Below are 72,089 nucleotides of genomic sequence, written 5' to 3'. Positions count from 1 at the left end.
AGTTTTAACACCTCTTATTGGAAATTCCTCATCAGAATATAATTTGTCCGAATTATTCAAAGTATAAGCAACTTTAAACAACCCATCATCCAAATTAGATTTTGACAATAAAAACTTTCTATCATAAACCAATTTGCCCTGTTTTTCTGTTTGAATCTGTGTGCATGACCCAGACTTTGACTCTTCCACATCATCACTTTCTAACACATGATCCACGACTTTCTTCATTAATTGAGACTGTTGATCAGTGTCAGATGATGTAAACACAACATCAATACTTTCTGGAAGATTGACTGACGACTCTGACTCCCACTGTAAATTTGTAGCCTTTTTGACTCTTTCATCGTTAGGATGTCTAGGCAAATATCCGTTTTCCAGTGGAGGTGGACATCTGTTATAACTGACACCTTGCTTCTTACCAGATGAAGCCTTTTCAGTGTCCTTTTTCTGATCATTCTTCTTCTTGTCAGCAATCTTTTCTTCAACACTAATTTCAGCTGCTTTTTCTTCAGTTATCTCATCTTCTTCCCAGACCTTCATGCTTTCAACTGTAGGATAAATCCTGTCAATTACATAGGAAGTACATGAGTAACTTTTTAATAAACGATTAACTCTCTCCGTTTCCATTCGTTGCAGCTCAAGCTTCTGTTCTAAAGCAGCACTTTTTTCAATATAATTGTTTAAAACTTTTTGTTTAGTCATAAACGCTCCCTGAAGAGTCTTCATAGCAACTGCTTGTTCTTCACTTGTTTGATTGTACTGATTCATTGTCTTGTTCAGCACATCATATGACTCCTTCAGACTGTTTAAGTTGTAAATCAACGTGCTGTTCTGCTTTTTTACAATCTCACAGTTTTCACATTTTACAGATACTTCTTTTGCATCAATTTGTTCTTCAATTTTAAACTTAGGCACTTCTGTCACCTTTTGCCTTCTCACCACCAGCACTTCTTCATCATCACTACTCACTGGTGTTTTAATCTTCTTCTTTTTCTTCTCCTTCTTGACTTTTTCATCTTCGCTATCACTCTCAGCAAGCAACTTCATATCTTCTCTGTATTTTCTAGCCCAATACTCTGTATCATCATCACTATCATCTACAATCTTTGCTGTAAAAGCAGTGTACGCTGTGGTTTGATCAGGAATGTAATCATCCCAAGTAAAATTTGCCCAGCTAAAACCTTCTGGTAACCTCTCATCATCTTGATCAATTATCAAAGCACTACCATCTCTTCTTTTTCCACAATCATAACTGCTCACACAAGCTCTCTTTCCTGTATCTTCAACCACATCTCTTCCATGTGCAGTCTGAGCTTGATGTTTTTGTTGTTGAGATGATTGACCAACTTGGTGATAGATGGCTTTGCGATAGTAATCGTTGTTGTTGTTGAACGGATTTTGAGCTCCACTTGATTCTCGGTTTGTGCACTACCTCTTGAAGTGTCCTTTTTCCCTACACCGAAAACAAGTGACTTTAGATTTGTCAAAACCTAAAGTAGAAACATTCGCATCACGAAGATCATCTCTCCCCGTGATTTGTTTGAATTTCTCAGCTCTCCGTAAAACACTAGCCAGACACCACTTTATGTCCATCAGTTCCATCTCTTCAGCATCTATCTGGTCGTAATCTTCTTTGGTTAACATTGGATTGCCGATACGACCTGCAACAAAACACGTGTAAGATTCCAAAACCATTCCTAATAAAGACATTTGGTTTTTGGCAATTTCCTCAGAATAATCTTGATCATTCTCAAGATTCAATACAATGTTACACTGTAATTTTCTCCCATTCTTAGTTGCTGAGATGTTTGGATCAAATGATGGAAATGAAGTAAAACTGGTTTTGCTGCTTGATCCAGATGATGGACTTTCAGATACACTTTTGGCACTCATACCAGTAACAATCTTTGGAGATAGATTTGATGATTTCTCATTTACCCCAGCTTTATAATATAACCCGATGTCTTGTTCACCATCGAAGTCTTTCATTCTAATCACTTTTCTCTGTTCCATTTCTTGAGCTTCAATCTTTTCGATGAACTTACTGAGCGTCAGATTGCTAAAACCTTTTTTGTTTCTGAGCATCATCAAGTATGTGCCCCAACTCTCATATGGCAACGCATCAGCAAGTTTGTCGATCAATTCTTCATTACTCTTTTCAATACTCAATCTTTTCATATTTGCAAGCAAGTTACAGTATCGTTCAATAATCTCTCGTGTACTCTCATTCTTTAACCCACGAAAAAGATCAAATTCTTTCTTTAGAAGCGACTTCTTGCTTTTAACCATCTCTTCACTTCCCCTAAACTTCGACCGTAAAGCTTTCCAGATCGAGTACGAAGTTCCATTATGCTGTAAAAGAACCATGATATCTTCTTTGACTGCCTGTTGAAGAAGACTAAGCATCATTTTTTCATCTTTGTACTTTTTCCGAGCATCAGCAGTAAGATCTTTGATTGGAACAGGTTCTTCATCATCGTTCAATGGTCGAACATACTTTGTTTCTACGCATTCCCAAGCATCAAGATAATTCGCTTGCACCCAATTTTCAAACCGACCTTCCCAACCCTTATATTCTTCGATGTTCATTAACTTGGGAGGCTTTTGCATCGTTCCTGTTTCGTTTGCTAGCATTGTAGTTTGAATAGCGGTGATTGGAGTACTTGGAGTAGCGAATGCGTTATAGAAATCTTCATCCATTTTTCAAATTTTCACTAAATATTACACACAGCCTTAAAAGCGAACTGGAATATCAAGTGTACACAAAAGCAGATATACTATTCAATCGGTCACAAAAGCGATCCAATAAGAACAAATAAGCGAATCGGATGGGTCCAAATAAGCGGGCTGGACTTGTTCAAATAAGCGGTCCAATGATGTTCAGAAAAGCGGTTCACAATTGTCTGGATGAGCGGTTTAAAACCGTCCGAATGAGCGGTTCAAGAAATGTGAAATTTCGAGCGGTTCCTGATGGTCCAAATAAGCGGTCCACAATAAGTCCGTTCGAACGAGCGGTTCAACTATGTCCGAACGAGCGGTTCACACAAAGTCCGAATAAGCGGTTCAACCAATCGGACCTGTTTTTCCTTCGAATTTTGGCTCCAAACTTTCAAGGGTTTGTCTCTATACTATCGTGCACAATCCCTGAGATTTTCAGCAAATTTCGACCGTTGAAAGTGTCAGAATCTGAAAAAGAAGGTGTAGAAGACAGAATTTTTGACGATTTCCAGCTATTCTCTGTAGAACTCCTCCTCCTGAAGCTCTGATACCAATTGAAGGATCGTATCCCGACCCGAATGAGTCGATCAGAGGCGTTTTCGTCAATTACAGGTGCGGAAAACAAGTAATTAACGTAGGAATAGCTTGCGATTCACTTTAAACTCTTTCTGTATTGATTTGACAACGAATACAATCAGTTCTCGTTCCGGCAGCACTTCGGTACGAGATTCAACAACTGTTCCAACTGAGATCGCTCATATGATATATATAGAGTTCTCGAACCGCTTATTGGACAGGCCCAATAAGCGGCCCATACATGCCACTCGAGCGATCCAGCATATTGCCGTTCGAGCGATCCACACATGACATTCGAGCGACCCGACTATCCTAATGGACCTATGAGCGAACCAATCAACTCAAACCTATACATTTTCACATTTTCTCTAATTTCATGCCCAAATCTAACATTCTAAGATAATGACTCGATACAAGACGTAATCAGCAGATGTAGTGCACCAACAGTTTACACATAAACTAACAGATTTCGAGCACGTATGGATCATGACAAACACGTAAACAATCAAGTATATCAGTTACACACGTAAAGCCCAACTTGTGCGATTAGAATGTATTGGGCTGAATTGCAAGTCCACTAACATCTTGTGCGAGTGGATCGTTGAAGCCCAAACACTGCCCGACCCAATATAACAAAGTAGTCCAACATGCATACAGCCCAATAAACAAAAAGGATGTCTTGTGCGGTCCGGACGGAATTGTGCGACCCGATTAGTCTTGTGCGATTGGGTTTTGGGCTTTGAGGCCCAACAGCGAAATAGTTCAAGTGGTTTGTGTGTGGTCCAACATCTTGTGCGATCGGCACCAGCTTGTGCGATCCACAATATGTTGTGCGATCATGCATAACCTGGTTGTACACAGTGCTTTATGTGCTTGTACTTAACTTGTGCGACTGCACTTGTGCGTTCAGTCTTGTGCGATCAGGTCAGATTCTATAGAATCTGATCTTGTGCGATCGGTTATGCGATTGATTAACTAATTCCCGTAATTCATGAAATCAGTTACATCCAAATCAATTAGTTTCCAAATTTACAATTTATCAATCAATGCTAACAACTTCCAAACCAAGCAGTAATCGATCAAACAGGTTTTTTTTTTTAATATCAATTTCTTATGAACCCTAAAACATAACATCAACGATTATCATAACACTTAGCATATCAATCATGGATAACAGCTTATCTCAACTCTCAATCGCGTTAACAGATCGATGATTTCCAATACTAACATACTCATTAACATAGCAACGTATCTAATCATTCAAATACAATTTATAACAGCCGATTAATTCATCATATATACATATGACCGAAATCAAGTGCATAGTTTCAAATCATGATTACTAGCATGCATTCTAACAAGACTATCACAACCGATCATATTACAGCCGATACTCATTCATTTGGTTCTTTAACATCAAACAGTTATCAATTCTACAATGATCCAAATATACTACACATGTGAATCGATTTTTCATGAACATCATACCACATCAATTTTCCATCACAATCAAACACATACCATCCCTAAACCACTATGTAATACATATGAATCATGACATCATTCAATCATGGAATCAACAATAAAAACACTAACCGATTAGAGAGTAACACAAGGGTGATCCGGTTAAGAAAGCTTCACGAGGTGCTTCGGCTATGGGAATTGTCGTCGGCTTCAAGAGAGGGGAAAAAGAGTGTAGGGTTTTGTGTGTGTTGTGTTTTGTAACTAATGAGGAACACAATCCTATCCTAGGTGATTGTACACGCATAAAAGGAGTGGGTCGAACCCATACATGGGCTGCCCTTTTGGGTTCGAGTACAATAAGTGCAAACCGAATGGGCTTGTGCGACTACAAAGCATATACACCCACAATACATGCAATCACATAACATATCAACATAGCATGTAACATTTATTCATAAAACAACACATCGATTAGTCACATAGAGTTCATACACGTTACATTAAACACAAAGACAGGTTCTGAAATACGAGTTGTCACAAATAAAAAGTATTACACTAGACACTTGTCTTCACCAAGTGATGTAAGAGACTTAGGAAAACATGGCCTTTGATTATCAAGAACTCTTACGATCAATCTTGGATCCCGAGACGACTCGCACACTCTATGATGGATGATGGTGGTGGATGATGGTGTTGTGATGGTGGTGGTGGGTGGGTGAAGTGTGAGAGAGATGGTGTGCCAAGGGATGGTTTGCAAATGAGCCAAGCACCCCTATTTATAGCCTGAACAGTAGCTCGGGCACGGCCCCGTGTCCATCCTCCTTCTCTTTCTTCATTAATTGCAGTTTGTCTGCATTAGTTGACCACGCCCATGTGTCTGCTGAGCACGGCCCCGTGTGCAGAAAGGTATCTGTACTATCAAGATTTCCTCAGATTTTGCGAATCTTAGAGTTGACCTCGGCCCCGTGTCCGCTGGGCACGCCCCCGTGGTGGGTGATAGAAGCTTCTACCACTTTGTCTTTTCTGCTGACACTTGGGCACGCACCCGTGCTCACTGAGCACGGGGCGTGTTCAGCCTTATGTTCTCTTGTTTTGCTTGGGAATATGATGTCGGGAGGTCGGGCATGCCACGTTTGTTCCTTTTCTTGTATTTATGTTAGATTTAGCTGTCTTTTTGCTTCTTTTGTTCATTTGAGCTCATTTAATTCTGAAAATACAAAAGGAAGACAAAAACACACTTTTTTCAACATTAGTACTAAAAAAGGGGTTAGTTTTATGCCATAGTTAATGTAATTTATATGTTGCATTTTGTGCACATCAATAGCCTTAAACATTCAAAAAAATATGATGATTTCACACCACTACATTAGTGAAATGTCATTCAATTTTTTTCCTAAAGGGTTATTGGATTTTAATAATCTTAAATTTCACATCCCAACTTTAAATATTCTCTTCAACGAACCCAATTTGTAAGAATTTTGCCCTATTGATTATAGTCTAACATATGTGCACTTAAATCAATTAAGAAGTCTGCAGGTGCACTTGAATCTATTGAGCAGGCCAAATTCCTATATGTTAGAAAAGAAAAGGACCAATGGGGCCAATCTTTTACAAGTTGAGATCGTTTGTGGGAATTTTTAAAGTTGCGATTATTATCGGTTAACAGACGAAACTTAGAATTATTAAAAATACAATAACCCTTACCTAAAACTATGGTAACATTAAAATTAGACTTGGTTTCTTAAAGGTATATATAACGGTTTGTTTTGTTTCCATGATGGAGAGATTAAATTAAGAATTATATATATTATAGACAGCATGAAACCTAATCGCTCAGAGAATGCATCTTGACCGTCAGATCTAATTCTCCTATTTATTAAAAAACCATTGTTTTGAACAGTAGAAAAAATAATAATGTATAATTTTAATTTTTATTATCTTCTTTACTTTTTAAGTTAGATAAGTTTGTGTCAGCCAGTACTGGTATCGAAAATATCAGTACGATTATCGGTACATGAAAGTAAAAACCGACACCAGCCTAGTACAGAAAACACCAAAAGTCGGTATCGAATTGATTTTGAAAATCTTTTAGTTCGAGTAATTCGGTAGTGCTACCCGGTACCATTGCTCATCCCTGATCACGGGTGTCGTACGAACAACAACGGTATCGTGCAACTTTTTTTGTTGATTTTCTGGAACTTTTAATGATTTCTTTTTTTAGTTTCAGGGGTAGGGATGAGCTCGGTGCCAAGCAATACCGAATCGGTACTGGTACCGAAAATACCAGTTACGGTACCGGTATATGAAGGTAAAAAACGGTAGCGAACCGGAAATGGGACGCCAAAAGTCGTACCGAATTGGTACTTAAAATCTTTCGGTTCGGGAAATTCGGTACCAGTACCCAATATCATTTACTCTTTTCTGACCACAAGTTTCATACGAACAATATTATTACTATACAACTTTTTTGGTTGATTTTCTTTTGTTTATCTTTTAGTGTTTTTTTCTATATTTCCTTTTTATTCAGCGATTTCCGTACGCAACGCGCTTGTAGTGATTTCAAAACACATGTAAACACAGACTAAACAACAAAAGACGTTTGCCACAACGCGGCGATAGTAAAAAACTAGTTAAAATTAAATCCTTTCCGTTTAAACTCCAAAAAATAACCGTAAAAGTAGCGGTTATTGACGGTTCAGACTCTCACTCCTAAATTACTAAAAATCCCGACGGTTACCCTACAAATACGGAGACATGGGTTTTGAGCGACAATGCAAATCCTAAAAGAAATTGGGGGAGTAGTTACCGGCAGTTTATTTACCATGCTATATAAAGAGGGCTAGGGTCAATACAACACCAAATATGGATCAAGTAGAAGAACCTCATGTGGATCACGCCAACGCCTACCTTCCGTCTCTGTGTATCCCTTAGGCTACACGGTATGGGGGACGTCCCCACACCGTCGAGGACCGGCGACGGTCTCTACACCATGCCCCCCCCCCCCCCCCCCGCGTCCCGGCCTCTCCGTCCGTTCTTCGCCGTTGGAGACGGTCCAAAAAAGTGGGGCCCTCATTTAATGATTCGACCGTTAAAATAAAAAAATAAAAAAAATTCCATATTTTGAATAATTACAAACGGTCAGAATCTATCTATATAATAAAAGAAACCTGATTTGGGACACGTGTCATTCAATGAGGGCGTCAATAATTTATTGATAAATTATAAATTTTAAATTAAAAAGATTTAATATTATATTAGAATTTTATTTTGATTGTAAACCTAAAGTCTAAAATATGTTTTAAATCTAATCTATAATTTATGGATTTAATTTTGATTTGAAATTATTAAACCAAAACCCATACAATTAGTAACCATTTAATCAATTTCGTAAGTTTTACTTTCCCTTCTAGAATCAAATTAGATTTTTGTGATAATTAAAGTTTTGTCAAGAATATAAAAAATCATTATTTAATATTCAATATATTACATTAAATATTTAGAATTAAACTCCACTTCATTCTAAATACTAGGTATGTTTTTTTACTCTTCATATGCTATGCATATTATCTATATCACATAGAGAACATCATGTTTTTTTTAGATAAGTTTACCATGTCAAATAAGTAATATGCATATTATCTATGTCAGATAGAAAATATCATGTATTTTTAGATAAGTTAGATATATGTGTTTTAAAACAAGGTAAACTCTTAACATACATATTTTTTCCTATTGTAACTAAGATGTAGAGGTCTGTGAAAGGTATCTTCACATTCGTAATGTCTAACTTTTTTAAAAAAAATTAGATTTACTTAGTTGTCGTATGGCTCATGTCTTTATTTTTATTTTTTCAATTATATATATGTTTCATTGGTTCAATTGTACATGTAAAGCATTACATTATACATAGTATTTTCTCAACTATAGTTAATTGGTTTTATTGATTCAATTTTTGTCTGTTCATTTACATTACTTTTATCTTTCTAGAAGTCCCTTTTCAGACCTTTCAAATGGTATGGGACATATTACAGTATCAATAGTTTTTATTGGTTTCCTTACTAATTGTGATAAAAGTAATTATTTCGTACAATTCATATTGGTTTATAGCTTTGAATACGAGCATTCCTTATATTAATGTTGTTGGTGCACTTACGTCTGTCGACTACGTCTTTCATCGAGTCTTAGAGTGTATAGGTTAGATATGGCACGAAATCCTAGAAATATGTGATTGTATAGATTTCGCTTATAGGACATTTGCTAGGTTCGCTTATGTGTCAGTCTAGGTTAGGTTCGCTTGAATGGTCATGAAGGTTTCGCTTGAACGGCATTGATATAGGTCCGCTTATACGGACATGACCGTATAAGCGGAACCACCTCATCTATATATAGGATGTCACTTCAAGCGAACCTAGAACACATAGTTTACGGTGTTTTTTCTTCCGACAAGCCACAAAGTGCTGTCGAAGTGCTGTCAGAGTCTGTAATTGCTTTCAAGATCAATACAACAGCATTTAAAAGTGAATCCAGCTCAAATAGCACCAAATCATTAGTTTCCGCCTCTTGATTTGGATACGAATTCTTCTGATCGACTCAAACAGGGCCGAACGCGATCCTACAAGTGGTATCAGAGCTCAGGAGGAGAAGTTCTTGCCATTTTAGCTGCGTTTCATCTATTTTTCTTCACTTTCTTTAAAATTTCAAAAATTTTCACGGTAAAATCAGCTCAAAATCACACAGTGCACTCGGAATCATGTATTAGTAAACCCTTGAAATTTTCAGATCTAAAATCGACCTAGAAAGTAGATTTTTAGAAGGTTTTCTTATACGTGCATGTGTAAAGGATGACATCAGCAAGCAGGTTCGCTTGATGGTACAGGGTTAGTTTCGCTTTTGTGGACATCTTTTGAATAGGTTCGCTTGAAATTACAAGATAGGTCCGCTTCAAATGCACTAAACTTGTAGTTTCGCTTGAGAGATCCGCTTCAAGGGAAAATAGTTTCGCTTCAAAGACACTTTTGCTCAAGAGTTCCGCTTGTCTGGTCCGCTTCAGTGATCATAACAGTTCCGCTTGAACAAGACATTGTAGTTCGCTTATTTGGACAATAGTGGTTCCGCTCATAAGACACTTGGAAGGTCTGCTTGTGTGGTTTGCTTATCTGAACATCTTGGAAGTTTCGCTTGGTTGAACAACTTAGTAGTCTCGCTTATTGTGACAGTTTCGCTTTTGTGACCAATTTGCCTAAATCTTGGAAATTTGTGAACTTTGAATCTTGACCAATGGACAATGAATTTTATAATGCTTTTGCTAGCCCGATCTCAATTACTCAGAATGCTTTGATTGACAATGAAACCGGAACGTCTCAGAAACCGCCTAAACTCATGGATATTGATGATTATAATGTGTAGTCTGAACGTTTTGGAAATTGGGTTGAGGCTTATCACCTAGATTCGTGGGAACACACTGAAGAGCCATATGTTAGACCCACGACAAATGGTGTGCAGCAAATAATTCGAGAAATGAGTACGGAAGATAAAAAGAAAAATCGAGACGAGAAATTGATGGTGAGTCTGCTTTAGCAAGCAATCAAGGAGGATATTCTGATATTGCTTCAACATAACGGAACTGCATATTCAATTTGGACAGAATTGGAAGCAAAATTTATTGGAAGTGATGATATGCTCAAGAATAAGATGTCTCTTATGAAGAAAGAATTTGATTTACTCCGGGGTTTGAAAACTGAAAACACCAAGCAGATAATTGATAGATATTGTAACTTGGTGAGAAACATGTCAAAACTTGGAATTAAGAAAGATACTGATGAATTAGTTGAAAAACTTGCAGATGCGCTACCACATGAAACATGGGGAACATTTCTGATGATGCTGAGATCCAACAGAAAAGATTACAAAAACATGACACTGGGAGATTTCATAAAGCACCTGGAAGCTCAAGAGATGGAGCAAAGGAAGATCGCAAGAATGAAGAACTATGATGGAGAACAGGATATCAGCTTGTATTACAAAGGTGGTGTTCCTGGAACGGCAAATCATTCTCTGAAAATTGAAACTGCTTTCAGTGTGAAAGATTCTTCAGAAAAGAATTCATCCCAGGGATCAAGCAGCACCAGATTTTCATCATTCGATCCAAACATTTCTGTAACAAAGAATGGAAGAAAACTTCAGTGCAATATTGTTCGTAGTATTGAAAATGATGAAGATTACACTGAAGAGATTGCTAAAAATCAAATGTCTTTGTTGGGAATGATATTGGAATCTTATAGTAGTTTTGTAGCCGGAAAGATCGGTAATCCAATGCTCACGAAAGAGGATTATGATCAAATCGATGCTGAAGAAATGGAATTAATGGACATTAAATGGTGCATGGCTAGTGTGATGAGACGTGCTGAGAAGTTTAAACAAATTACAGGCCGAGATGATTTTCGTGATGCAAATGTTTCAACTTTAGGCTTTGATAAATCTAAAGTTACATGTTTTCGTTGCAGGGAAAAGGGGCATTTTAAGAGGGAGTGCAAAAATCATGAAGCTACTGGAGCCCAAAATCCTTTTGGAAACAACGATTATCACAAAAAGGCGATTTATCATCAAGTCACGTCACCAGCACAGCATTAGGCACAAACTGCTCACGGGAGAGATGTGATTGATAATTCAAAAAGAGCATGTCTAAGCAAATATGAAAATTTTTCATGGGATAAATACATTTCAACAAACAGCAAAGTATGTGTGGCAGAGCAAGATGATGAAAAATTGGCTGAAGGTTTCAATTGAGATAATTTTTGCCCGGATCAAGAATTTATGGCCAAAGAAATGTCCAACAACCTTTTCAATACTCATGCTTTCATTGCTAATGCTTATGATTTGAAATGTGCAGAGAGAACCAGAAGAGTCATAGAAGCTGCTGAAGCAAGACGGAGAAAGCTTGAAGAAGAGGAAGAGAGATTAAAAGCTGAAGCTAAAGCTGAAAAGAAGAGAAGAGCTGAGTTTTTACAATCAAGCAGGACAGTCAAAGAGGTTCCTGAATTTGAAGTAAAAATTGATGCAGAACCAGTCAAAGTTCCAGAAAAGTGCATGAACTGTGATTCTCTTATCAAGCAGAACAATGAGTTGTTGCACAACATAAACAGATTGAAAGAATCCTATGATACAATGAAGAGAGAAATTAACAAATATACGGATTCTGATGGTGAACAAGCTGTGGCAATGAATACATTGAAGATAGCGTATCTGAGACAGCTTGATGATGCTAATTTTCATATAAAGAAATGTGCTGATCTGCAGTTGGAGTTAGCAACACAAAAGATAGAAACTGAGAAAGTTAAAAAATTATTAGAAAGTTATTCATGTTCTACTTTTGTTATTAACAGGATTTATCCAGTTGTGGAAAATTTGAAGACATTTGAAGAAGTGAAGACATCTGTAGAAGAAAAATCTGTGACAAAAGATGAAGATAAAATGAAGAGTTCTGGTAAGAAATCAGGTGTGGTCTACAATAGATGTCCGCCCCCGGTCGAAAATGGATATTCACCTCGAAATCCAAATTCCGAAAGAGTCAATAAGGCAATCAATTTACAATGGGAGTCTGGGCCGTCGGATAACTTGCCAGAAAATATTGATGTCACGTACACGTCATCCGACACTGATCATGAGTCAAAGTTGATAAAAAGTGTGGTCGATCAGGTGTTAGATAAAGATGACAGTGAGGAGTCCAAACCTGAGTCAAAGTCTGGGTCCAATACTTCAAAGTCGGCATTCAAAAAGGACAAACGGGTTTATGACAAACAGTTTTTGCTTTCAAAATCTAATTTGAATGATGAATCATTAAAAGTGGCTTATACTTTGAAAGATTCTGACAAATTATATTCTGATAATACTTTTCCAATAAGAAGTGTCAGACTTGAAATGATTCAAAAGGTTTTCAAAATAACATAAATTGATATTTCTGAAATAAAAGATTTAAATCTTTCCGGAAAGTCTAAACAATACACTTCAAGAGATCAACAAAAAATTAACAAGAAAATGGGTTACAATTGTGGTTATAGTTTCCAAAAGAAACCAAACCATAATCGTAATTTCAAAGAGAAAGGATTAGGATTTAATCAACCGAAAAATTATAAAAATGAGAAAATTTATAAACCAAAAACTATGTTTGTTTCAGGGAAAACAACAGAAGCTGAGAAAGAACAATCATTCAGAAAGCAGACGAATCAAGAATTCCTTGCAAAGAAGCAAGAAGAGTTGAAGAAAAATGATGTTCCAAGGAAGATAGAAACCAGAACCTGTTTTCAATGCAAGATTGCTGGTCATGTTGCTAAGGATTGTCCGAAGACATTCAGACCAAAACAGGAAGTTTCTGGTAAATTGAAAGAGAAAGTTGTTTAGAAAACTGAACTTTCAACCCGAAAGTCTACTGGATTTGAAAATTCAACTTTTGAAAAAGGAGAATGTTCAAAGAGTATTTTGAAAAGAAAAGAAAATATAATAAATCAAAAATGGGTTGTAAAAGGTTCAGGCAACAAGTCCGGTGATGAATCTGATTCCATAAAATCAAAGGAGCCATGTGTTGAGAAAAAGGTTGAAAGAAAAGTTCCAACTATGAACGATGAAAATTGTGTGCTGAAAATTTTATGAAGAAAGTTGGAAAAGTCGAAATTTCAAATCAATTTTATTCTGACAAGAAGAAATTTGATGTTGAAAAGACTTTCAACGGAAATGTGAAAAACATTTTTGGCAAAATGGTTAATGGTAAGGCCAAAGATGTTAAAGCGTTTTATGCTGCTAAAAGAGGAGTTCGCAAGTCTGTTGAAAGTAAAGATGAACAAGAAAAGGTTTCACCCAAGGCTGATCAGGTTTGGGTGGACATATTTTTCGTTGAATAGACACCTGACTTGCCGGAGATCCCAAGTTGGTAATCGTGGATCATGAATCGGCATCTTTCTAAATCTGTGTTTGAGTAGTTGCAGGACTTGCCGGAACTCCCACCAGGTTTGTAAGCAAGGAGTAGGAATCGGCACCTTGAGAATTCAATCAACGAACGGTAATTGGTTGAAACACAGGTTTGAAATGCTTAATGTTTAAATTTACAATTGGTTTGTGATTGTTTCTAGTGGTTCAGAATGTGAACTAGATTGATCCTACAAGTGGTTAATCAAGGTCATTAAATTGAACTTGAGTTAACTATCATTCATAAAATTGGTAAACAAAGTGATGATCTTGCCCCCAATTTTACAAGTGGTAAAAACAACTAAACTTATTTTCCGGAAAAACCATTCTGATTAAAACAAACTTGAGAGTTTTGAAATCATTATGGGAAAATAGTTTGTTGTGAGGGGGAATTCTGATTGTTTAAGCTGAACGGATGGAGATTTGAAGCAATTCGATATCAGTTGTCATGTTATGTACAGTTTGTTGTCAATTTTCATTAGATGTATTTGAATTTTAGGGGGAGTAAGAATTTTTAGAAAATCCAAAAACATCAGAAAATTAAAAAAAAAAACCAAAAACATGATAAAACTGATAAATGAGCTTTGTTGCATAAAAGAGGAAATGATAGTACATCAGTGAACTATCACAACATGCCAAAGAAATGTAATGTTTAAAAGTGATAAACAATCTTTCTGCGGATGTGTCAGTAGGTTTTCACACACTTAGTAAATTGAAACGAGATATAAACTTAAAAAACAAACTTACTTGATTTGTGGGTAACTATTCTTGGATATATAGGTAATCCCTGAAATCTCGTTTGAAAGGTTTCTTTTTCTGATATACTAGGTTCTTATACTCTGTGATATCTGGGGTATTATCCCGGGACTTCTGCTGAATGGAAGTTCTGACCTAGTCCTAGGATAATACTTGCTGCAAAATGCTTGAAACATAGCATTAAGCGCTCAGCTGATTAGACAATAAAATTGATAATCATGCTGTTGTAGCTAAAAGATCTCCTAAAGGGGACACACCGAAAAGTCGAAGCTGATATCTCTCTGCGCATACGGAAGTATCGACCTGAGATCCCTCGGCCCTCGCATACCCCTTAAGTTATATACAGATATCATTTGTAGTATATTTACCTGTAAATCTGAACATTGAGATCTGGATACGGGAGTATATTCAAGTGGAGTGATACACAATTAAGTTCAAGTCTCTAAAACATTAATAGTGTATCTCGAATCAATTGAAATTTGTGAGAAAATTTAAAATGGATCATTATACTGACAATCTAGGTAAATTGTTTAGAACTGAGAATGTTTAAAGCTTAACGGTGTTAGTGATATGTTTCATAACTGATATGATCCTCTTGCATGAACTCACAAAATATTGTTTGTAAATATTTCATTTCTATATTTTCTTAATTCTTCAAGTAGTTTCAGAAAATTCAAACGGATTTTCGATGACTGATATTGGAAAGTGGATATTCAAAATTCTAAGTGCTAAACTTGAAGAACAGGTTTGGGAGAGTGTATGTGAAAGATGATAAGAGCCAGAAAAAGATCTTGAATGCAAAATCATTATTGTGATTTACCAACATAGTTTCTGATTTGTTGAAAAGATATAATTTTTAAAGAAACTTATGTTTGGGTAAAGATTGTGCAGGTAAAGTTTGCCAGGTGATGATTCAGAGATAGAATAGAGTCAAGTTACAATCTTGAACCTGATGGAAGCCTGTGCACGATTTAAGAATGAAGTTGTGAATTCCAGACTTCGATCCCAGCAGTTTGAGAAGGGGAGTCTGAAGACACCGTGTCAACATTTGAGAAAGAGGAGTTTGTTGATGATGAAGATAGAGATTGAGGATTCTTAAAATGACAGATTCTTCAGTGGAAGATTGAAGACTGATAAAGACTGTAGATTGGCAAGTGAAGACTCGAAGACTCCGTCAACATCCGAGGGGGAGTTTGTTGGTGCACTTACGTCTGTCGACTACGTCTTTCATCGAGTCTTAGAGTGTATAGGTTAGATATGGCACGAAATCCTAGAAATATGTGATTGTATAGATTTCGCTTATAGGACATTTGCTAGGTTCGCTTATGTGTCAGTCTAGGTTAGGTTCGCTTGAATGGTCATGAAGGTTTCGCTTGAATGACATTGATATAGGTTCGCTTATACAGACATGACCGTATAAGCGGAACCACCTCATCTATATAAAGGATGTCACTTCAAGCGAACCTAGAACACATAGTTTACGGTGTTTTTTCTTCCGACAAGCCACGAAGTGCTGTCGAAGTGCTCTCAGAGTCTGTAATTGTTTTCAAGATCAATACAACAGCATTTAAAAGTGAATCCAGCTCAAATAGCACCAAATCATTAGTTTCCGCCTCTTGATTTGGATACGAATTCTTCTGATCGACTCAAACAGGGCCGAACGCGATCCTACAAATGTTAATGACAGCGAAAGTGAGGAAACTATATTTGGATGGTAGAAAATATAATATTATGCCAACATTAACCCGTCAGAATAATCTATTATCAGATAAAATCAGACATGTTACCTTTGAACAAGAAAATGTCACAATAAATATTAGTAGTGGTACAAAATTTTAAGTTCCTATGACAAATCCTAAAACAAATAACAGATCATATTATTATGAATGGCTATACAAACTTCAATAATTATTTCGTATTTGGTCTGCATATTACTCTATATTATATATATTTAGATCATATTATGAACATATTTTTTTTTAATTTCACATTATAATTATGATTCACCCCGTGTATTACACGGGGCAATAACCTAGTTTTTAAATATATATATTTACCTTCCATTTTCACTTTCAATCACCAAATTAACCCCAAAATTTCATCTCTTTCTCACATAATTTTTATAAACCTTCTTCCACTATTTTATAAACCTTCTTCCACTATAAACCTTTTTACACTTTTTCATGGATCCGTTCAACAACCCGGACAACCCGAACACTCCGAACAACCCGAATACTCCCAACAATCCGACCCAACCTAATGTTTTCTCGGTTCCGGGATATTATCCGACGCTAGAACCGAACCAATTCTCGCAATATTCATCGAACGCGTTTGCTTCATTCCAACACTCGCCAAACCAATTCGCTCAAATCTCCCAAAACCAAGCCCTTCAACAAATGATGATGTGGGGTGCTTGGAACTTCCCACCCGTTCAACCTCAACCGATCCCCACACCACCCGTTCAACCTCAACCGATCCCGACCCAATCCGAACCCGAAGACGATGTGGAGATTGTTCCCGAAACCCAACCGCCTAAAGGGAAAGGAAAACGAAACAAAGGCAAGCAAGTGGTGGGTAATTGATGTGCTGAAAATGGGTCAAATAAAACTAACTAAATTACCCTATTTCTAGACTCTCTAAGATTTAAATTTATAAAACTAAGACTCGACCTAAACCCTAAAAACACGCAACCGGCAAGTGAACCGATCGACGTAGTAAAGCTAAAGTAAGTCCGAGTGTCGAACCCACGAGACTCTACTGACTACGCTACGACTCTATCTAGACTCAAACTGACACAACATACTAAATTGTTTATTAATTTGGGGGGGGGGGTTTCTAAAAATCCTAAATAAAATAATAAAATAATACTAGAAAGCTAGACACGAACTCAAACGAAGGGTCTGATCAGTGAGAATGAAGACTACCTAGGCTAGACGCAGGCTAAACTCAGAATGGATTCCTAAATGATAATGATGTGGTGTGGAACCGGGATCTTCTAATGCTAAACCTATTAAGATACCACTAAGCCCCTCAAACACTCTCGAGGCGATTCTTGTGGCACTACCTAGGATGTTACGCTCACCAGTTTTCTAGATTTCTTGTCCGTCCTCTAGTTTCTTGAAAGTGCTTATGTAAGACGCTCTACTTTGCCGCGCGAACGTCTAAAGCAACTACGGGTTTAATCTTGGCTTAATAGACAATGGGTGGTTAATTCCTTATAACTACTCCGAGACCTATCAATATCCTCGAGCCTTTCCGCGACGAGTCTAGCAGCACACTTGATTTTAATTAATTACCGAATATTGTTCCTAAGGTTACTAGTGCACTTTTTCACCCTAAAGAATTAATGACCTATTATGTGATATAGACACTCACCTAAGTCAAGAACCCTAATTCGACTCTATTCCGTGATAAAGACCGTCACCAAGAATCGAATGGAACAAATAAACAATAAATAAATAATCACAAGCACACATATGCACCAAGACAAACTATCATAGCGTTTACAATACAAGAAAAGTCCACAACCACATCAATAATCAAATAAAAATCCAAACTTTGTCATGCCATAGTCATCGCCTAGGTAGTTTATGGTTTTAGCCGGAAAACATCATCAAAAACAAAGTCAAAAGCATTGTATCAACTGAATTCATTGGTAACAAAGTCTAAACAAACAAAGAACGAAAGAAAAAGGTATGTAGAACCCGAATCTTCACTCCCGAATGCTCAAAAACGCTATCCCAATGATTCCAAGCTTCCAAGATGCTTCAAGCACGTCCACAGCCTTCAATCAGCAGCCAGTTCTTGCCCAAAGTTGCCCTAGTTCGTCAATATCCGGCTGTGCACGCGTATATGTTATTATATAACCAAAAACCCTAACTTGCCATGCAATCCGCAACCTTCTGCCGACACAGACTCTTCAGGCGGCCCGCGTAAAGAAATGGGTCGAGCTAACGCGGGTCGCCTAAGGGTTTAAATCCTGAACATCTTTTCCAAAGCTCTCGCGGCCCGCCTAAGGATCATGCCTAAGTTGACGCGGGGCGCGAGAGGTTGTTATTCTTTTAATTCTTCCTTTAAGTCAATGCGGGGCGCGAGAAGATGCCTGTTAAGTCCACGCGGCCCGCCTGGGAGCTCCAGAACTGTAATTTTTCTTTGTTTCAGCTCCCGACTTCCTCGGTTTCCGTGCCAGTCTTCCGCCTTTCCAGATTTCTGCTCGTTTTTACTCCTTTTGGCTGTAAAGACCTGGAAACACAAATAAATCAAAAGTATGTACATTCTAACCTAAACCGACACTAAAACTAACTGACTAACGACTAAAACCGACGCGAATACCGATGTATTTTGCAATACATCAAATATCCCCACACTTATCTTTTTTTCGTCCTCGAAAAAGAATAATGCAAACGGAATCATAGTCAAGATAGTCGATCGGGACAAAAGCTTAGATTATTTTATTAAATCGATACTTGTGTTAGCCGCGATTGCAAGTATAATGATCCTCTTAAACCCAACCCGGTTTCAAGCCCTTATCATGCAATTTAGGTTCAAGTTCGGTCAATCCACCTAGGGTCTCACGCTACGAATTGCAAGTCCACCTACTCCCCCCTCAAGCTTATAGGACAAAAGGAACCACCACTGGGTTATTTCCTAACCGCCTTATACCAAGATCAAGAGAGTTTAAAATCAAATCTATTCTTCCATTTTTTTTTTCATTTTTCATTTTTTTTTTCACATTTACGAGCGTAGACGTTGCTTTCCCTAATCCTAGAGGTATTCCGGCTGTAGAGTCGCTATCCCCAACCACAGATTACATAGGCCTTGGTACTTTTTATTTATTTTGCAAGGTCGATTTCACACATTCTAGCGGTATTCCGGCTGTAGAGTCGCTATCCCCAACCACAGATTACATAGAATGGCTACTTTCATTTAGTTTCTAGCTCGCTTATTTATTTATTTATTTATTTTTTCAACGAGATAATGACCAAAAACTCTAACGATCTTAGCTTATAACGGCATCCCTTATACTATTATTGGCGGTTTCAATTTCCCCACTTTCCCTAGATGAGAACCCACTAGTAGACCGACAATTAGGTATAATTAATATCAAAGGAACCCGAAACCGAATCAAGCCTACCCGCGCATCCCAAACTAGACACAAGCACGATTTTTTTATCTCATATTATTATTATTTGAACCCGATCAAAAACCCGACTTTTCTATCATTTTCCGTTTTTATTTTGCAAACTTCTTATTTCAAAAGACATTTTCTATTTTTTTTTTAATTTTTTTTTTTCGACTCAAGACTCACTAACTAAAAGTTCCCATCCCCACACTTGAATGTTGCATTGTCCCTAATGCAAGGATGTAAACCTGACTCCTAAAACCTAAAAACAAAAATAAATAAATAAATATACAAGTATACAAGTGGAACGACTTAGCTGAATCATATGTGAGACTGTCAGTATGCCAGTTGATACCACACATGCCCTCCAATCCAAAACGCGCTCAGCAAACTGTACTAACTCGGACACGCGAACGGAAGCGGCAAAACAACCTAACAATCATAATCAATCCACACCAAAATAATATAACATAATAAGATCAGTGTCACATCCATCAACCAAACCCAACCCTACCAACCAGTATATCATATCAAATACAGACCAAAATATTAGGATAAAAACAGCAATAAATAAAAACCAAAAGATATAATCTCCAAAGACCCTGCTGTGTATCCTCAATCTCCTCCAGCTGCACCCTCCTGATCACCTGCAGGATCCTCCTGCTGTGGCTGCCAAGCTGCTGGCGCCTGCAAATGGAAGTGATCATATATAACCTGCAAACCCTCTCGTATCTCCTGTCTCACCTGCTCAACCTCCTGTCTAACCTCCTGTCTAACCTCCTCCACTCTATCATACAAACCCTCCAAAGTCAGCGGCACTGGCCGCGGCTGCCTGAAAGGATACTCCCGTGCTGGGAGCTGATGTCTCTGAAGTGGCACCTGGTACCGCTCCGGAATCGTGGTGGTCGCTGCCTCCTCGGCAGTCGGATCCGGAGACGGTGGTGCTGGCAGAATCTCTGTCCATGCTAGCGGCTCGATAAACGTGACGATCCTAGCTAGCTGTAAACTCCTCAACTCCACGAGAGATGGAGCAGGTCCCTCAGTCATCCTCTCCGCCGGAAACTCAGCAAACACACCAAAATTGGCTGCCAACATAGTGATATACGGCCCACCATACAATCTGGCCGTACCACCCCCCTTCTTCGGCCTCGCTAAGGACCATGCCAAAATACTAGCTAGGTTGGCCGGCCGCCTCTCAACCATGCACATCAAACAAAACAAACTGTGCTGGTTTACCTTGTCTCCCTCGTGCTTTCCTATCAAAGTAGAACATAAAATCTTGTGCACGAACCTGTAAACCGGATCTCTAATGTCTGACGCCACCAAATTGCTAGAATATGGTGAAATAGCAATGGTGTGCCAGAAACGTGCCAAATCCTCCTTCATGACACACGCCTCTGCCGGGTCTCTCAAAACCTGCCTCAATAAACCTCTAAACTCATCTGACCCAACCTCCTCAGCCGAATACAACCCTGTCGCCTCTGCAAACTGCATCAGACTCATATTGTAAACCTGTTTGCCCAACGCAAACGAAACCACATCCGGCTGATCGAACCCCCCTAGGTGCCTATAAATGAATGTGGAGTGAAACTCCATAGTCAGCTCCAGATACTGAGGCATCTCACACTCCATCGCCCACCTAAACTTATCCCCTAGAAGCTCCTGAACTCTCTCGACCTGTCCCAACTTCCTAACCAAATCCCAGTCAATCCTTTTACTCTCTAACAACTTCACCTTCTTAATTGCCTCGAATTTCATAAACTCATATGACCCCACCGTAAAACGCAACAACGGGCTCTCAACCAGCCTCTCACTCTGCCCGTGTGGGGTCCCAGCATCCCTGTATGTGATCTCTCGAAGTACCGGAGCATCCGGCTGCTCCTGTGCAGCCGCCTGAGCACGAGTATTGCGCCTCTTGCGCTTCACACCCGAAGATGATCCTTCACCTGACATCCTGTAGCGTAACCGAACCGAATGAACAGACAAATCTGATGGGTGTCAACAGTGGTGTCCACGGTGGTCTGGTGGTTGGCGATGAGGTGGCGATTGACGGTGGTTACAGTGGACGGGATGATTAACAGTGGGTGTGGTGGTGGTTCAAGGGTGGAGATCGGTGGTGATGGGGTTTCAGTGGTGGTAGACGGTGCACGAAAATGGTGGTAGTGGGGTGGTGAATGGTGGGTTATCGTGGTGGTGATGGGTGGTGAAGGGAGGTGGTGATGGGTGTGAAATCGCCGGAGAGAAGTGTTAAAGGGTTAGGGTTTGAAATGAAGCACAGATTGGGGGTTTTGTTGGTGACCCCGACTGAACTGTTCACGCGACCCGCGTGAACTTTATTATTTTTTTTAAAACCATTTAACAACCAGGCGGCCCGCGTAGAGTGTAAGGGAAAGTGAAGGCGGGCCGCGAGTGTTCGTTTAATCTGCATTTCCTTTTAAGTCCAGGCGGGCCGCGTTAAATAGGAAAAACCCTACGCGGGCCGCATGGACAGTGCAGAACTGCTGTTTGGTTAACAGCAACAGCAAGTTTCAGCAAAAATTCATTTTCATTAATCCCTATTTTACCCCCTGCATTTATTTACGCGTTTTCAGCGTTAAACGTACCTGTGCAGCTGTTCGGTGATCGATCTCGGCTCCGTAAAGGTGATGAAACCTGCAAAAATACTCACGACACACACAAGACGCAAAAACACACAAAACGACACAAATGACGCAAAAACTCACAAAAACTAAACTAAGGACACGACACGGACAACGACGCAATATACAAACTCTACACTTGAGTTTTCACTCAAGAACCTACGGGGCGGTGCTGGGCGGGTCCGAAAGAGGAACGGTTTCCTCTTCGGCGGTATCGATGGGACCTCCTATGTAGTGTTTCAACCTATGCCCGTTTACCTTCCACACATGCGAACTCTCCTCGTCAAACAACTCAACGGTACCGTACGGGAAAACCTCCTTCACGACGTACGGCCCGGACCATCTCGACTTCAATTTCCCGGCGATCAATTTCAACCTCGAATTGAATAATAGCACCCGATCGCCCACTTTAAACTCCTTCAACTTTCGCAACTTCCTATCATGCAACGCTTTCGACTTCTCCTTGATACTCCAAGAACGATCATACGCGGCGTCACGAAGCGCCTCTAACTCATGGATTTGGAAAAATCGTCTCCTAGCGGCCTCGGTCAAATCTAAATTCACCGTTTTGAGCGCCCAAAGAGCCCGATGCTCTAACTCGACCGGTAAGTGACACGCTTTCCCGTAGACGATCATAAACGGTGTCGTACCTAATGGCGTCTTGTAGGCGGTTCGAAAAGCCCACAACGCATCGTCCAACTTGTCGGACCAATCTTGCCTACTCTTCCCTACCGTCTTCTCCAAAATCCGCTTCACTCCTCGATTCGCGTTCTCCACTTGACCGCTCGTTTGTGGATGATACGCGGTGGACAAGCGGTGCGTAACTCCATATCTCTCCAACGCCTTCTCCATAACCGCATTGCAAAAATGCGTGCCGCGATCACTAATAATGGCTCTAGGCGTACCAAATCGCGTAAACAACTTCTTCAAGAACCTCACCACCACTCGTGCATCATTTGTAGGCGAAGCTTGAGCTTCCACCCACTTCGAAACGTAGTCAATCGCAACGAGGATGTACCGATTTCCACTCGAAGATGGGAATGGTCCCATGAAATCGATGCCCCAAACGTCAAAGACTTCCAACACTTGAATGGGATTCTGGGGCATCTCATCCTTGGATGAGATGTTGCCGGTCCGCTGGCACTGGTCACACTTCCTAACAAACTCGGCCGCATCATCTACCACCGTCGGCCAATAGAAACCACAATCAAACACCTTCTGTGCGGTCACATGCGCACCATGGTGTCCTCCAGTCAAACCCTCATGCACGTGTCTCAGGATCCCCGCACCTTCTTCCCTACTAACACACCTCCTCAGGACTCGATCACCGCCTATCCTGAAGAGATAGGGATCGTCCCAAATGTACTTCCTAGCGTCCCTCGTCAACTTGCGCTTCTCCTGCAAACTCAAACTCTCCATCACAAACCCATCGGCCAAATAATTGGCTATATCGCTGAACCACGGGAGGTCCACGGCTCCAGCCGTGACAGCATCAATAGACTCGTGAGGGAATCTGTCTCCTATCGCCTCCTCACGAATCTCCTCACGCTTCGGATCCTCTAGGCGAGACAAGTGGTCCGCCGCCACATTTACTGCCCCTTCTTATCCTTAATTTCAATGTCGAACTCGGAAAGAAGCAGAATCCATCGTATAAGACGCGGCTTCGCGTCCTTCTTCTGAAACAAGTGACGCAGAGCAGAATGATCAGTGAACACGACGGTTTTCGAAAGAACGAGATATGATCGGAATTTATCGAACGCGAACACCACCGCCAACAACTCCTTCTCCGTAGTGGTGTAATTTTCCTGGGCATCATTCAGCGTTTTACTCGCGTAGTAAATCGGGTGAAAATGCTTCTCCCGTCTCTGCCCTAACACCGCACCAACTGCGTAGTCACTCGCATCGCACATCAGCTCGAATGGTAAGCTCCAATCAGGCGATACGAGGATCGGTGCACTCACTAACCTCTCCTTCAGAAACTCAAATGCTCGAAGGCACTCCTCGTCAAAGACGAAAGGAACGTCCTTCTCCAGCAATCGCGTCATGGGGCGAGTGATTTTGGAAAAATCCCTAATGAAGCGCCTATAAAATCCCGCATGACCGAGAAAACTACGAACCGACTTGACACTAGTCGGCGGAGGAAGCTGGCTAATCGTATCTATCTTCGCTCTATCAACCTCAATACCTGCTCGCGAAATCTTGTGCCCTAGCACAATCCCCTCAGTCACCATGAAGTGACACTTCTCCCAGTTCAGCATCAACTTCGTCTCCACGCATCTCTTCAACATCCTCTCAAGATTCGCTAAACACTGATCGAAAGAACTACCATACACTGAGAAATCATCCATAAAAACCTCCATCGAACTCTCGACCATATCCTGAAAGATCGCAATCATACAACGCTGAAATGTAGCAGGAGCGTTACATAATCCAAACGGCATGCGTCGGTACGCGTATGTGCCATAAGGACATGTAAAAGTGGTTTTCTCCTGATCCTCTGGTGCAATAGGAATCTGGAAATAACCCGAAAACCCGTCGAGAAAGCAATAGAACTGCTGACCCGCGAGACGCTCAAGCATCTGATCAATGAATGGGAGCGGAAAATGATCTTTACGAGTGGCGTCATTTAACTTTCGATAGTCAATGCACACACGCCAACCCGTAACAGTACGAGACGGAATAAGCTCATTCTTCGAATTCAGAACCACCGTCATCCCCCATTTCTTCGGGACAACCTGCGTAGGACTCACCCAAGCTGAATCAGAAATAGGATAGATCAACCCAGACTCCAGCAACTTCATCACCTCCTTCTTCACTACCTCCTGCATATTCGGATTCAACCGACACTGCGGCTGCACTACAGGCTTGAAAACGTCCTCCATCAGAATGCGATGCGTGCAAAAGGTAGGGCTGATGCCCTTGATATCGGATAACCTCCATGCAATCGCATCACTGTGCTCTCTAAGCACCTCAATCAACCTCGCCTTCTCCTCCTCTGTCAACTTCGAAGAAATGATGACAGGCATACTCGGCTTCTCTCCTAGAAACGCGTACTCGAGATGGGATGGAAGAACCTTAAGTTCTAAAGGCGGTCGAATCTCTACCGGAGTACTCTCATCACTAATCGCATCGAGCCCTAATGGCTCAGCACTAACCTCATCACTCTCATCTAAACGCTCCTCCTCTACCTCATCCTCAGAATGCTCGTCAACAACTCCCTCACCTACCAGATCGGCTCCACTAATGTACTCGAAGCACGTGTCGACACAAGATATGAATGAATTGAGAAAATAGACGGAATGACACGGCCCACTAACATCATCTCCACAACTAGGATGCTGCATCGCTCTATCGATCTCAAATGTGACAACCTCGTCACCCGCACGAAGAGAAATCTTACCGTCAAAGACGTCAATGACCGCCTTTGCGGTTCGAAGGAATGGACGGCCAAGAATAATAGGAACTCTCTCATCGGCCTCCATATCAAGCACAACGAAGTCTACTGGGAACACAAACCTATCGACCTTCACCAGCAAATTCTCTACTACCCCACGAGGATACTTGACTGATCGGTCAGCCAAGGACAATGACATGCGCGTGGGTGTAAGCTCTCCTAGACCAAGACGCTCATACAACGAGAATGGCATCAAATTGATGCTGGCCCCTAAATCGGCTAAGGCGTGAGAAGGGGTAGCGGCTCCCCCAAAGAAACATGGAATCGTGAATGTGCCAGGGTCGGTCAACTTCTCTGGTAGCTTATTCAAGACTACCGCGGAACAACCCCCTGTCAATGGAATGTTCGAAAGCTCACCGATTCTCTCCTTACGCTTCAAAAGATCTTTAAGGAATTTCGCATACTTAGGCATAGACTGAAGCGCCTCGATGAACGGAAGATTGATCTTCAACTGAGTAAACATCTCGAGGAATTTCCCGTACTCCTGAGCATATTTCTGCTGCCTGGCACGGGCGGGAAATGGGAGGCGCGAATGATCAATCACCGGTGCCGGCCGACCCCTCGTCGGCTGCCTCTCCACTCTCTGCTCTACTGGCGACTCCTCGGCGTGTGCTGTACTTGCTGGGGCTAGCCTCGTGTGCACCTTACCTGGAGCCTCCATCTCGATCTCCTCATCGACCTCCTCCTCTACTTCTTCAACCTCTCTTTCTCTCACTACCTCTCCCAAACTCTTCCCACTACGGGTCATAATCGCCTTTGCTGACTGGTTCGCGGGATTCGTGAAAGTGTTTCCCGAAAACTGACCCGACGGGTGTTCCTGCAACTGCTTAGCAAGCCCGCCTACTGTCCTCTGAAGATCAAGGAGGACGGCCTGCTGATTCTTGAACTGGAGCTCGTTGTTTTTATTAATTTGCTCCTGATTTTTCATGAACGCATCGGACCGCGTCATCATCTGGGCGAACATCTCCTCCAACCTGTTCGTGCTAACCTCAGGAACCTTCCCACTACCCTGATTCTCCTGAGTCGGTCCTCCACTCATAAACTGTCCACTGGAACCTGACCCACTAAACTGCCCTGAACCAGAATGCGTGTAAATACCGGGCCCTCTACTCTGATACTGACCAGATGGAAATCCAGGAGGATTTCCAGACGAACGATAACCACTCGAATTACCACTACCGCGCCAGTTGGAATTAGAATTATTGAACGGATTCGTGGGACCCCTAGACTGACCGGCTATGTACTCTACCTGCTCAAGAGTGAGTGTGGGGCAATCTATGGTATCATGTCCCCCTTGACAAACCTCACACCTATCGACTTTCTTCTTTATCTCATTCAACTCCTGCCTCATCTCTTGCCTCAATTCCTCCTTCGCTCTCTCGACTGCAGCAGCTACCGATGAATCCAAGCCAACTTGGTTTACCCCTCGACCGGCCGAGGTGGTACGCACAGGAATGGAAGTCCTGCTGGTAGTGCTGTAGTCCATATCGGAGTGGGCAAAACTCTCAAATAAATCATTGCACTCCGCCACTATCTTCTTTCCCATAAGCTGGCCTCCTGCTGAAGTATCGAAACGAGCCCTAATCTCAGGAGTAAGTCCATTGTAGAACTTCTCTACTAACGCCCAGTCAGATAGACCATGCTGAGAACAACGGGTAATCAGGGTCTGAAAACGCTCCCAAGCTAAGTGATAAGGCTCATCTGGCTCCATACGAAATGAGTGGATCTGGTCACGAAGGCGAGATGCCTTGGCTGGCGGAAAATATTTGGCTAAGAATGCATCGCGAAGGCCTGCCCAAGTACGGAAAGTGCCAGCAGGCTGGGAATCGAACCAGACGGCTGCGCGTCCAGCAAGTGAGAACGGAAAAACCTGAAGATACCTAGCATCAAGATTGACACCCTCAATGGAGAAGGTGCTGCAGAGACGAGTGATGCGATTGATATGGGCGGGTGCATCCTCGTCGTCACGACCATGGAACTGGCATGAATTGGTGATGGCGGTCATAATGTAGGATGGTATCTGCCAAGACCGATCGTTCGGGATCTCGGGAAGGGTGATGGGGGAATTACCACCGGCGAAGCCGGTGGTAGCCTGGTCGTAAACTGTCCTACGGGCCATGTGAGCTACGGGTGGTGGACTAGGTGGGCGGGTGGGTGGCGGGGAATTGTGGGGTGAAGATTTTGGTGTAAAGTCGAAAACTGGGGTGGACTGAGAAAATGAAGTAGAGCTAGAAGCACGTACCTCAGACGTAGATGACGAGAAGGAAGACCTGAGTGCAAGCGGCAACGGCGGCGGTCCCTGCGAGCGCGTATGGGGCATCCACTGCAAAAACCGAAAACAAACAAGTAAGAAGACTCTACTAAACGACTCGACTAACTATAAAAAGACACTAAAATACTTAGACACCTACGACTCAAACAAAGAAACAAAATAGCACGTAATATGTCAAGTAAGTCCAAACAAAGTAATCAGCGCAATCGCCAAGAGTCCCCGGCAACGGCGCCAAAAACTTGATGTGCTGAAAATGGGTCAAATAAAACTAACTAAATTACCCTATTTCTAGACTCTCTAAGCTTTAAATTTATAAAACTAAGACTCGACCTAAACCCTAAAAACACGCAACCGGCAAGTGAACCGATCGACGTAGTAAAGCTAAAGTAAGTCCGAGTGTCGAACCCACGAGACTCTACTGACTACGCTACGACTCTATCTAGACTCAAACTGACACAACATACTAAATTGTTTATTAATTTGGGGGGGGGGTTTCTAAAGTCGAAGCTGATATCTCTCTGCGCATACGGAAGTATCGACCTGAGATCCCTCGGCCCTCGCATACCCCTTAAGTTATATACAGATATCATTTGTAGTATATTTACCTGTAAATCTGAACATTGAGATCTGGATACGGGAGTATATTCAAGTGGAGTGATACACAATTAAGTTCAAGTCTCTAAAACATTAATAGTGTATCTCGAATCAATTGAAATTTGTGAGAAAATTTAAAATGGATCATTATACTGACAATCTAGGTAAATTGTTTAGAACTGAGAATGTTTAAAGCTTAACGGTGTTAGTGATATGTTTCATAACTGATATGATCCTCTTGCATGAACTCACAAAATATTGTTTGTAAATATTTCATTTCTATATTTTCTTAATTCTTCAAGTAGTTTCAGAAAATTCAAACGGATTTTCGATGACTGATATTGGAAAGTGGATATTCAAAATTCTAAGTGCTAAACTTGAAGAACAGGTTTGGGAGAGTGTATGTGAAAGATGATAAGAGCCAGAAAAAGATCTTGAATGCAAAATCATTATTGTGATTTACCAACATAGTTTCTGATTTGTTGAAAAGATATAATTTTTAAAGAAACTTATGTTTGGGTAAAGATTGTGCAGGTAAAGTTTGCCAGGTGATGATTCAGAGATAGAATAGAGTCAAGTTACAATCTTGAACCTGATGGAAGCCTGTGCACGATTTAAGAATGAAGTTGTGAATTCCAGACTTCGATCCCAGCAGTTTGAGAAGGGGAGTCTGAAGACACCGTGTCAACATTTGAGAAAGAGGAGTTTGCTGATGATGAAGATAGAGATTGAGGATTCTTAAAATGACAGATTCTTCAGAGGAAGATTGAAGACTGATAAAGACTGTAGATTGGCAAGTGAAGACTCGAAGACTCCGTCAACATCCGAGGGGGAGTTTGTTGGTGCACTTACGTCTGTCGACTACGTCTTTCATCGAGTCTTAGAGTGTATAGGTTAGATATGGCACGAAATCCTAGAAATATGTGATTGTATAGATTTCGCTTATAGGACATTTGCTAGGTTCGCTTATGTGTCAGTCTAGGTTAGGTTCGCTTGAATGGTCATGAAGGTTTCGCTTGAATGACATTGATATAGGTTCGCTTATACAGACATGACCGTATAAGCGGAACCACCTCATCTATATAAAGGATGTCACTTCAAGCGAACCTAGAACACATAGTTTACGGTGTTTTTTCTTCCGACAAGCCACGAAGTGCTGTCGAAGTGCTGTCAGAGTCTGTAATTATTTTCAAGATCAATACAACAGCATTTAAAAGTGAATCCAGCTCAAATAGCACCAAATCATTAGTTTCCGCCTCTTGATTTGGATACGAATTCTTCTGATCGACTCAAACAGGGCCGAACGCGATCCTACAAATGTTAATGACAGCGAAAGTGAGGAAACTATATTTGGATGGTAGAAAATATAATATTATGCCAACATTAACCCGTCAGAATAATCTATTATCAGATAAAATCAGACATGTTACCTTTGAACAAGAAAATGTCACAATAAATATTAGTAGTGGTACAAAATTTTAAGTTCCTATGACAAATCCTAAAACAAATAACAGATCATATTATTATGAATGGCTATACAAACTTCAATAATTATTTCGTATTTGGTCTGCATATTACTCTATATTATATATATTTAGATCATATTATGAACATATTTTTTTTTAATTTCACATTATAATTATGATTCACCCCGTGTATTACACGGGGCAATAACCTAGTTTTTAAATATATATATTTACCTTCCATTTTCACTTTCAATCACCAAATTAACCCCAAAATTTCATCTCTTTCTCACATAATTTTTATAAACCTTCTTCCACTATTTTATAAACCTTCTTCCACTATAAACCTTTTTACACTTTTTCATGGATCCGTTCAACAACCCGGACAACCCGAACACTCCGAACAACCCGAATACTCCCAACAATCCGACCCAACCTAATGTTTTCTCGGTTCCGGGATATTATCCGACGCTAGAACCGAACCAATTCTCGCAATATTCATCGAACGCGTTTGCTTCATTCCAACACTCGCCAAACCAATTCGCTCAAATCTCCCAAAACCAAGCCCTTCAACAAATGATGATGTGGGGTGCTTGGAACTTCCCACCCGTTCAACCTCAACCGATCCCCACACCACCCGTTCAACCTCAACCGATCCCGACCCAATCCGAACCCGAAGACGATGTGGAGATTGTTCCCGAAACCCAACCGCCTAAAGGGAAAGGAAAACGAAACAAAGGCAAGCAAGTGGTGGGTAATTGATGTGCTGAAAATGGGTCAAATAAAACTAACTAAATTACCCTATTTCTAGACTCTCTAAGCTTTAAATTTATAAAACTAAGACTCGACCTAAACCCTAAAAACACGCAACCGACAAGTGAACCGATCGACGTAGTAAAGCTAAAGTAAGTCCGAGTGTCGAACCCACGAGACTCTACTGACTACGCTACGACTCTATCTAGACTCAAACTGACACAACATACTAAATTGTTTATTAATTTGGGGGGGGGGGGTTTCTAAAAATCCTAAATAAAATAATAAAATAATACTAGAAAGCTAGACACGAACTCAAACGAAGGGTCTGATCAGTGAGAATGAAGACTACCTAGGCTAGACGCAGGCTAAACTCAGAATGGATTCCTAAATGATAATGATGTGGTGTGGAACCGGGATCTTCTAATGCTAAACCTATTAAGATACCACTAAGCCCCTCAAACACTCTCGAGGCGATTCTTGTGGCACTACCTAGGATGTTACGCTCACCAGTTTTCTAGATTTCTTGTCCGTCCTCTAGTTTCTTGAAAGTGCTTATGTAAGACGCTCTACTTTGCCGCGCGAACGTCTAAAGCAACTACGGGTTTAATCTTGGCTTAATAGACAATGGGTGGTTAATTCCTTATAACTACTCCGAGACCTATCAATATCCTCGAGCCTTTCCGCGACGAGTCTAGCAGCACACTTGATTTTAATTAATTACCGAATATTGTTCCTAAGGTTACTAGTGCACTTTTTCACCCTAAAGAATTAATGACCTATTATGTGATATAGACACTCACCTAAGTCAAGAACCCTAATTCGACTCTATTCCGTGATAAAGACCGTCACCAAGAATCGAATGGAACAAATAAACAATAAATAAATAATCACAAGCACACATATGCACCAAGACAAACTATCATAGCGTTTACAATACAAGAAAAGTCCACAACCACATCAATAATCAAATAAAAATCCAAACTTTGTCATGCCATAGTCATCGCCTAGGTAGTTTATGGTTTTAGCCGGAAAACATCATCAAAAACAAAGTCAAAAGCATTGTATCAACTGAATTCATTGGTAACAAAGTCTAAACAAACAAAGAACGAAAGAAAAAGGTATGTAGAACCCGAATCTTCACTCCCGAATGCTCAAAAACGCTATCCCAATGATTCCAAGCTTCCAAGATGCTTCAAGCACGTCCACAGCCTTCAATCAGCAGCCAGTTCTTGCCCAAAGTTGCCCTAGTTCGTCAATATCCGGCTGTGCACGCGTATATGTTATTATATAACCAAAAAACCCTAACTTGCCATGCAATCCGCAACCTTCTGCCGACACAGACTCTTCAGGCGGCCCGCGTAAAGAAATGGGTCGAGCTAACGCGGGTCGCCTAAGGGTTTAAATCCTGAACATCTTTTCCAAAGCTCTCGCGGCCCGCCTAAGGATCATTCCTAAGTTGACGCGGGGCGCGAGAGGTTGTTATTCTTTTAATTCTTCCTTTAAGTCAATGCGGGGCACGAGAAGATGCCTGTTAAGTCCACGCGGCCCGCCTGGGAGCTCCAGAACTGTAATTTTTCTTTGTTTCAGCTCCCGACTTCCTCGGTTTCCGTGCCAGTCTTCCGCCTTTCCAGATTTCTGCTCGTTTTTACTCCTTTTGGCTGTAAAGACCTGGAAACACAAATAAATCAAAAGTATGTACATTCTAACCTAAACCGACACTAAAACTAACTGACTAACGACTAAAACCGACGCGAATACCGATGTATTTTGCAATACATCAGTAATCAACCGTCGAAACTGAAGGCGACTAAGTGGACACCAATCGAAGAAGAAGCCTTAGCCAAGGCTTTCATTGGCACTTCTGACAACCCGACAAAAGGTTCGTAATTTTTTTAAAGTTTAAATTTTTTAAAGTTTACATTTTTTTAAAGTTTAAATTTTTTAAAGTTTATATTTTTTTTCTTACCCGACAGTTTGTTTTTTTTTTAAAGTTTTTTTTTTTTTTTGTTAACAGTTGGTTTTTATGTTTATTAGTTTTAAAGTTTTAATTTTTTTTGTTAACAGTAGGTTTTTTAGTTTAAGTTTTATTTTTTTTTTTGCTACACGGTGTTTTTTACTTTATTAGTAAGTTTTATTTTTTTTTAACAGTAGGTTTTTACTTTAAGTTTTATTTTTTAACAGTAGGTTTTTTACTTTTGTTTATTATTGTTTATTATTATGTTAACACTTTATATATTTTGTTTGTTTTTTATAGGTAATAACCAATCGGGTGAGGGGTTTTGGTCCAAGGTATTGGCCAAGTTTCTCGTCTTGATGGACCAAGGCCCGTATCGAGATGTCGACTCGGTTTCCTCAAAGTGGCGGAAAATGAACTCGTCCATCAATAGGTTTTGCGAGGAATATAATAAATTATATACAAGTGACCGTCGTAGCGGGTGGAACGACGAGGATGTGTTCAAAATGGCGTTGGAAAAGTATAAGGACAAGAATGGTAATACCAACTTTCCTCACGTTCGCGCGTGGATGGTTGTACAAGACGAACCAAAATATAGCCTATTCCCAACGAGGTGGCGATGGCGAAACGCCAAAAAACATCGGAAACGGGTAGTTTTAGCGCCGGTGGATCGGACGCGAGGTGTCACATAAACTTAAATGATGACGCCGACTTTGACGAAGACGAGTACAACGTACGTGAACCGGAGCGTCCAACGGGCCGAGACAAAACAAAGAAGGAGCGGGCCAAGGGAAAAGAAAAGGAAAAGGTGGACCCGAACATGAAAAAACATCAAATTATTTAACTCTATGTTTATTTTTATTAAGTCTTTGATTTTTTTTTTAAGTTTATGTTTTTTTTTATCTTTATGTAATGTGGGTTTAATATTAATGAAAATATTTTGTTAGTATATTTGTTAAATGTTAAAAAAAAAATTGAATACTAAAAAAAATAAAAAAAAAACATAAAAAGTGGTGGAGGACTATGACTAGGACCATCCTACCATGCCCTCTAGTTTTGAAGGATGGACCATATATGACGTGACGCCTATGTGGCGGATCATCCTCCAAGGATGTCCATCACCATACCTTGCAGTCTTACATCACCGACTACATTCTGCATAGACTTTGCCTCCGAACTTCCAATTCGTGTGTGACCAAGATGTACTTTCCAAGGTAGTTTGGTTGCTTTCTTCAAAGGGAGGAATCATCAAATTCGAGTTAGAGGAACCGTCAATTGGAGGAATGAGTTGTTTCGAGAGCTGAATTTGATCAAAACTAAAGTATGGACTGCAAGTTTGGAGGTTACAGTAACAAAGCTGAATTAGCCTTGTGAGTACATATTCTTTTTTATCTATGTTCTGAGCCCTTGAATTAATATATGATAAAAGCATTTTGTATAATGTTGTTTATATATATTTGTTCAAGTGATGACTTTGTAGTGTCATGATGCAGGGAAGCAAGGAGAGGCAAAAGTTGTGGAAAAAGTAAATCTTATTCTAAGTGCAATTTAACATGAGGGCATAAACTTAACTTACGAATTGTACAACTTTGGTTAGCAGTGCATGGTATAATTGTAATTATGTCAAAATTTGCTCTATAACAAGCACTTTTGTTGGTTGTATGCTACTGAATTCATGTAGTATGCGCTTGCTAAATAAGTTCGTCTAATTTGAAAATACTTCACTAACAGTGGCTTCAGCAGTCAAGAAGAGAGAAATGGAGTTCGTTTAAGGCTTGCAATTCGCTAGGATTTGACTAAGGTCATGAATTGAGGGTTGGGGGAATTGTCAGACAAAACCAGAAATCATTGGTTCTTCTAGGGTTTCTTCGTACGTTCTTCGTAAGTCGCTAGGATTCGACTAAGGTCATGAATTGATGATCACATGGTTATGCCTTGACCTTTTGGCCATGAATATCTTCTTAAACATCTTGCTCCATGTTAGCCCTCCCTTTTGTGGATTGATAAGATAACATATATAATCACACCACTTTCATATGTTTCTAATTTTAATAATACTTTTTCTTTGTCACTATCTCCTGTATTCGATATGTCATAGATCTAATTACTTACATAGATACTTTCTTTCGTTCGGATAAGTAATCATATAACCTGCTGTTATATTTTCATCATTATATTGGTGTGGCATTAGGCATAGGATTGACCCGTTATAACTGATCGTTTACACAAACCCTTTATTTACTCCCACTGATAAATTATTCGGGATCCATCACTGGACACTGTTACGAGGTTCTGGCCATTGGCAGCTAAGATAAGAAGCGTTGTGTTAGCTTTATGCACTTTTTCTGTAATTTTGCTTAGATTCATTAACATATTATTGATCATGTGTAGAAAATAGTTTTTTGATCTCTTTTCCAGGAAAGGAAACAGAGGGTTTGCCAGCATTCCCTATGGGCAAGATTGATCAGACTCGAACGTGGGAAGTAGGTGAACGGGTTGTTTGGTTAATCGGGTTTTGTTCACGGTCGCCGGATCACGGATATTTTTGGTTTGTTTTATTTGATGATCCAATAAAGGGAATAAGACTGAGTTGACCGAATATATGGGTACAATTAAATCATTTGAGTAGTGGCTGGAATGGGAGGAGTTTAGTGTCACGTTTTAGAAGTAGAAGTCCACCTTCAAAGAGTCATCAGTTTGTTTTTTTTTTTTTTTTTTCAATGTTTGACTCCACGTTTTGTGGTAGCCATTTGTTTATTTCTATTGGTGATTGTAGGCTATATAAAGCCATGGTCTTTTATAATAATGTATCACTAATATTAGCTTATGAACTTTTCTTCAGCAAAAATTCATTTTCAACCTTCTGCATATTTACATATACAAGCAAGTTTCTGAGTTGTAGAGTGTGAACTGAGACTTGAGCGGAACCTGAACTAAAACGGGTTCGGATTGGCTGACCCATAGGTGATTTTGGACTGTTATAATTATATTTTCACTTTTGTTTACCATACATTGTTATCGACTATCACTGTTTTTCTGTTTTAGCAGTTAATAGTCCGTTTAAAGATTCAAAGTATGCATTCTGAATTATTGAAATTGTCTCAAGCCTTGCTTTTTCGTTTTTAGCCTTATTATACATGCCAATGTTGTGCATGTTAATGTAAATAAAAACTTGTCATTACGACACTAAAAAACCCGTCCACCTGACGAGTATACTACTAGTTGCAAAGGGGGGAAGTACAATGTTGTGCATCATCAATATTTTTTAAATGAAAGAAGTATTGACGAGTTAACAAAATATTGCGTTCACAAAGCAGTGACAAAAACAACTTTACTTGTAGCAAGTATGTTCCATCCGATCAAAGGATGTTTGAGCAGCTCCTCCTAGTTTGAAGGCAACAAAATAAACTTTTAAAATATAACTAAGACATGATATTAGAGGATCCACTAGCGCTGCCTGAACAACTGCTTGAAAGAACTCAAATTGGGACCTGTCAAAAAGATAATGTCCAGCAAATAAGCAAACATCTTTATCAAAAAAAAAAAATTATTTATTTATTTTATTTTACTGCCACTTAGACCATGCGTAGTGGTAAGGGTTAATGGCAGTACAGTCAGCAAGGGGCATTATTGGACGTTTTTCTAAAATGGGTGTAGTGGGAATGTGGGCATTATGTTAAAAGGGTGTAGAGAATTAAATAAAAATAAAAAACCCAACAAAAAAAGCTATTGGCCAAAAAAAGGAAGATTAAATGTGTCTGGCCCTTAAAATTTGCACAAAGCGTTATTTAAAACACGCCTAGGGGGCTTTTTTGATCAATAACGCCCAATAATGCCCAGGGGGTGGGAGGTGGGCGTGTTTGGTGGCAAATTTTGAAAAAATAACCCCCACCACGGATGGTCTTACAAGTAATGGGTGCATCCCTGCAACCAGCATTGCCTTCAGCATTGTGACTGTAAATGTGTGAGAGGTGAATTGTGTAAGAGGCCATATATATTAATTAATTTTAAAGTATATTGAAGCAATAGTCAAGTCAGAAAATTGCAGATACCATGCACCAAAATAAAGACACCTTAACAAAATCAAATCAGAAAATTGTGACGGCCAAGTGGTTATTTGAGTTGAAGCAGACCCAAAATAAAGACACTTTAACAAAATATGATCATCTATAAATGTAGATAGGGAGAGAGAGAGAGTGAGAGAAAGAGATTACAGGTGATGTTGAAGCAGACTCGATCGAACGCTCTAAAAATGATCCAAAACCCTGCAGCGTCGTTTCATAGAAAGCGAAGGGTTACGCTTAAGGAATGACATTGTTCTTTTTAGTGATGGATCGACTCAACTTTTTAACACAAACGGTAGATATAACCCATGTACGTAAAACTCACCACGAATGGTCCGATAGCAGTGAAATTGAAAGCTCCAGTTGCTTTGATACACATCAAAGCAACAAAAAGACGGATCATGCTTGAATCAACGTCATCCCGTATCTTGAAGCTCTCCCTGTTATCCACACCATCGGGGACTTGCAGGCCCTCTCTATAAGCATTAGTAGCCCTTAGAATGTCAACCGCACGATCGCGAAAATACCCAAGTACAAAGACCTCAAAATTCTGCATCATCCCACATCATCTCATTAGTTAACCAACCACACACAAACTAGTACAAAAGCACAAGATCTTACCTTGGGTGGATTCTTAATGACATACGTCATTGTTTCAAAAGATTTTAGCTGGATGGCCTCATTGTATAGTAACGGAAAGTATTCTGCGACCACAGAGGGGCTAGAATCTACAAATCCAGGTTGGTGGAACAAAGGATGTGCGTTCAAAACCTGCTCCTGTATGGAGACCAGAAAGTCGAGCATGTTTGTATCGGAAGACGGCCAGAGTGTCCAACTCTTGTAGTTGTATGATCTGAACAGGTTCAAGCGAACTTCACCACACTCGAACAGATGTGGGTTGATAGCAAGACCACCAGAGTGATAGCGCACAAGCTTAAAGAAAATAAAACACAATATTTACATACCACCGACCGAATATACATGTAAATAAAGACAATCAAGAAAGAACATACAGGCGGCTGAACAGGATACGCGGGTGGAAAATACACATCAAAGAAGAAGAGACCATCCTGATACGGAGTCCCCTTTGCTCCAATAATTGCAGCTCTTAAAAGATCCATCCTCGATTCATAAGCCCTCACAAATATTGTCTCTGTATCCAAATAAAAGAAGACTATGTTACGCATTTGAAGATTTAGTGTCGATAAAAGATTTGAAAATTACTATTCCTAATACATACCGGGCAAGCTTTCTTCGAGAATCCTCCACTCTTCGCGCATCCTTTCAGCCCAAGCTTCTGTTGTCTGAACCATATCATGGATAAAGTGATTATATTACTAGAGGAAGGTTAACGTATATTACGGCTTAACATACATCACGTACGACAGGTAATTACGCACGTTCATTTTAAAATCACGCACGTTATAACTCAAAGTCCAAAATCACGCATGTTGAAACACAATAATCACGCATATTGAAACCATTAATCACACATGTTATATAACGAATCACGCACGTTATTGTACGTTAAGCCGTAGTGTACAATATACTTTTTCTATATTACTATTACTATTACTTTACACTTAACAATTCAGTGACGACGACTTGCCTGCTCCATAGGTGAACTAGAAAAAAGATGATCGGAATGGTCCACAACAATGTCAAATCTCTTGAAGTTTTTATACCGTTCGAGAACATATTCATCCGCAAGCATTGCAACTGAGCAAGCTTTAGCATCATCCGGCAACACATCTTTTTTAGGGTAAATACCAACTCTTGAATAGCTCTTCATAAACTTGTCAAACTTTAATTTATACCGTCTGGAAAATGCCAGAAACCCAGAGGAGCCTCGAGCATCAAGGCGGGGTTTCTCTGGAAAATCCATAAAATATGAAAACACTATAGGAGTAGGGGATGAGATGTAATCCAGAATACCCTAGCAGAAGTTAACAAAAGACTAGAGAACAACTTGATATTTAAAGTGTATTCAGCGAAACACCAGAAAGAAACTTGTTATACCTTACACAATTTGTCGACTGCGCCATTGAAGACGTCTTCTTCGTCTTTCTTATCATCAGATAAGACCATCTGTGATTAAATTAGGTAATATTTGAAAACATCCAACCCTAAGTCAATGCATGCGACCAAGATACCGAAACTGAAACATGGAAAAAAGCTTATACCTCTCTTCCTCCATCGACTGCTATATTGAGGTCTTCTTTACCTTTGTCTTCATCAGATAAGACCGTCTGTGATTAAATTATGTAAGAAGAAAAACTTGGAACCATCCAACTCTATGCAATGCATTAGAGACGTAAAATCGCTTTAAGCAGAAATGGATGCTAATCTCAAATATAGAAAAAGACTTAAACCTTTTTTGCTATGTTGGGGTCGTAACGGAGGGCTGTTTCATTTAAGCGAGCCTGAAATAACCAAGGAAAGAGATGTAAAACTGCACAAAGCACAATGCAACTGCATACTAATTCGAAATAACCGCACAAAACACAACAAATGAGTGCTTTTGTGTTGTATATTAGAGATGTAAAACTTAATAAGATCCAGAATGCACAATTTAGAAACAGACTGAACCAAACGTCGTGAATCTTTATGGATTAAGCAGCAAAAGCAATGAACAAAAAAAAATCAATTGAGTTGCGTACCTTCGCAGTTTCCATCCTACCTACCGATTTCGGTTTCGTAAGCAAAATCTTACTCTGCAGAAGAAAACCGTTTTAAATCAATGAGTAAAAACGTTTGAACAAGCACAGACGGGTAGTAAACTGAAACATGGAAAAAGCTTATACCCTTGTTACTCCGACGGCTGCATCATCATCAGATAAGACCATCTGTGATTAAATTAAGTAATCAGAAATATTTGAATACATCCAACCCAGTCTATATATGCATGCGAACAAGATACCAAAACAGAAACTGAAACGTGGAAAAAAGCGTATACCTCTCTTACTCCATCAATTGCATTATTGAGGTCTTCTTTAACTTTGTCAATATCAGATAAGACCCTCTGTGATTAAATTAAGTAATCAGAAATAGTATTTGAATACATCCAACCCAGTCTATGCATGCGAACAAGATACCAAAACAGAAACCGAAACGTGGAAAAAAAGCGTATACCTCTTTTAATCCATCGATTGCATTATTGAGGTCTTCTTTAACTTTGTTAAAATCAGATAAGAGCCTCTGTGATTAAATTATGTAAGCAGAAAAACTTGGAACCATCCAACTCTTTGCAATGCATTAGCTAGAGACGTAAAATCGCTTTAAGCACAAATGGTTTTACATACCTTCTTTCTTTTCCACCTAGCAACCAATCTCTTACTCTGCAGAAAAAACGGTTTTAAATCAATGAGTAAAATTGTTTGAACAAGCATAAACGGGTAGTAATCTGAAACATAGAAAAAAGCTTATACCCTTGTTACTCCGCCGGCTGCAGCAACATCAACTGACTCCATCTGTGACTAAATTAAGTAAGCAGAAATACTTTTTTGTTAAAACTTGTCAAGTTACAGAATGAATGGTTATGGATTAAGCAACGATTTACATACCTTCTTTCTTTTCCTGCTAGCAACCAATCTCTTACTCTGCAGAAAAAATTAAAACGGCTTTAAATCAATGAGTAAATACACAGCAGCATGCACATATGAAGTTGCGCCGTTCAAGAAAAGAAAAAAAAAAAAAAGCATGCACATATGAAAGTAGAAACCGTACGTACGTACAAATGGGTTTTGGAACCCTAGGTCCGAGAAAGGATAAACAAACCTGAAGGTTCTGTATGGCTTTATACCTTTCCAAATTATATTACTTTTCCAAGGGTTTGCGTATTTAAAATAGCCAGAGTCTATATATGGCCGTTATTTGTTTCCAAATTATATTATGTTTCCAAGGGGTTACGGATTTAAATAGCCCGAGTCTATATACGGCCGTTATTCTTCGTATATAGTAGTTGTTTGTGTTTATACAATGTCGTATCTTATTGTAAATTATAGGTAACCAATTAACCAACCAAATCCAAACATTGTAAATAAATATCGCAGATATAAATAAACTGAAACTGCAAATTTAACTAGATAATAAGTTTGTATATACATAACATAATAAAAATAATGTAACATAATTATGTTATGGTTCCTTCTGTGTGTTATTATGTGATCTGGTAGTATATGTGTGATGTAGTTATATGGTTATTTGATCTGGTAGTTAGTATGGTTATGTGATGCTGGTTATGTGGTCTGGTAGTTAAAGTTGGTTGTAATAGTTTTGGAGGGAATATATATGAATAACAGAGGGAGTGAGGGACTCAATGTAAACATAGTAGATAACATGGGGATGCCAAATGAAAAGGTAAATAAGACATTTCATCTTCAATCTAACAGAATGGTGATGTCAGCAAGCGGTAGAGGCATGGTTGTAAAAATCTCGACTAGCCTTCGATTAGTCGCCGATTAATCACTAATAGGTGGTTCACCGATTAGTAGTCGATTAATCGCTAGACGGTCAACAGTAGTCTTATTCTGGCCAAATTTTGGGCAGATTCCGGCCAAGTTTCGATCAATTCTTATAAATTTCCGTCAGTTACTTAAAAAGCGGGTCAATAAGAGGTTAAAATATGTCTACTTTAATAAACTACATATAAAATGTGTGTGTATATATAACTAAAAATTACATATAAAAATCTCAATCCGATTAATTTCAATTAACCCCGATTAATCGCTAGTCGGTACCCCACAGACCGACTAGCGCCTAGCAATTCCTACAACATTGGGTGGAGGCCTAGATTAATGGTATTTGGAAAAGCCGAGGACTCAATCATACCTTTTTTTTTAAATAGGGACTCAAGTTGTCACTGACAACTTACCATAGGGACTCATAATGCAATTTTACTTAATATCCATAACATTTTATATTTTAACAGAAGGTCCATCCCCATCCTTTTCCCCGGTAGCGTTTCCCTCCTCACGCGCCACCACCGCCGCCACGTCAGCCGAACAACAACGGTTGCCACCACCGGAGTGAAGGTTTAATCTGAGTCCTATGGCGGGGGAATTAGGGTTTCAAACCGAGACATCTGTCGTTAATCAACCAGATAAAGTGACGGAGATGTCAACGCCTGTTGAAATTTGGGAAAAAATTGAGCTAGCTGAAAGGTGAATTTCAGTCCTGTTTTATTTCCTTTTGATTTCATATTTGTTTCCCTAATTCACTGCTATGATCAAATTGCCCTAATCGTTGTATTAAACAGTTAGTAAGTAACGAAGATTTACGCTGTGTTCCAGAGATCTACTTAACAGGGGGAGGGGAGGGGAGGGGAGGGAAAATGGTGTTCCAGAGATCCACTTAACAGGGGGAGGGGAGGGAAAATGGGTTTTTTTTGCCTGAAAATAGTCTTTCCAATTTGGAAAGACATGGAGGGGAGGGGAGAGGAGGGGAGGGAAGGGGAGGGATTTTTAACTCGGGAACACACCGTTAGGAATTATAAAACGATAATGATTTGTTTGTGATACTAATTGGTTAGTAATGAAGAAGCCCGAAAAAGAATTTTGGGCTCACACATGCTGTTAGTTATTTATTAGGATAACCAGCATGCCTTTGTCCCCTGGCGTTTGACACGTTCGGCTCCTTGGCGCCGGAGTCATCGGTTCTTGGCTAGAGTTCAGCGTGTGGTCCACAGCAACTTCACAACCCTCAGGGCGAGGCTTTGTTTTTAGCAGATTAGGGTTTTCTATTCAGAAAGGGATGGCGGCGCAGTTTGTTGGTAGTCTACCTGCTATCCTTATGTAATTTGCCCTGGTGATTGGAATGAAAGAAAATGCGTCTAACAAAGAAAAATTGTGGATACTAGTTTTGTGGCTTCTTCAACATCTTTTGGGAATGACTGACTGACTGTTATCGTAGGAGACATTATGTTGAGTTATGATTAAAGAATAAGTTGAAATCTTGGTTTAAAAATGCGTGCATCGTTGTAGGTGATGTGGAACGCATGATGCTTGGTTGACCAGTATTCGAACAAGTTGGACTGAACTGGGTTGGACCTTTGAAGCATGTTTAAGTGTTTTAAGTATGTTTAGGTGAATAGGTGTTATATATGTACGAAGTAAGAGTTAAGATTTATAAGTTTAGTTTTGAAGAATTTTTTAACATTTTTTTTAGTTTTATAAGTATGAAGTATGTTTTAACTTAGGATTCATAAGCATAACACAGTCGACCATGTATAGTTAAATTTTAGTATATTTTCTGATAATTCACACATCGGCTTTGGGGCCTCACGCCTTCATCCACATACCAAACTTCATCATGTGAGTTAAGTAAAGCCAAGTTTTGATTTGCAGCTACCTAGTTTGCTCTATGTTTGAAGAAGCATCATCGTCAGCTTCACGAGTTCTCAATCGTTTACATGACAAAGATTGCTCTAATGAGGTTGTAGCAGATGAGCTGAATGACATGCTTGAGTCAGCCGGTATGGTGCTCTTGCAGTCCCTTAAGGAACTTGGGAGGTACTTTTTATTTATTTATTTATTTATTTATTTATTATTTATACGTATACCACAGTAAGAACTTCAGTTGTATCACCTGTCTATGAATATCTTACATTTATACTAAAACAGAACAAATAATTTATTTTGATGTTTCTCGTGTATAAAGTCAACTTATAACTTCATTCTCGACCCGTAGATGCTAAAATGCATATAACATTGCTTCCTGTTTTGCAGGACATTGGAGATAGTAAATGAGTTAACGCAGCTGTATGGTTCACTTGCTGCTATTCCGGTTCAAGTTTTCCTTGCTGGGTATGTTTTTAATCTTTTACACCGATATCAAAAAAGGCACTGGAGCGTATGTTACAAACATCTCATCGTGTTGGTGGTTCTACACTTGTACCAGTACAAGTACCCAATATATATGTCTTGTTGATGATCCAATTTGCACGGGTGGCAAGATGGGTTGGTTGGACAATGTGTCAAAATCGCTTCGGGTCAAAACTTGTAATTTTTATAGTATGGCTCGGGTTGACTCTCGAAACATCTTTTGTTCGTTTTTTATTTTATACGTAAATATTTAGTGTTTTGTGTATGATTACAAAAACAAAAGTTATTAATAACAATAATAGTTATAAGAGTAAAGTACACGGATGGTCCCTGTGGTTGACCAATATCTTGAATTTGGTCTCTAGCTTTCCAAAAGTACACGGATGGTCCCTATGGTTTGCACTTTGTAATGCACTTAGTCCCCAACTTTTGCCAAAAGTACATAGATGGTCCCTGTGGTTTGCACTTTGTAACGCATTTAGTCCCTAACTTGGACCTGCTAAAACCTCCTACTTGGACCTGCTGAAACCTATAAACTTGTTAGCTGTGGGGACTAAATGCGTTACAAAGTGCAAACCATAGGGACCATCCGTGACTTTTGAAAAGCTAGGGACCAAATCCAAAATTTTGGTTAACCACAGGGACCATCTATGTACTTTAGTTATAATGTTTTAATAACAGATATAACTATATAAGAGGTTGCATGCATAAGTCATAGGTGACTTTTAACCGTTTAAGATGAAACACCACCCAAGTAGACTTGTTTATGTTATTTAGTGTTTTTCTCAACATGTTTTTGAAAATCATCAATTACTTTAGTAGTGTAAATGATTGCTATACATTTGTATTAAGATGATATATACCTCTTTAGGGCTTGCTTTCATATGCAAGAAGACCCTCATGGTGCCCAAAAATTTCTTGAGGAATTTTTAAGCAAGTGGGAATATGTGAACGAACAATATTATGTTCGAGAAGGTGTTGAAACAGATGAATCTTACATGAATGAATGTAACAATCGATCCGTGTTAGATGTTGATATGTACCTTCAAGTTGTTGAGGCATATATAACCCTTCTCACGGGTGTATTAGGACGAACAAATCATGTCATTTCTTGGGTTCAGAAAGCTTCAATACCCGAGCATATAAGACAGGTATGGTAATATTTCTATTTTAGTTGGATTCCAGTTGTTAACTTGGTAATTGGTATATTAGTTTTTTTTTTTTTTGTTTTTGGGTAAAGAGGACTATACACTACCAATCATTATCGAAACAAGCCGAGCCGAGCTTGAGCCTAAAATAAAGCTTGTTTATTTATCGAGCCCGAGCTCGAGCTTGACATGTGTAGCATGTCAGGCTCGTCGAGCCTTAACGAGCCTCAGTGTATACATTTACCTCTTATTTAAAGTTGTATAGTAAACAAGCCGAGCTGAGCTTATTTAAACTTGTTTACAAGCCGAGCCCAAACCTAAAAATAAGCTTGTTTAGTAAACGAGCCCGAGCTTCACTTATTGAGCTCGCGAGCCTAAACGAGTCTATTATTTATATTATTTTTATTTAATATATTAATTAATAGATAATAGACGAGCTGAGCTCAAGCTTGAGAAACTACTACAAGCCGAGCTCGGGCTTGGCTCGTTTGAACCCCTTACATAGACTAGAAATCGGGCCCGTAAAAGAAAAAAAGGCCCAAACAACAGCGACCGAATATCTAAAGAAAAAGGCCATGCAAGGCCCTAAAAGGCTTAAAACTTAATACTATTTAATTATACCAGTCAGTCATCTTGCAGAATTATTCGTTTTTTTCATATAATTTATTAATTAAAGCTTCTTGTTATTTTGTTTTGGTATACATTATAGGAACTTTTACGCCGTTTACATTCCATTAACTCTTCCAAGGACACGGGATCTCAAGCATCCACGTCAGCATTGCGAAAAGACGAAAATGAAACTTCTGTTTTTCTCAAAACAGAAGACAGGAAACAAGTTGATAGGGACGATGCTACAAAACAAGCGATTTTAAGATATTCCGGTCAAAATGCTTCTACTTTTTGGTGGTTCAGAAAAGTTAATATAAAGTTTGGTAGCGTCCGGTTTGCAGTTTCGAATGGAAGTATCTTGCTGACGGTTTTAGTGCTTCTCATGTATTATTATATGCGGAGGAAGAAATATACAATAACAAGGTAAACGTTTTTGCTTTCTAAAACTTTCCTTCATTACCTTTAGAAAATAGGCAGGGTGGTTAACCGTTAACGAATCAAATGGGTGATTTTGGTAAACGTGTTTTTTTTTAATATATAGTTTTTGTCCAACATTATTAATTCTTTTGACGGTAAATTCTTGTTTAAAAAAGTGCGACTATGCGCGAGACTGTCTCAGGCGAGGCATCACTACTGACAGTGTGAGGCGTGCACCTCTTGTACATGGGCAGGTTTTGTGCATTAGGAGGTTGTACATATAGTTTTTTAGGTTGTACGTAGAGGTTATTTATATATTAAATCGTATATAGATTGTAGAGGTTATTTATATTTGTTATTTCTTGTAGGCAATGAATAAATCATTCCAAGGATAAATAAATGTGTTAATGCTTTAATTATAAATACTTAACACTCAAGAATAAAGCTAATAATTCGTAAATCAATATATAACGAACAAAAATTGATTTTTTAGGTTATTCGGTTTTTTTCGGTTTTCATAAAATGCAAAACCGTAACTGAACCGTTAATTATTTTTCGGTTTTTTGTGTGGTTCGGTTATACGGTTTTTTTCGGTTTCTGTTCGGTTTTTCGGTTTGTGGCTCACCCCTAAGTGGGGTGATAATACTAATTCGTGTGTCAAATATGATAATAAAATCATATTATACCAATAATAAAAAAATTTAAGAAAATGATCTAGCAGGTTTAATGCGTTAAAATACACTTTGGGTGATTTCGAACCATTTAAATTTTGCACATTTGACCCGTTTCCTTATTAGCGAATGATATGTAATCAAAATATATATATTTACTTCAGTATTCTCAAGGGACAAGCTCAGCTTGTGAAGAAAACCGCAATTGATTTATGGCAACTTGCATTCTCGTACCAAGTAAATCCATTAGCCGCTGTTGAGACACTCCAAACTCCAAATCGCCGGTGATGGTTTAATGGAGTTAGCTCTGTTTCAGTTGGTCAAGGTTAGTCGACTTGAGTTAATTATGATGTCATGATGTTGATTAGATGATTATAATAATCATGCTTAGCTTTAATCATGAGATCATACATGCATAAAGATTTGTACTTTTAAAAAATGGTTTTTGATTGTAGTATAAAAATTGTATGTTCTCATTGTTTAAATAACCTTCTGGGTTCTCTTATATATATGGGTTTATATTATTATTTTTATAAGATTACTTCTGCTAGCATTTTTCATAATAATCGAAACTATTCTTTTAAGAATATATGTTTTGTTCAAACAAACAAACGTACTCCGTAAAATCTCACTGAATAGATAGGTTACTCTCCCTAAGACCCCGACTAAAAGAATTCATTTTTATAGATATAGCAATACAATAGAAACAACATATAGTGTGGCTAAGGATAAACAAAATAGAAATTATCAAAACGAATATATATAGAGTACTACACCACCGGTAACAAAAGAGAAAAGAAATTATAGCACTAACGACCTTGCAAGCAGCTATACGCTCCCCTAAAAACATCAGGCAAAATTAAGGCCAAGGCGAAGTTAGTTTATGCGAAGAAAGGACCCTAGAGACGAAACTAAAACAAATCTATATCCTCCCATAAAAATCCAAAACCTTGATTTGACTAGAAATTTCCGCTCTCCTTCAAAGACGTGCAAATCTAGCAAATCATACCTAATTTGCCAATCCCATGTAGTTTGGTTTTGACAAAATATCATATAATATATAAAATACAATATAATTTATTGTTTATTTAATTTAATTTTAGTATTAGTATTGATATTAATAAGGGGTGATAATATTTTACTTGACCTAAAACAAATTCTAGGATACAACATCAAGATAAACAAACTTTTGGTTGTGGTTTATAAAACAGGTTTAGTTAGATGGTTCTTGTTAAATAAACAAATTAGCCCATCAATTTGTTTGAAACTAAATTTATAAAAAAAAGACATTTTTATAAGTTCAATCAACTGATTTGTTTAACCCATTTATAGTTTTTCTTAAAACTCATTTATAACATAACCCGTTTGATCCATTAGATAAATGGATTATGTGATCTGAAGTGTTTTCGAGTTTGGGTTAATGTTGACATAAAGAAATTTATTGGTCGTATTCGGCTTTTGAACCTGTCAATTAGATAACCCGACACTGCGACACAATTGTCACCTATAATAATAGATAAAGTTAATCCTAGTATCAAAATTAAATAAAAATAGTTCTACGGCTGGGTGGTGTGGGATAAAGCCCCTAGGGGCTTTATCACGCCACATCAGTGCCACGTATGCGTCACATAAGCGAGGGGCTTTATCACGCCACATTAGTGTCACGTATAGTCAGTGTGCGATAAGGTCCCCTTTAAAGCCCCATTAACTAAATTAAAAATAAAGAAAAATAAATTAAAAAAAAAATCTGATTGGTCTTCCTCCCCTTAACCCCCTTTAGCGTTTGCCAAGAGCTTGGCTGGGGCATGGATGGCGTCCTCCTTTGGCGGAGGTGGGGCGGTGTTGGGGCGCCACCCAACTGATGTGGCTGGGGGCGTTGCCCCACACCGGTTAGCCCAAATTAATAAAATGATAATATACTGTAGTTATTTTTGTAACATTATAATAGAAGTGTTCACTCTAGAACCCCACCCTAACAATATAATAACAATGATACAAATATGATCTATTATTTACCAACTTTTGAATTGGAATGCAATTCAAAACATTTCATTCAATCCATTTTCCTAAGGAATTCAAATTCCTAATGGAAATGAATTCCTATCCCTTTGCCAACCAAATATCACATGGAAGAGAATTTGAATTACAATCTTTTAATTTATCAACCCAAATAGGACATAGAATCGAATTCATAATCCAGTTGTATCATATTCTAACGAATTCTACAAACCAAACAAGCCTACACGAAATCGCTCACCCTGACGGAGGTAACCTCCTTTAAAAGGCCAAAGAAACAAGAACAATGGGAACCATTTAGCCTTTCAATTTGGACCTCAAAACTCCATGGAAGATGCCCTTTAGATTCATCAAACATTACCATCTTAAACCATGGAGGATCACCACACTTGATAGTGATGGATGCATAAGCATAAACATTTGTCTAGGAGGCGTTAATCCCCGTCATTGTTGTCATTATCATTGTCACTGTTGTCATTATCATTACTTTCTCTTACCTTCTCTATTCTATCAACAACCTCTTTAATGTCCCACCTCTTTTCTACATCTGGTTCGCAACAACTCAACCCTATATTCAATAACTTCAACATCTCCCCTTCGTTACGCTTGTCGAACGCGCCTATTTCCTTATCAAACATGTCAACCGTCACATCCTCTTTCATTATGGAGTCTAGAAAGTTCGTTAGCTCTAAGTCACCGCCTTTGCTATAGTGGAAAGTGTTTGCAGGGAATCTCCCGGTCATGATCTCTAGAATCAACACCCCTAGACTCCATACATCCGTCTTCTTTGTGATGCGTCCATGGTTCCTGAACTCAGGTGATTTAAAGGCGATCATCACATCTCTTGCGTGTTCTTGGTTGGTTATGGGAACTAGCCCGTAGTCTGTGAGGAGTGACTCAAACTCTTGATTCAATAAAACATTTGATGACTTGAGGTGACCGTGAGGGGTGATTAGGCTCGGAAGCTCATTGTAAAGGTGTAAAAGCCCTCTCGCTATGCCCTTTACGATCTTTAACCGGGTAGGCCAACTTAGTCTATCCTTTACTTCCGACCGACTTCCTGAGACAATTTCTTAACAGTCAGGTCGTGAAAATTCGGTCAATATTCCATTTTAGTGCATCCAAACTCTTAAATTGTTTTACCTTTTGGAATTTTGAAACCATAAAAAAGACAAATAATTTGTAAATGGTTTAAAAATCGATAAAAGTACGTGTTTGTGGGTTATACTTAAATTTTACTCAATTTTTATTATCCTGGACCCATTTTGACCTGTTACCCAACCCACGTGTCATGCCAGTTCTTATTACGATGTTTAGAAAGCTAGCATACCATGAAGATGAACAGCTAAGCTTATATTTTCAATGTAGTCCGCGAGAAAGAGTTTCTCTTCTTTTCGATAGTAGAATGCGATAAGTGGAACCAAATTCGCGTGTTTCAACTTGCCTAGCTTTCTCATATGCTTGTAAAACTCATCTTTCGTCACGTTATTCATTTGATTATACTTCTTCACAACTAGCACTTTGTGGCGACTGAGGGTGGTCTTATAGCTCGATCCAAACACCCCACCACCAAGGACCACTGCGGACGCCTTCAACAAGTCCGCCAAGTCAAAAGTTTCAGTGTCGTCTTGCAAAAAGGTCAACGTTAGAGACAGGTCAACCTTCTTGGCAGCGACCGTGCCGGGGGCTTTGCCACAACCTTGCTCCATTTGATCATGGTCTGCTGAAGCTCCCTTCTTGTAGGGTGGTACTTGAGTTGAAGATGTTCTGAATAGTTGTAGGATAATGAAAGCTACCGTGATCGCTGCGAAGGCTGCAACCACCACCAATGCTACCATGATGATGGTGGTGGCTGGGATCTCCACCTTGCACTCCTCGAACGGTGGTCCACAAAGGTCAGCGTTACCTATATTTAGGAAACAAAAATATGTCATGATCAACACAACCGAGGAAACTTATGCATATAAACCGAAAGCAGGTGATGTATGCTACGCATGTAAGCGGACTGAATGAAGACAAACAAGGTTTGTTTGTAGCTATTTGTTTAACTTTAACTTAACAAACACGCACGCTTAAACAAACATATTTTGTTAAGAAAATGAATGTGCTTGTTTATGTTCGTTCAGTAATATTTATAAATAAAATGAACAAACCGTTTGTTTGTTAAATAAGTCAACAACCTACCGAAGTGTTCACTAACGTTCAGTTTGCTTACAGTCCTATTGTACACGATCAAAATCAATGACACAACTCACCAGAAAACTTGCTTTTGGGGAAATGCTGAAGCCGTTTAGGGATCGGACCATATAAACGATTGTTGGCAAAGTTAACAAACGTCAAATTATCCCTCACAAACGTCGGAATCACACCTTCGAATCGATTGTTTTCAAGCATTAAATCTCGCAGCCTCGGTAACGCAGTCAAAGACGAAGGAATTTGACCTCGGAAACCATTGTTAGCCAAGTAAAGCTTCTTGAGCCTCCTCATCCCCTTAAATGCATCCGTTGGAATCTCTCTAGAAAACTTGTTTGCCGTCAAGAAGATACTTCTTAACCTACGTAACCTTTTGAACATAGGAAACTCACCTTCTAAACTATTGTTTTGAAAGCTTATTGTTATCAAAGATGGCAGATTCATGATGATTTTCGTATCGATGTTGCCACGAAGCTCTTTCCCCTCGAGGCGGATACCCCAAACGGTGTCGTTCACGCAAAGAATACCTTCCCAATTCGGCTCATTGCCGTTGCATGGGGAGGTGGATGGGTTCCAAGTGGTTAACTTTTCGCCATTAATAAGCGACTCCTTTAACTCGAGAAGGGTGTCGTTTTCTAAGGCGTTTACGTGGCGAAAAATCGAGATGAAGACGATAACATGAAGGTGGAGGCGTAAACGGGTTTGAGCCACCGTCATGACAATGACGGAGGCGAACCCACCGGAGAAATGATGGAGATTTGACGATTGGTGGTATAGGTGGGTGGAGAAACCTTGAAGATGAGAAGGGTTCTTGTGGGCATGAACAAAGGACAAAATCTAGAGAGAGGGGGGAATAGATTTTTTAGAGAGAGAAAGATGAGAGATTTTAGGATCAAAGAAATAACATGGCATGAACGAAGAAGAGGTATAATTGGCTCATGCAAGGATTTCCATCAGAAATATATGGACCACCTTTAGTTTTTACAACAATATTTTGTCTAGTTTGAAACCTGAGTGACGTTAGCGGAGACAAAAGTCGTCCTATTGGTGGTCAAAATCGTCGCTAAAGGCAGTAGGGCGACATGTCGCCGCTAAAGGTGTCGTCACTAATACTCTATAATCGTCGCTATGCAGTCGCTGCTATTAGAGTCGCCCCTTATACTCACATTTCTTGTAGTCGATTGGTCGGATGAAAAACGAACCCTTTGTTACAGTTACTAGTTGGATCGATTAGTTTTTTTTACGGCTAGTGGTTGAACCAATGATGCGATTCAGTTGTGACAACAAGTAATCTTACAGAAAGGTCTTTTTATTTCTTTGGTTCTTGTATAGCTATAACTTATAACGCTATCCGACCTAACCAATTCAAATATTTAACATATAACCGGAAAAATATCGGATATCGGTCAAGGACCGATATTTGAGATATCGGTTATCGCGGTGGTATATCGGTGGGATATCGGTAATTTATAATCATATATATATTAATATCTAGAACCTATATATACATATACTAGAACTTATATAATATTAATAGTAAGTATATAATGTTAATTTCATACTTTTTATGCATAAATTTTGAAGTTTAAGAACCAAATATAAACTAGGGAAGATAGAGGGGTTAATGTTTAAATACACAAACTACTTTTACACTTTTTATTTAAAAAATATAAGTTTCAAGGACTAAATATAAACTAGTGAAAGATAGAGGGTTTATATGTTAAAATACTTAAAGTTATTTAACCCTAAAAGTCTAAACACGCCGCTATCTCTTCTTCCTTCCTGGTACGCATCTTCTTCTCAATGGTTTCAGGCCAAAAAGCAGCACCGACGAGACAACTGATATCACAAATTGGGCCAAAAATAACGCAAATGAATGGGATCTGGACTTTGGATGGTAGGATTTTAAAGAAAAAGCATAAAAATTGGGCCAACCGATATTATCGGCGAGACAACCGATATCACAAATACAAAATATCGGCGATATATCGGCATATATCACCGATATTATCGGGACCGATATTATTACCGAGATTATGAACCGATATTTTGGCGAGGGTCCGATAACCGATATCTCGACGATATATCACCGATATATCGCCGAGATTAACTGCATAGCTTATAGCTTATAACGCTATAACTTATAACGCTATCCGACCTAACCAAATCAAATATTTAAAACCGGTCGAATTCTCTAAAAAAGACTTGTCAAATTCAAATAATGATTTGTGGTAAAATGGATTGAACTACAATCAAAACTTTAATTTAAATTTAAAATTGTGATTCTTTACAAGTCATACAGACGACTTTCAATTATAGAGAGGTGACTACTTCTTTGAGTACTCAGCCGAGATAACTACAATAACAAATAAAGGTGGTACGAGTCAAAAGAGGTATTGTTGCAATAGCATCACCAAGTTTAATATGGGTTGATCTTTAAATATTATATTAAATTGAGTAAAATGCAATTTGTGTCCCTAATGTTTAGGGTGTTGTCAGATCGTGTCCCTAAAGCAAAATTTTTGCTGCCTGAGTCCCTGTCCTATGAAATTCGCTACGATTTGAGTCCCTCCGGTTAGTTTAATCATTAGATTCATGTGAAATCCCCATTTTTCCCTTGGTTATATACTTTCTTCTCTATCTTCCCCTAATTTCACCCCCAATTCTCTCTTTCTCTCTCTATATCGTCATTTTTTTTTAATATTTGATGTTTTTGATTGAAAGTTTGTTTTAATTTATGAATTGTTTGAACATTCGATAATTACCGATATCAATAATAGATTATATGTATTTGAGTAAATTACACTTTGTGTCCTTTAAATATATCAGGAATTATTTATGAAACGTGCTCTTTAAAAGATTTAATTTCAGTTTATGTCCAAAAATCGCATGTTATGTAACAATTTATATCCTTTGGGGCTAACCCAGTTAAGAAACTCATTTATATTCACTTTAACCAAGGGCAAAGTTGTCATTTCACTTCTTATTTTACAACCAATTTATTTAAATAAAAATAGAAACCTAAAAACTAAAATTTAAGTGGGCCTCACCCCACCCTTCTTGTTCACAGCCACACGATCACCACCGCACCGCCACCACCATCACCACTATCACCCTTCCACCATCACCAACACCACCATCTGCTCAAAGCATACCTTCAACACCACCATCTCCACTACCCGCAACCCTCCATTACACCCGCATAACCCATGCCCTTCACCACGACAAACCATAACCATTCTCTGCCCAACGTCCACTGATTAGTTATCCACCATCATTCATCCATGACCAACCCCCACCATCATGCACCTCCATCGCACAAACCTGCAACCACCACTTATTTGCCACCCTAGCCCGACCACCGGCTGCCGCCTGCAACCCTTCACACCACCACTTTTTCCAAGTTGTCATAGAGAGTGAAATCGGAGCTCGTGGAGTCAATCAAACTCTCCATCCACTCATTAGTGTCAAAATCAACTCACCTACCAATCCAGATGCTGCCACAAAATCAGCAAACCTAAACCCTAATTGGTGGTGTTGCTGATTATGATGGCTATCTAAGTTCGGAATTAGAAAGCCAGTTGCCTCTTCACCACCGGCAACATCTGTCGTCCCTCCGTACTGATTACTTGTTGCTCGTGTTGCTGTTGTTAATGAAGTTGTTGTTCTTGGTGTTGTTATCAGTGCACACATAGGCCATTCACCTGCGACGGTGTATGTTACAACATCTTGAAAAAGGGGAAATCGGTGTGAACAAGAAAGGTGGGAGAAGGGTTAGGTGGAGTGGGGCCCACTTAGACACTTAGAGAGAGAGAGAAAGAAAGGGTGGATTTTTTTGTCAAATGGGGTTATAAATGTATTTTAAAGTCAATAATTTTTTTTTATAAACAAATAAATTATTACAATATCATTCCACACGAAAAAGGGCAATTACAAAGCAATGGCAGGTAGTCGGGCAACAAGTTGCGCCGCCACCCCCTTTTGAATAGAAAAACCAATTCTACTAAATACAAAGTTTGAAACCTTTAGCGACGAAGAATTACTATTAACGACTTTTTGAACCCGATTCAAAAGTCGCACAGCGTCAGGAGCGAGACCACCAAAGGTATCAAACGCAAACGGGACGAACACATGTTGATTCTCCAGGCAGGCTTTCTCATGTTTTGTCACTTTGCTTGCCTCTGCCTTGAGCACCGCTTGCCCTACGACAAAGCCCTTGTCCTTAAGCCCGACAAGGGGGGAGACTCCAGTTAGATCTACACAAGCGTGTTTCCCCCTTCCCATCCAAACACAAGGATGTCCGTCGGGCGTAAAGTGGACCTCCCCTCGAAGGGGTCAGTCAGGAAATTTACTGGAGCCTCCTTTTTGGCAGAGATCCCGGCCCTCTTAAGAACATCACATAACACATCTCTCACCCAATCATGCCGATATTTAAACCCCGGTAGCTCTTTACATTGGATCGCGTGCTCGCCGAAAGAATCCAAACACGCTTTGCGGCATACCGGACATGGCTCGTCAACCGGGAACAAAGGAATCATCAGTCGGTATCTAAGGATAGCACGGTATTCCACAGCCGACATGTGTTGCCCCAAGCCTTCAATAGGTGCGACAGACAGAAAATCATGAGCATGTGGGGCACGTAGACATTCAAACACAGCTCTTTGCCGAGGGGATAAAACAAATTTCTCTTCAAACCTCTTGACAATTTCGCCATATAAGGCATTCGCCAGAATTTTCTGGGATTTAGGAGGGGCGGTGTCTTTAATGTAGAAACCGCAAATATCAAGGTCGGGAAGAGAACTATGCAAAAGGTCCAACATAGCTGAGTTAGACAAAATTATGAATGGACAAAATTACATAACATGTGATTTTTTTAAATAAACTGAAATTAAATATTTTAAAGAGGACGCTTCATAATTTTGGTACTACATAAAGGACACAAAGTGTAATTTACTCTATGTATTATTTTTTTCTATGGTCATAAATTTCAACGCCCAAAATTTCAGACACAAATTATGCACATTTATATATTATTTTGAGTTATTCTTAGCTAGGCCCAATCTACGATTAACCGGCCATAACCGACCCGCTATAACCATCAAAACCGAATAACCAAAACCGATTGATTATGGTTATGATTATCCATTAACCAACATCTCGGTTATGGTTTTGGTTTCGGTTTTGCTTTTGGTTTTTTGCCAAAACCGACCCATACACACCCCTATTAAAGAGTATAAATTATAATGAAAGTTTATAAAGCCTCTAGTAGTGAACCGATATTGTTTTGAGTGTAGATAAATCGTCTATAATTATGGTAGATACGGATGGTAAAAAATCAGAATTCAACAAAATAACTTAAAACATTTGGTACAAGTAATGGAATTAGTATTACGGTATGAGATCGTGTATTAATTTAATTATAAAACTTTTTGCGGGTATGGGATGAGTATGTTATTACACTACAAAACATAGTGCTAACATCGACTTATATATTCATTAGTAGTCTCCCAAAGAAAGGGTTTACCGTCAGTAATCCACCGATGATACTCCATCAGAAAAATTGATGTGGGTATAGTGTTTACCGACGGTTTACTAGTGGATGTTACTGAGGGACCATTGTCATTTTATCAATGAATTTTCTGACAGTTCACATTTCAATATCACTGGACGATGACTTACAGAGAGATCGCCTATATGAAATTATCGCAGATTACTGAGTATTCATTAGAAGTTCACATGTCAGTATCACTATAGATAACCTAAAACCATGCATGTTGATCAGTTCTGTAAGTACATAACGGAAAACAAGTAAAAGTGTACCTGGTAAGCCAGCAACCACAACAGTGATAGATGTAGAAGATATGATTGTCAGCTTGGTCTGGTTCCCATCCAACGATGGTAATTATGGGAGAGAGAGAAGGACGAATTTTAATGATGTTATGTTATGAGTTATTTTAACCTCTCTAATGATCTCCTTAAATACACCTAAGGAGAAAGCTTTATTAGTTAGTAATGGTAATATGTTTCATCAACAATTTTCAACTAATATTATCAAAAGATATGATTATTATTGTGATCTAATATAATATAAGGGGGGGGGTGATGGAACCAACAACACCAGAAAAACTCGTAAAAATAAAATATATAAAAAGGAAAAAATAACATCGAATGAAAAGCTAACGTAAAATCGTTGAACCACGTATGTCAGTTGCGACATGTTAATGCGAAGAAATAAGTCTGAAACGTAAAAATAGAAAAGAATAACTAAGTCGATCTAACACCACGCGCATTGCGATGAACTTGTCAAACGGGAAAAAATAGTCGAAAAAACTTTGAAACCCACACGTACGTTGTAACGCCCTGCTTTTCCGCACTTTCCCTAATTAGAAAACTTGTCGTATATTTCTACTTTCGGAAATCCGTCTCCTTTGTAATCGTAATTCATTTCAAGCCATTGTAAATCCGAGACTTCGGTTGTAGTAAAAAAATTGATCTTTTATATGAAATTCATGTTGTTTATACTTAATGCATACTTATGAAGATTAACTCGCAAACAACTACCATGTGTTCGTGATTCTTAAACAAACATTTGGTCACATTTTGCAAGACGCAAATTCATGTTCTTTACGCTTATTTGATACCTCAAGTCACATGTCGTACATACATGTTATGTTGGTTTGTTACACATACTTATGCATAACATTTTTTTACTCTTACTTTAATTCATGTTTAATATACCTTTAGGCCTTGATACATGTTCAATACACACTAGACATTGTAGGACATGTTAACCATATATAAAATACATCTTATTTATACATTATACATCATGTAAACAACAAAAAAAAATATATAAAAGCTTCCAAACAGCCCGTGCAATTCAGCCATATATTGCTGAATTATTTCTCTTTTTTATTGCTCAAACTTTCACCTACTTGTATTAAATGCCTCCCTACCACTTTTGCAACACTAAAACACTCTCAAACAATCTCCAAATCGCAACTGATTCCAGAAGTTCGAGTAGAAATACCAACATTCACAAAAGTGACCATAACTCACCCATTTCTTATCCGATTCACTCGATTCTTTTTCCTACTTCTTTGTATTGACCTTAGCTACGTTTCCATTGGTTTTCAATGGAGAACCAGGCCCTGGAACGTCACCAAAAAGGGTGTTCTGACCCGATTGAGTCGTTCAGAGGCGTTCAACTACGTTTTAGGTGCGGAATTACAAGAAATGTAGGTAGAAACAACTGAATCTTCACTAAAACTGCTGATTGTATTGATTATCACTCAATTACATGCAGTTCTTCACACCGGCAGCACTTCGGCGTGGAATACAAGGAGATACTTCTTACTGGTTTCGCTCGAATGGACTGGTATTTATAGACCAGATGGTTTCGCTTATATGGACATGTCCATATAAGCGAAACTACAAGTGTACTTATAAGCGAAACCTCACCCTATGACCATATGAGCGAAACTAACACTCTAAACATATACAATCTCATATTTTCTTGTAAAACGCGCCCTAATCTATACAATACAAAGAATAACTCGATCCAAGACGAAGTCGACAGATGTAGTGCACCAACAGACTGTCACACCCCCAAAATCCCACACGCGGAGTACCACCGCTTGGGAGCGTGACTGACCAGGATCAAGCCACCAATCATATTGAACACGTAATAAATAGTAATAATTATCCATCAATACGAAAGGTGTTTATCAAACCAACATAATTAAGTATAGCGGAAGCATTAAAGTAAAACCCAACATAAATGTTAATGTTTGAAACGTCATAAGTGTTTAATAGGTAATCACGATCCACTTGCCCACAACGACCTGCTCCTCCTTGTGCAAGCTCCATTAGTACCTAAGGTCCTGCAAGGCATGCAGCAGAGAGTCAACAACTAGTTGAGCGAGTTCACAGAAAGTAATTGCGTAATAGTAAGTTCATGAGTATCAGGTGGCTCTACTGGGCCGTTAGTACGTTCTATTGACTAGACTATTCATAACCATAAGTGTTCTTCACAATCCGAGAACAGTAGTAGGTATAAGTTCACGCAGGTTTTACGTGAGTATCCTTCCCATCCGAGGATAGTAATGAGTATGAGTATCCTTCACAACCGAGGATAGTGATCAGTATAAGTATCCTTCACAACCGAGGATAGTGATCAGTATAAGTATCCTTCACAACCGAGGATAGTGATCAGTATAAGTATCCTTCACATCCGAGGATAGTAATATGGTAGTCTAGTCATAGTGTCGGTATGAATCTATTCAACCTTATCCTTATCAATCCCATTCCCAACACCCCGGGAATCCCATGCCTTGGTAAGAGTGTGAACTCACCTTGGTTTGCTCGGCAGATACACAAAGAGGGTTTCCTTGAACTAAAGTAGTCAACCACGTCCTAACAGGGTTACCATACTAGTCAGGTTCGTGTATAGCACGTATAAATCATAGCAACACATAAAGCACGTAAACAGTCAAAGCATAACATTCACCACTTGTGCGTCTCGGATGGTTGGGCCATTGAGCTTGTGCGAGCCCAACCATCTTGTGCGTTATAAATGTCTAGCCCAACATCACCCGGCCCAAAATACAACAAATCAAACATAAAGGTCTCGGCCCAACCACACGTAGTGATCTTGTGCGGTCGGACGGACTTGTGCGATCCTGATTGGATTGTGCGATCCGATCGGGTTGTGCGCTTGTGACTTGGGCTTCAAGGCCCAACAGTAAATGAACATTCAGCATACATGTGCGGCCCAAAAGCTATCAAGAAATATAACTTGTGCGACCCGGTAAGCCTTGTGCGGCTGAGTTGGGTTGTGCGAGTGATCCATTGGGCTTGAGGCCCGACAGAAATCAAGAAGCATTGCTTGTACGATTGGATCGTTGTGCGATTGGACTTCTTGGACGGCCAAGAAGTCTTGTGCGATCGAGGCCCTTTGTGCGACTAAGGGTCTTGTGCGACCGGTTAACAAATCCGGAAATTATGTATATTAGTTACAACCCATTTAATAGTTTCCATATTACCAAGTCAATCAACAGTTTCACAATATGCCAAATCTCGATCAAACAAGGCAACCTATTCTTAAATCCATATGAACTCTCATGAACCCTAGATGATCGATAATCATGAACAAACATCAAACTCCTAAAACATATTATCATAAATCCTGAATTGTTAACATATATCCGAATCTTAAATCATCATATAAACAATCCGAAAACAAGTCATGGCAGCCGATAATCAACATGATCACATCACAGCCGATTACTATGTGTTTGGTTCTAATACTAGATCATGCATTCCAAATCATATAATCATTATCGAACATGTAAATCAAGTGTACATGGAATCCGATTATCAAGAACACTACCATTTATCATAAACAATCATATTAATCAGGAACCCTATATCATGCATGACTCTTATAAACACATATCAAAACGTTAACCACAATTAATTAATCATACTAACCGAATAGAGGAGAAACAAGGATTTATCCAAGCAAGAGGATGATGTTTGGCTGCCTTCGGTTCGTGAGAAAGAGAGAGGGAGGAGAGCTAGGGTTTTAGTGTGTGTGGATGTTTAGTAACAAATGAGAAACGACTCCCCTAAGGTCGTGTGTATGTTGTACGTATAAGAGAAGTGGGCCGGCCCTTGCTTGGGCTGCCCTTGGACCGAATACAAGTTGTGTGGCCCAAATGACATGTGCGATCGTGCGTGTGTTGTGCGTTTGGGCCGTTTACATAGATATATACATTACAAGACACAAAGCAATTAATCATAATAATCATTCATTTAAATCAACAAGGTTCACACAAGCACGTATCGTTACACAAAGTAGGTCTAAAGTTCGAGTTGTCACATTATCCCCAACTAAAAAGAAATTTCGTCCCGAAATTTGGTATGCACTCACTGAGGGAGCTAGGTAAGTTCAATCGTTCGTTCACTGATTTTCCTGGGGTGTCACATCCTCCCCTCGTTGATCTGGAATTTCGTCCCGAAATTCCGAAGTAGTAGCTTCAGCCTCAGTAGTGGTTGCATTGGTTCCGAATAACTGGGGGTACTTTTCTGTCATCCTGTCTTCGCGTTCCCAGGTGTACTCTGGGCCACGTTTGGAGTTCCAACGTACTCGAACAAGAAGGATTCTCTTGTTTTTGAGGACCTTCACATCCCGGTCCGTGATTTCAACTGGTTCCTCAACGAACTGCAACCGCTCGTCGATAGTGAGTTCTTTGAAAGGAATGATAAGGGTCTCATCTGACAGGCACTTCTTCAGATTCGACACGTGAAAGACATTGTGAACTGCCCCGAGTTCAGCTGGTAGGTTCAATCTGTAGGCTACCTTGCCAATCTTTTCTATGATTTCGAATGGGCCGACGTATCACGGATTCAGTTTGCCCCGTTTGCCAAAACGTACCACACCCTTCCAGGGTGAGACTTTTAGTAAAACCCGGTCCCCGACCTGAAATTCCAAAGGCTTTCTACGCTTGTCCGCGTAGGCTTTCTGACGGTCGCGTGCTGCCGCCATGCGTTGTCGTATCTGTGCTATCTTTTCCGTGGCGTCCACTACAATCTCTGGACCCGTAATCTGACTATCCCCCACCTCTGCCCAACAGAGAGGTGACCGGCATTTACGTCCGTACAATGCCTCGAATGGAGCGGCTTGGATGCTGGTGTGATAACTATTATTGTATGAGAACTCCACCAAAGGGAGATGCTTTTCCCAGCCGTTGCCGAAATCAATAACGCATGCCCTAAGCATGTCTTCAAGTGTTTGAATCGTTCGCTCAGACTGCCCATCCGTCTGAGGATGATATGCTGTGCTCATGTCTAATCGTGAGCCGAAAGATTTGTGCATTGCTTGCCAAAGCTCTGACGTGAATCGTGCATCCCGATCCGAAATGATGGAGGTGGGCACCCCGTGCCTCGAAACAACTTCTTTAAGATAGACGTCTGCGAGCGTGGAAAACTTATCCGTTTCCTTTATAGCCAGGAAGTGTGCAGACTTGGTGAGTCGATCCACGATCACCCATATAGTATCATTCCCCCGCTGGGATCTAGGTAGGCTTGTAACGAAATCCATGGAAATTTCTTCCCATTTCCATTTAGGTATTGTGGGTTGCTGAAGTAGGCCCGCTGGTTTCTGGTATTCGACCTTGACTCTCGCACAGGTCAAGCATTTTCCAACGTACGTAGCGATGTGGGCCTTCATGCTTGGCCACCAATAAGTAGTTCTGATGTCGTGGTACATCTTATCCGACCCTGGATGTACCGAGTAGCGGGACTTGTGAGCTTCATTCATTACAAGTTCGCGTAGACCGCCATAAAGTGGGACCCAAATACGCCCCGTTACATAGTAGGCGCCGTCTGCCTTCTGTTTTAATCGTTGTCGTGAGCCGCGTAAGGCTTCAGCTTTGACATTTTCGGGTTTCAATGCTTCTACCTGAGCATCTCGTATCTGTGCAGGAAGGCTAGACTGAATCGTAAGTTGTAGCGCTCGCACGCGCCGTGGTAAAGTGTCTTTCCGACTGAGAGCGTCAGCCACAACGTTGGCTTTGCCTGGATGGTACTTGATGGCGCATTTGTAATCGTTCAGTAGTTCAACCCATCGTCGTTGACGCATGTTCAAATCCTTCTGCTTGAGAATATGCTCGAGACTCCTGTGATCGGTGTAAATCGTGCACCTGGTACCGTACAGGTAGTGTCGCCATATCTTAAGTGCGAAAACAACAGCTCCCAGCTCTAAATCGTGCGTCGTGTAGTTCCGTTCGTGAATCTTAAGTTGGCGTGAAGCGTAAGCAATAACCTTATCGCGCTGCATTAACACACATCCAAGACCCTGGATGGATGCATCACAATATACTACGAAATCGTCCGTGCCCTCTGGCAATGAGAGGATAGGTGCACTGCAAAGTCTATCCTTTAAGTGCTGGAAAGCAGTCTCCTGGGGCTCTCCCCAGCGATAGGTGACACCCTTCTGTGTTAGTAGCGTAAGCGGCTGAGCAATCTTTGAAAAGTCTTTAATAAACCGTCTGTAGTAACCCGCCAAACCCAAGAATTGGCGTATTTCCGTTGGCGTACGTGGTGCAGGCCAGTTCCTGATCGAGTCTACCTTGGATGGATCAACATGAATCCCATCCTTGTTCACTACGTGGCCTAAGAAGTGGACTTCACGAAGCCAGAAGTCGCATTTCGAAAACTTAGCGTACAGCTGTTCCTTCCGTAGGAGTTCCAAAATAAGACGTAAGTGCTGCTCGTGTTCCTCCTGACTCTTGGAGTAGATTAGAATGTCGTCGATGAAGACAATGACGAACTTGTCAAGATAGGGTTTGCACACCCTGTTCATAAGGTCCATAAATACAGCAGGCGCGTTCGTTAACCCGAACGGCATGACAAGAAACTCGTAGTGACCGTAGCGAGTTCTAAATGCTGTCTTGGAGACGTCCTCCTCTCGGACTCTCAGCTGATGGTAACCAGACCTCAGGTCCATCTTGGAGTGATAACACGACCCTTGCAACTGGTCGAATAAGTCGTCTATGCGTGGTAGAGGATAACAGTTCTTCACCGTTACCTTGTTGTGTTCACGGTAGTCGATGCACATCCTGAAAGTGCCATCCTTCTTTTTCACGAAAAGTACTGGAGCTCCCCAAGGCGAAGAGCTTGGACGAATGAAGCCCTTTTCCAAGAGCTCTTGTAGCTGCTTTGACGGTTCTTCCAGTTCTGATGGAGCTAAGCGATACGGCGCGTGAGCTATAGGTGTTGTCCAGAATTATAGGAATGAGGTCGGTAGGGAACGTCTGACCAGCGAGGATAAGATTACAACCCTGAACTAATTACAGCTTCTAGACCTTACCATTAACTAACACTACGACACGTTGGGTGTTTAAGGGAGTTGGTGTATGTTTTATCATTCGACTAACTTCAAGGACATATAATTGGTATTCACACCCGAAACAAACAATATAGTAACATAGAAGTCGACAAGAAGGAACTTACCCATTATTACGTTAAGATCGTCCCTTGCATCACCCTGACCCATCCCGATCACACGGCCATGGGCGTCATTGTTGCCATTGATTCCCCCGTTGCTAACCCCATTGTCGTTCCTGCTTCTCTGGTCGTGGTTCTGATTCTGGTTCCAGTTCAATTGTGGATAGTGCCCCTCATAGTGATCTTTTGTACCATACTGAAAACATTCTCTAAAACTTTGCTGCGGCCACTGAGCCTGTGGGGCTTGAGGCTGTTGTTGTCGTTGTTCCTGACTTACTGGACGTGAGTTTCGACAATCCTTAGCTTCATGTCCAATCTTGAGACATCTCTGACATTGCTCCTCGCGACACCGTCCGCTGTGGTGTCTGTTACAAATGTTGCACCATGGATGAATTCCTCGATATCTTTTCTGCCCATGATTACTAGGAAACTGATGTCTGGGCCAATGGTAGTCGTCTATCTCTTGCCTCTGCGTCAGAGGCTGGACCAAAATTAATCCCGTGCTCAGGTTTTCATCCCACTTGCGTTTGTTATCTCTAGAAGTACATGCAGTATCAGTCTTAGCACGTTTCGGTAGTTTGTTCTGTTCTACAGCCTGGTCTGTGAGACGATGAGCCAGTCGAGTGACTTGCTGGATAGTGCCAAGGTTAGCTGTGGTCATATGACTCTGAATTTCGGGTACTAGACCCTTGAGATACAGTTCGAGGCGTTTGGTGGGAGGGTCCACCATAGTAGGACAAAATGTGGCTAACTCGTTTGATCTCCGCGTATAAACTTCAATTTCAGACCCCACCATCTGTAGGTTGAGGAACTCTACCTCTAATTTGTGGATGTCCTCATGACTGCAAAACTCTTCCTTAATTAGGTCCTTGAACTCGTTCCAGGGAGTGGCGTTAGCAGCTGCCAGCCCTAACATCTGAACCTGTGCTTCCCACCAGGTTAATGCAGCACCTTCGAGTGTCCTAGTAGCCAACTTTACTCTACGAGACTCAGGGCAATCATGCACCTCGAAGTCAGTTTCGAGCCTTTCGAACCAATGGAGGAGTCCAACCGCTCCCTCCGTGCCGCTGAAGGTACTTGGACGACAGTCCATGAAATTCTTGGAAGTGTAGACTGGTTGCAGTGCTGGTGGACCTATTGTGTACGAATAGGACAAGGTTTAATTACAAGGGCTAGTTTAGGAGTGTAGGATCTAAAGATCCTAGTGTGTGCTATAACCACAGGATATACCTCCTGCTCGTGCGGCTGCAAGTGCCGCAGCAACTTGAGTTTGAACGAAAGCCTCTAGCTGGGCTTGAGTCATGTTAATTTGTCCAGACATGATCTTCATTGTAAAAGTAACGTAAGTGAGAATGGTTCGCGAGTAGGGCGATGACAGAAAAGCGTAAGCACGTAGGTATTCTCATGTAATAAAGTCATGTGTATCTAAGCGTAATGCAAGCAAAGTTCTATATAGTTCTAGCATACAGGCAATAAACATAAACCTTATTACCTAGGATGTCGAGTCTTGCACGTGGAGCGAAGCGTCGTTGTGGATCGTTGAGAGCACTGTTCTGGTTATAGTCTGGTTTTAATAAAAACGCTTTCCCATATTAAAACCAAGTTCTCTATAACCAATGGCTCTGATACCAATCTGTCACACCCCCAAAATCCCACACGCGGAGTACCACTGCTTGGGAGCGTGACTGACCAGGATCAAGCCACCAATCATATTGAACACGTAATTAATAGTAATAATTATCCATCAATACGAAAGGTGTTTATCAAACCAACATAATTAAGTATAGCGGAAGCATTAAAGTAAAACCCAACATAAATGTTAATGTTTGAAACGTCATAAGTGTTTAATAGGTAATCACGATCCACTTGCCCACAACGACCTGCTCCTCCTTGTGCAAGCTCCATTAGTACCTAAGGTCCTGCAAGGCATGCAGCAGAGAGTCAACAACTAGTTGAGCGAGTTCACAGAAAGTAATTGCGTAATAGTAAGTTCATGAGTATCAGGTGGCTCTACTGGGCCGTTAGTACGTTCTATTGACTAGACTATTCATAACCATAAGTGTTCTTCACAATCCGAGAACAGTAGTAGGTATAAGTTCACGCAGGTTTTACGTGAGTATCCTTCCCATCCGAGGATAGTAATGAGTATGAGTATCCTTCACAACCGAGGATAGTGATCAGTATAAGTATCCTTCACAACCGAGGATAGTGATCAGTATAAGTATCCTTCACAACCGAGGATAGTGATCAGTATAAGTATCCTTCACATCCGAGGATAGTAATATGGTAGTCTAGTCATAGTGTCGGTATGAATCTATTCAACCTTATCCTTATCAATCCCATTCCCAACACCTCGGGAATCCCATGCCTTGGTAAGAGTGTGAACTCACCTTGGTTTGCTCGGCAGATACACAAAGAGGGTTTCCTTGAACTAAAGTAGTCAACCACGTCCTAACAGGGTTACCATACTAGTCAGGTTCGTGTATAGCACGTATAAATCATAGCAACACGTAAAGCACGTAAACAGTCAAAGCATAACATTCACCACTTGTGCGTCTCGGATGATTGGGCCATTGAGCTTGTGCGAGCCCAACCATCTTGTGCGTTATAAATGTCTAGCCCAACATCACCCGGCCCAAAATACAACAAATCAAACATAAAGGTCTCGGCCCAATCACACGTAGTGATCTTGTGCGGTCGGACGGACTTGTGCGATCCTGATTGGATTGTGCGGTCTGATCGGGTTGTGCGCTTGTGACTTGGGCTTCAAGGCCCAACAGTAAATGAACATTCAGCATACATGTGCGACCCAAAAGCTATCAAGAAATATAACTTGTGCGACCCGGTAAGCCTTGTGCGGCTGAGTTGGGTTGTGCGAGTGATCCATTGGGCTTGAGGCCCGACAGAAATCAAGAAGCATTGCTTGTACGATTGGATCGTTGTGCGATTGGACTTCTTGGACGGCCAAGAAGTCTTGTGCGATCGAGGCCCTTTGTGCGACTAAGGGTCTTGTGCGACCGGTTAACAAATCCGGAAATTATGTATATTAGTTACAACCCATTTAATAGTTTCCATATTACCAAGTCAATCAACAGTTTCACAATATGCCAAATCTCGATCAAACAAGGCAACCTATTCTTAAATCCATATGAACTCTCATGAACCCTAGATGATCGATAATCATGAACAAACATCAAACTCCTAAAACATATTATCATAAATCCTGAATTGTTAACATATATCCGAATCTTAAATCATCATATAAACAATCCGAAAACAAGTCATGGCAGCCGATAATCAACATGATCACATCACAGCCGATTACTATGTGTTTGGTTCTAATACTAGATCATGCATTCCAAATCATATAATCATTATCGAACATGTAAATCAAGTGTACATGGAATCCGATTATCAAGAACACTACCATTTATCATAAACAATCATATTAATCAGGAACCCTATATCATGCATGACTCTTATAAACACATATCGAAACGTTAACCACAATTAATTAATCATACTAACCGAATAGAGGAGAAACAAGGATTGATCCAAGCAAGAGGATGATGTTTGGCTGCCTTCGGTTCGTGAGAAAGAGAGAGGGAGGAGAGCTAGGGTTTTAGTGTGTGTGGATGTTTAGTAACAAATGAGAAACGACTCCCCTAAGGTCGTGTGTATGTTGTACGTATAAGAGAAGTGGGCCGGCCCTTGCTTGGGCTGCCCTTGGACCGAATACAAGTTGTGTGGCCCAAATGACATGTGCGATCGTGCGTGTGTTGTGCGTTTGGGCCGTTTACATAGATATATACATTACAAGACACAAAGCAATTAATCATAATAATCATTCATTTAAATCAACAAGGTTCACACAAGCACGTATCGTTACACAAAGTAGGTCTAAAGTTCGAGTTGTCACACAGACTCCCCCTCAGATGTTGACGGAGTCATCCATCGAGTCACGACAACGCTGTGTCTTCACATCTTCAGTCTTGATCAGTCTCTAGGCATTTCTCTCTCTCTATCTTCAGACTCCCCCTCTCAATTTGCTGGCATTCCTTTGTTCTTCAGCAACAATTGATACAGGATCGTTGTCTGTCTCTTCATATTCCAAAATCGAAACCTGACTCAAACTACATAGTCTTCAATTTTCAGGATCGAAACTTGGTTAAACCTGCACATACTTAACCCAGAAGTAAATCTTCTAAATTTAACAATTTGTAGTGCACCAACTCCTGACATAGTCAGATGACTCCCTCTCATAACATATTCACCAACAACTACTCTCTCAGATTACACACACATGATGAACCACTTGTTGATTTTAAAAAACATATTTTGACCATTAAGATACACTCCCCCTCACAACAATGTCATCATGTTTAGCACATAGAATTTTGAAAATCAGCTTTCCAACATCAGTTGTCGAAAATCTTTTTGACTTTTTCAAAATTTATACTAAAACACACACAAAATCTTTTTGGATTTTCCTTAAAGAAAGTAAACACTATTTGAAAAGACTAAGAATGACACCAATTGTAAAAACAAACAAGATGCAGAAATGTAATATTTACAAACAATATTTTTGTGAGTTCGTGTAAGAGGATCATATCAGTTAATGAGACATGTCATTAACACCATTAAGCTGCATTTCATTTTAAGTTCTAAACAATTCACCTAGATTGTCAGTATATTTGTCCACTTAAATTTTCACACAAATTTCAACTGCTTCGAGATACGAATTAATGTTTTAAGCACTTAAACTTATTCGAGTGTCCTACTTCTTGAATATACTCCTGTATCCAGATCCCAATATTCAGTCTTACAGGTGAGTATACCACAGATGATATCTGTCAGGGGTTAGATGCGAGGGCCGTGAGAGCTCAGGTCGATACTTCCGTATACGCAAAGAGATGACGGCTTCGACTTTTGGTGTGTCCCCTTTAGAGGATCTTTTGTTTACAACAGCAGCGACTATCAATTTTATTGTTTCATCAGCTTGCTGAGGGCGATGCTATATTTCAAGCATTTGCGGAAAGCATTATCCGGGGACTAGGTCAGTACTTCCATACAGCAGAAGTCCCGGGATAATACCCCAGATATCACTGAGTATAAAGACCTAGTATCTCAGAATAAGGGACCTTTCAAACAAGATTTCAGGGGTTACCTATATATTCAAGTCGTTGTTAACCCACAGAATAAGCAAGTTTGATTTTAAGTTTATATCACTTTACAGTTTTTACTAAATGTGCGAAAACCTACTGACACATCCGCAGTGAGATTGTTTATCACATTTTAACTTTCCAATTCTTTAGCATGTTGTGACAGTCCACTGATGTACTATCATTTCCTCTTTTTACAACGAAACTCATTTTGATTTTATCATGTTTTTGGCTTTTTCAAATTTTCTAATGTTTTTGGATTTTTTGAAAATATACTACTCCCCCTAAAATGCAAACACATTAAAGAAAAATTGAAAACACACTAAGCTCTTGTCCCACTAGAACACAAAACAAACTGTACAAAACTTGACAACTGACATCGAATCACATCAATTCGCCATTCACTAACGCATAAACAATCAGAACTCCCCCTTTCACAAACCATTTTCTCATTTAGATTTCAAAACACTTAAGTTTGTTTTAATCAAAATGATTTTTCCGGAAAATGAGTTTGTTTTTACCATTTGTAGATTACACATGGGTTAAAATCGGGGTTATGGTTCATCATCTTGTCAGTTTTTTATGTTAGTAAATCAAGTACAAGTTAATGTCCCTGATTTACCATTTTGCACTCAAGCAATCTTTGTACCACTTGCAAAAAAAATAATCACTTGTAAGATCACAATCAATACCACTAGTAGGTATGACCAATCAAAAACCACTTGTAGGAATGAGTCATCTACATTAACCTCTTTACCACTTGTAAAATTATCCACAAAGATGTCGATTCCTGCTTCTCAATTACCAACCTGGAAGCTCCGGCGTAGTCCTTTCACCTGTAAAATTTAAACACTTACAAAATCTTTCATGCAAACTTTACAATCATTAGAATGATGCCGATTCCTGATCCACGATAAAAACTTGGGATCTCCGGCGTAGTCCTTTGACTATTATGGGAAACAAACTTCCATCCAAGTCTTCTCAGACTTGATGGCTTTCAATTCTTGCGCAGTAGGGTTGTATGTTGCCTTTTTAGTTGCATAAAAATCTTTAACCCCCTTTGCTTTCCCATTCAACATTTTCCCAAAGATTTTATTTACACTTCCATTAAATGTTTTCTCGACATTAAATTCATTTTTCTCTTTGTAAAACTGATTTGAGATTTCAATTTTACCAACTTTCTTTTTAACCTCTTCAAACTTCAGTGATGGAAATTCCTCATTATTCACTGAAATGTTCACTTCACCTTGTGGCTCCTCTGGCTTTATGGAACCAGATTCATCGCCGACTTTCTCACTAACCTTCTTAACAACCCACACTTGGTTGTTCTCAGCTTTCTGTTTGATAATATTCTTTTTAGAACACTCACCGACCTCATAAGTTGAGTTTTCAAAAACTTTAAGCTTTTCGATCAGTGATTCAACATCAACAACCTTTTCTTTCAACTTCTGAGAAACTCCCTGTTTTGTTTTGGCATTTTTCTGACAGTTCCATGCAATATGACCAACTTCATTGCATCTGTAACAGGTACGAGTTTCTTTTGGTTGCCACACTTCAGTTCCATTCTTTCTTTTATCAGCAAGAAACTCCTGGTTTGACTGTCTCCAGAACGGTTTCTTCTGTTCATCTTCAGAACTTCCACCTGACACAAATTCAGTTTTTGTTCTAAAAATTTTCATATTTTTATGATTTTCTGGTGGAATAAAGCCAAGTCCTTTCTTTTTGTAGCTACGATTTTGGTTTGGTTTCTTTTGAAAACCAGAACCAGAATTGTAACCTTTTTTCTTGTTTAGACGTTGTTGAACTCTTGAAGTGTAATTTTAGGTTTTTCAGTAAGATTTAAATCTTTTATTTCAGAAATATTAATTTCTGTCATTTTGAAAACCTTTTTGATCTTGTCAAAACTAACACTTCTTATTGGAAACTCTTTGTCAGAATATAATTTGTCCGAATCATTTAAAGTGTATGCCACTTCAAATGTTTCATCATCCAAATTTGCCTTTGATAATAAAAACTCTTTACTATAAGACCGTTTGACCGACGATTTTGGACTATTGACTGACGAATTTGACCCTCCAGACTCTGACTTTGACTCATCCTCATCAGTATCCAACACCTGATCGACCACCTTTTTGATTAATTCAGACTCATGATCAGTATCAGACGAGGTAAACGTGACATCAATGTTTTCTGGTAATTCATCAGTTGTGTCGGTTTTTAACTTTATATTAACTGCTTTTTCAAGTTGCTCCTCGTTTGGTTTTCTAGGAGAATACCCTTCCCAAATTAGAGGTGGACACTTGTTATAGCTAACAGTCGGTTTCTTACCACAGTCTTTCTTTTTCTTCGGCTTCTCGTCTTGAAAAGCGTCCATTCCTGCAACAGTTGGGTAAATACGATCAATGAGATAATCAGAACTAGAATAACTTTGCAATAAACGTCTAATTCTCTCATTCTCGATCTTCTCAGTCTCCAACTCTTGCTTCCATTTAGCACTTTCTTCGATGTAGAAATTGATTGTTTTTTGCTTTGTCATCATGACTGCATTCATCATCGTTAGTGCTTGTTCTCTTTCTGAGTTTGTATTTTGGAGACCAGTTACTGTTTTGTTCAAGACATCATAGGATTCTTTCACATAGTTGAGGTTGAACAGTAACTGCTCCTTCTTCTTTTCATACTCAGCAATTATTTCATCTTTTGCTGCACATCCTTTGCATGCTTCCAAACACTTCATGCAAGGCTTGACAACTTCAACAATCTCCTCAACTTCGATTGTTTTCACTACTTCAACCACCTTTTCTTTCTCTATCACCTTCTCAGCTTCAGACATCTTTTCTTCACTCACCAGCTCAGTCTTATCATTTTCCTCAACAACATTTCCAGTCTTCATTTCCATGTGCTCTTTTGCAGCTCTTTTTGCCTTTAACTTTTCCATGCGATCTGCAAAATAGAAATGAAAACTTTCAGGAGAAAGATGAGTTTTAGCAATATTGATATGTTTTTCTTCCTCAACATCACTGCTACTATCAACTGGTGATTGATCAAACTTTACAGATTTTTCAGAATCAGCATCTGATACACCAGAATTAGACGGTGTTTGATCAAATACAACTTCTTTTTCTGAAGTAACATCATTCTGAACACTGTCATCAGCATTCTGAGAATTCTGAGAACTTTCATCAAAACTTTCTAAACTTTCATTAGACGTAACAGACTGTTCTTCCACACTTTCTACAGTTACACCAATAGAT

The 72,089-nt window shown here is 39.6% G+C and overlaps 4 protein-coding genes and 1 non-coding gene across 5 annotated transcripts; 2 read left to right on the top strand and 3 right to left on the bottom strand.

Moving 5' to 3' along the window:
* Positions 1–33,901: 33,901 nt before the first annotated feature.
* LOC110929001 lies at positions 33,902–35,553 on the top strand. The gene is made up of 2 exons (XR_004888521.1): positions 33,902–34,096; positions 34,220–35,553. It is a non-coding gene; the product is annotated as an uncharacterized LOC110929001 (transcript).
* Positions 35,554–35,958: 405 nt separating this feature from the next.
* On the bottom strand, positions 35,959–38,091 carry LOC110927681 (probable ubiquitin-conjugating enzyme E2 25). Its single transcript, XM_022171157.2, has 6 exons — positions 38,031–38,091; positions 37,804–37,943; positions 37,412–37,723; positions 37,116–37,340; positions 36,941–36,991; positions 35,959–36,217 (listed from the first exon to the last, which is right to left on the bottom strand). Exons 1-6 carry the CDS (start codon positions 38,068–38,070, stop codon positions 36,206–36,208), a joined length of 780 nt encoding a protein of 259 aa, XP_022026849.1. The 5' UTR covers positions 38,071–38,091; the 3' UTR covers positions 35,959–36,205.
* Positions 38,092–38,381: 290 nt separating this feature from the next.
* On the bottom strand, positions 38,382–40,383 carry LOC110927682. The gene is made up of 11 exons (XM_035988027.1): positions 40,354–40,383; positions 40,219–40,260; positions 40,093–40,128; positions 39,923–39,988; positions 39,747–39,812; positions 39,595–39,636; positions 39,451–39,504; positions 39,163–39,213; positions 38,974–39,039; positions 38,810–38,878; positions 38,382–38,726 (listed from the first exon to the last, which is right to left on the bottom strand). The coding sequence occupies exons 2-11, from the start codon at positions 40,258–40,260 to the stop codon at positions 38,382–38,384; spliced, it is 837 nt and encodes a 278-aa protein (XP_035843920.1). The 5' UTR covers positions 40,354–40,383.
* A 1,316-nt stretch (positions 40,384–41,699) lies between these two features.
* On the top strand, positions 41,700–46,989 carry LOC110929003 (protein APEM9). The gene is made up of 6 exons (XM_022172092.2): positions 41,700–41,952; positions 43,135–43,299; positions 43,516–43,593; positions 44,483–44,762; positions 45,469–45,791; positions 46,621–46,989. Exons 1-6 carry the CDS (start codon positions 41,840–41,842, stop codon positions 46,742–46,744), a joined length of 1,083 nt encoding a protein of 360 aa, XP_022027784.1. The 5' UTR covers positions 41,700–41,839; the 3' UTR covers positions 46,745–46,989.
* Positions 46,990–48,613: 1,624 nt separating this feature from the next.
* LOC110929004 (pollen receptor-like kinase 4) lies at positions 48,614–51,569 on the bottom strand. The gene is made up of 3 exons (XM_035987541.1): positions 50,728–51,569; positions 49,795–50,378; positions 48,614–49,512 (listed from the first exon to the last, which is right to left on the bottom strand). The coding sequence occupies exons 1-3, from the start codon at positions 51,380–51,382 to the stop codon at positions 48,907–48,909; spliced, it is 1,845 nt and encodes a 614-aa protein (XP_035843434.1). The 5' UTR covers positions 51,383–51,569; the 3' UTR covers positions 48,614–48,906.
* Between the last annotated feature and the right edge of the window lie 20,520 nt (positions 51,570–72,089).

This window comes from Helianthus annuus, chromosome 3, assembly GCF_002127325.2.
Source record: "Helianthus annuus cultivar XRQ/B chromosome 3, HanXRQr2.0-SUNRISE, whole genome shotgun sequence".
Classification (NCBI taxonomy): Eukaryota; Viridiplantae; Streptophyta; class Magnoliopsida; order Asterales; family Asteraceae; genus Helianthus; species Helianthus annuus.
Note: the sequence above shows the minus strand (reverse complement) of the source record. Positions and strands in the feature narration are given on the sequence as shown.

Bases quoted from the DNA above. Each gene is read 5' to 3' on its own strand.
- LOC110927681 (XM_022171157.2), bottom strand. From the start codon at position 38,070: ATGCGCGAAGAGTGGAGGATTCTCGAAGAAAGCTTGCCCG. The intron at 37,724-37,803 runs GTATGTTCTTTC...ATTTTCTTTAAG, and splicing joins CGTATCCTGTTCAGCCGCCT to CTTGTGCGCTATCACTCTGG. The intron at 36,992-37,115 runs GTGAGTTTTACG...ACGACGCTGCAG, and splicing joins CTGCTATCGGACCATTCGTG to GGTTTTGGATCATTTTTAGA.
- LOC110927682 (XM_035988027.1), bottom strand. From the start codon at position 40,260: ATGGAGTCAGTTGATGTTGCTGCAGCCGGCGGAGTAACAAGG. The intron at 39,505-39,594 runs GTATAAGCTTTT...TTTCTTCTGCAG, and splicing joins CAGCCGTCGGAGTAACAAGG to AGTAAGATTTTGCTTACGAA. The intron at 38,879-38,973 runs GTATAAGCTTTT...ATTTAATCACAG, and splicing joins CAGTCGATGGAGGAAGAGAG to ATGGTCTTATCTGATGATAA.
- LOC110929003 (XM_022172092.2), top strand. From the start codon at position 41,840: ATGGCGGGGGAATTAGGGTTTCAAACCGAGACATCTGTCGTTAATCAA. The intron at 43,300-43,515 runs GTACTTTTTATT...CCTGTTTTGCAG, and splicing joins TCCCTTAAGGAACTTGGGAG to GACATTGGAGATAGTAAATG. The intron at 44,763-45,468 runs GTATGGTAATAT...TATACATTATAG, and splicing joins TACCCGAGCATATAAGACAG to GAACTTTTACGCCGTTTACA.
- LOC110929004 (XM_035987541.1), bottom strand. From the start codon at position 51,382: ATGACGGTGGCTCAAACCCGTTTACGCCTCCACCTTCATGTTATCGTC. The intron at 50,379-50,727 runs GTGAGTTGTGTC...TCCTAAATATAG, and splicing joins CCCCAAAAGCAAGTTTTCTG to GTAACGCTGACCTTTGTGGA. The intron at 49,513-49,794 runs GCTTTCTAAACA...TCGGAAGTAAAG, and splicing joins TTCATCTTCATGGTATGCTA to GATAGACTAAGTTGGCCTAC.